The sequence below is a fragment of the Aythya fuligula genome, chromosome 16 (assembly GCF_009819795.1).
Source record: "Aythya fuligula isolate bAytFul2 chromosome 16, bAytFul2.pri, whole genome shotgun sequence".
NCBI lineage: Eukaryota > Metazoa > Chordata > Aves > Anseriformes > Anatidae > Aythya > Aythya fuligula.
The window spans coordinates 9193530-9265618 of NC_045574.1; the positions used below are offsets into that span (position 1 = coordinate 9193530).

Consider the following 72089-nt stretch of genomic DNA (forward strand, 5'->3'; position numbering starts at 1 on the left):
ATATTTCCTGCTAGTCAGTTAGCTTACAATTTCTTTCTGTATGAAACACATGTTGATATTTGATTATTCCCTATAATAGTGTCCATCTGTGGAAAGGGCTGCAGTGCTAATACACATGCATGAAAGCAGTAATCTTATTTTCAATACCAAGGATTGTTTTATCTGCTTCATCTTTAATATTTCACTGCTGAGAACAGGTTGTGCATATGGTTTTGTGGCAGCCTGTTTGCAGTCATTTCATCATGCACACCTCCCTTTTTGCACCTTCCCGTTCCACCTGAGCTGATCCTTTATACAGTGCAGCCACATTAGTTTTTATGTAGTGTTCATCATCTGGCCCAAGCCTAAACCTCCTCATGGGCCGGATATTAAATCATAAACAGCTCAGGACAGGTTCTGGTAATGAAAGTTGAATATTCCATCAACTAGGACAAGAAAAAAACAAGTCTATCTTGCCTAAACTTGGATGTGCCTCACTTGAGCAATGACTGCATGTGTATCAGAGCTATGGTGAAGCTGGAAACTTTGTACCCTAGAAACAGTTACCAAATCTGCCTTGTGAGACACGTCTCAGGTAATACACAATGAAAAGAGTTGGCTTCATGTACAAAATGTGTTTAATTTATCTTGTAACCTGCTCTGCTGTTCTTGGAAGAGCCCAGCTTGTCCCTGCCTGGTTCAGACCTTCCGCTGGACATGGAAGTCCCTGGTGCCAAGAGCTCACACAGGCAGCGGAGGACAAGCAAGCCCCAGAGCCCCTCTTTGTTCCACCTTGCCTAAAGGGACACAAGGCCTCCTGCTTGCCTCCCACTTCACCCAGAGGAAAGCAGCCACAATGCACTTCATTTCCTAGTGCTTCCCACGGGATGGCAGAGAGCTAAGAGGCCTGGTGTGTGACAGAGGCTGCTCTGAGCAGCACAGTGGCCATGAGGACAGCTCTCACAGTCCCAGGCCTCACCAAGAAGGTCACAAGAACAACCTGTGGTGCAGAGCTCCCTCATGCCCCACAGATTCATGCCAGGCCCACACACAGTACTCTCACCACACCACAGATCCCCCCTCCTGTAGGGCAATATTTCAACACCGTGTGCATCTCTGGTTTTAATGCAAGGAAGTACAGTTACATCTATGAGGTACAGATAAATACAAGAACAATAACACATTATGTTACTGGGGTATCTATTTTAAAGGTAGCCACTGCATCAACTTTCAAAAATTGATCTTTCCTGACAGATAATTGCTTTTTGCTCTATAGATAGCTAGCAGCAAGATATAAATTCAGAACAGTGACTGGAATAAAGATCTCATTTCAAATATCTGAGATGTTTGCTGTTGATAATGAGCGGATTACTCTCATTGGTCTTAATTCTTATCTCAGAAAGCAAACTAAGATCTTTCAGAAATACTCAGTATTGCATATTCACTTATTGGTAGGGCAGAGGTCAAGTAACCAACCTCACAGGAACCTTCCTCTTAATGCTCAGGAAGTAATAAGAGGAAGTCAGACCAAAAAATACACAAGTATTTAGATCAATGCACTGACTCTCACAATATGGATTTTTGATCCTGAAAACAAGTAAATAAAAGTGTTCCTCAGGTAATATTAAGTCACCCCAATGGAAGTCCAATTCTGAACTAACTCACCATATTTTTTCCAACATTTATAGGACCTAACACTACACTCTCATGAAGAGAGAAACTGGGAGAATAAATTCAAAATAAACTAGAAGGTTGGAAGTACACTAATAATGTCAGTTTAGGGTGATCTTTATAGCACCTTACTGTCAAAGCATCACCATTCATAAGAAGTTCTTTGAGAAACTACAAGCTGAGTACCCCAACATTGAAGCACACATAATCATTAGTTGCTTAGGAAATTCTTAGCAAAGGTGTACCTAAGAACAAAGATACATCTGTGAACAAAAAACTTAAGGAACACTTTTTGCAAAACCCTAAATACTGTTTCTATCCTAGAATATAGACATTTACAAGTAATTTTGCCAGTAACCAGTAGTAATTTTAGTACAATGTTTGTTTCCAAGTACTTGAAAGCATCTACTCTTGTGTCGTGGACTAGGAATAGTAACTGCCTACTTTACCCCCTCCTTACAGGAATTCCTGCTTGCTTCCCTCCTCCCCCCAAGCTAGAAAAACAAGGCACAGATTTGATGGAAAGAGTAGTTTTTCTAAATTCTTCCACTTTCAGCATATGGTTTAGTTTCGTTTTCCTCCAAGCTAGAACAATATGCTTTACAGGAGACAAGATGATGAATGCTTAATTTTGGGTTCTGTTAAAACAAACAACTTTCTCTAAAAGCACATGCTTTGCTTCAAAGTGACATTTGTTAAAAGTCTCAGTGTCCATATTATATTACATAACTGCAGGTCAGCTATGGTGACTGAGACAGTGATGTGGGATAATGACAGAAGGCAGCTTTGCCTTAACCCTCGCCCCCTGCATCTCCCACATGCTCTGGACACAGCACGGGTTTCAGCTTCCTTTCATATTTTTTCTAAACTGCTTTGCGACACTCAAGGCAGACTACAAACTTAAGGCATGTTGAGACCTTCCTCTGTTGAGAAAAGGCCAAAAAAAAAACCAAAACAAACAAACAAACAAAAAAACCACACACACACCAAGATTAACCTGGCAACCACTTAAAAATATATTAAAGAAGTATTTATTGTATAGCACTAGCACACACAGAGAAATAGTGTTTGTAATGCAGACAAGCCAAAATCCAATATCATTCTCCAAAAATCATGTTTAGTGCAAGCCTTGCTTGGATCTGTTGGTGAGTTACACAGCTCCTACTTACAAAATGCCAGCGCATTTTATGGGCAAAGTCAACTGAAAAAAAAAAAAAAAAAAAAAAAAAAAAAAAAAAAGCTTGTTATTTCTGTGATGAATGTGCCTATGATGTACTTCTGGGCTTCAGTAAATTTACATTTTAGCACAGCCATTCATCTTTAAATAAATATTGATTGAGGTCAAAGCTGTTTATGTTTTCAGGGTTGAAGTTAGGTGGCTAAGTCCACATTTAGACTTCTAACAAAAGGAGCGTATCACCTCCCTGGCTTACAGGTGCACAGTACTCCTGAAGTGTTTTTGATGAGCACATGAGCTAAGACATCACCACAGCATTTCCAAACCAACCACATCACAAACTCCAGAGGAGGCTAAAACCAGAAAGGTTTATCAATGACCGGTGTCTCCTTGGGAGACCACAAATGTACCCCCCCCCTCCCCCCCCTCACACACACGCCCTGAAAGACCGACCACATACTCCAGATCAAAATACAACAGAACAATCCCACACCAGTCTGCCTGCTCTGTTTGGGGGCATGCAGCCCCTACCTGGTACTCTTTGAATCCAACCCTTCTTCCAGCAGCTAACACACTAGCTTTATCTTCCTTCCCTGGCCCTCTTAAAGGGGGTTAAATATTCTCAAGAACTCCTATGAAAACCAGCTGGGCTGACCCACCCCACTGCAGTGATTAACCTTTGCTAGGTCTCTGTGGGACCTGTGGACCCCAACATGACAGCAAGTTGATGGAAGTTTTACTAGCAGGACTGAATGGAGGTCAGAGAATGGGAGAAGGAAGCCAAAAATGACTTTCAAGTACAGTCATGATGTTGACAAAAACATTAGCATGGATTCAGTCACAGTGGAATTAAATTTATGTAGCTCATGTCTCTGGTGGGGTCTTTTGCTAGCACAGTTGTAAGCACTTACAATCACCAAAATGCTTCTGTATGCACCACTAGTGGGTTCTTTGGGTACAGGGAAGTGTTTCTACAATATCTACAACCAGGTTCCAATCCATGATTGAGGATTTGAATATAAATACAGGCATTTTATGTCGATATGTAGGTGCTAATAAAATCGCCTAGCCTTGATTGCAGAATTTGATCAAGGGTGCTTCTAAGTTTGTGCCGCAGACATTTAAGAGGTTACTGTCTCCACTTAATTGCTCTCCTATTCTTATGGCAGCTGACAAATCCTTTCAGTCATCTCTGGTCATACCCAGGCATTTTAATTTACTCTCAGATAAGTATGCAAAGCTGTGAAATACTTCTGAAGAGCCATCACGGATAGACTTCTGCAAGTCTCCTATAGTACTTCCAGTAAGAATCACCAGGCTTTAGGAATTCTCCAGGTATCTATTTACCAAAGTATTTATATGATCTCCTCAGCAACCAAGCACGATGTACATTCATATGTAGTATGGCGTCTGCTCCAGAGTGGTGGCAACAAGCACTTACATTCATATATTTACTAGAAATACTAAACAATTTACTAAATGTTAACTATTTAAATTAATTTACTAAACTATGCAGAGAGAGGAATTTATTGTCTCCTGTACAAAGGCTGAGTGAGAAGGCTGTGAGAAGGCTTTGAGAGTGAGAAGCTGAGTGAGAAGACTTTGAGAAGGAACAGATAGATGCAGGATCAACAGCAGGCAGTGGGACATCTGCAACCTAAACTCCTACTCTTCCTACAGACCTCGCATTGTAGCAGTGCTGCCCTGTTAGCCCATGCTCCCTTTCAGCCCACGCTCCCTCTCAGCCCACACAAGTGGACTCTGAAGCCAGCTGCTGGCAAAATCTCATGCATTCTTCCAAATTCTCTCCTTGTGCCCTGGAAGGGAGGCATTGCAGAGCCCCCTGAACACAGTGCTGGCCTGCTGAGGAATTGGGACAGCAGTGCTTTGGTTTGAGTCAAATGAAAGAAGGGAAGGCTTTCATTTCTACCAGACATATTTTCTCATTTCTGTTCTCTCACTTATCAGGGATTAAATGATCTATCTGTGGAGGAGCAGGTAATTTGATAATTGCATGCTTTTCCAATACTGTGAATTGATGTTAAAAAAAAAAAAAAAAAAGAAAAGAAAAAAAAAAAAAGCTTCAGAGGTAAGCTGAATTTTACAAACAAAGATTTGCACATGCAATTATTTTCCTCCACTCATGACAGCCACTGCCAGCTCTCAAAAGCTGCCAAGAGAAAGCTTCTAGTGATAGTGCCTCAACATGTTGGGATGCTTCAATCTCATTTACTCAAGTAATGTAATTTCAGTTTATACCAAGAATCTATTCCTTCAATAACCTAAAAATTGCAGACAGAAAAAAATTAAATAAATAAAAAAATTTGAAACTTAACCCTTACTTCCCTTGTTTTCCAAACAACCCTAATGAAGAACTCACAAACGTCCTTAACATTTCTGAATTCTTGCAACAAAGATGAGCCTGCAAAATTCTAGTAATATTTTAAATGTCCTAAAGATTGTGTCCAGGGTCTTTATTGTTCTTTGTGCACTGCAATAGTCATAGTAGGACCCTACTCCTACTCTGTGTAAAGGTAGGTGAAGGGGTAGTGTCAAATGCTGCATCACCTGATTACATTGGGATGTGATAAAGAAGGAATTTGGACTTTGTACCTTTCCGGTATAAAAAGCAAATTGTTAATGCTTCCTGTGCAGTAAGCTGTTTTCCTACAGAGTTTAGTAGGTGACAAATTTAATAGGAAATGATTAAGTAAAAACAAAGAATGCCAATAACAGATTTATTCTTTTTCTTCAATGCTTTTGATAATTTGTTTTTGAAAAAATAATGCAGTCTTTAAGGAATTTATACAGTTCTTCAGCCTCTGTCAAGGCTGGTGCAGAATTTCCTGTTTTTGTGTTCTCAGAACTGCTAAACTGCTGAAGTTGCCAGTAAAGACCTGGGTGTGTTATCCAGAAGAGGTGGAGCCTGTAGCAAATCCAGATTCTTCACTGATATTCTCAGATGAGTATAAAAAAAATTAGAACTATTCCATCTGTAACCTCACAAGTAGGGTCAGCTCCCACAACCACAACTCATTCGTTCACTAACCCTTTGTGTTTATGTCCTGCCACACTATTCTTTCTGTGTATGAAACCATTGATTTTGTTGTGTAAGTCATCCCAAAACCAGCTGTAAACATACAAAAGGATGTGGATGTAGTCATAAATCATGTTCTAAATGTGGGGTGCAGAGCTAGCAGCGTGACACACACTCACACCCCCTTGGAAGCAGCTTTGTCCTTCCTATGGTTGGACTCTGGTCTCAGCATGAGCAGACCTTCCCCAGTCATCTCCTAAAGCACAGCCTTGTGCTTACAAGGGGTAGGATACTGCTCACGTTCCCAGCTGGAAACCTGCTCCAGCTTTACAATGGGTTGGGGTGAGATACAGGCCTGGCATGGTCAGAATTTGGCTTTATCTTTCAGAACTGCATTTAGCAAACTGCCTTATTACAAATATGATAACAAGGAGTGCCAGAAATACTCCACAGACTTCTCAGAAAGAGTAGTCAGGCATTGGAACGGGTTGCCCAGGGAGCTGGTGGAGTCACCACCCCTGGGGGTGTTTAGGAAAAGGTTGGATGTGGTGCTTAGGGACATGTTTTAGTGGGTGACATTGGTAGTAGTAGCGTGATGGTTGGACCAGATGATCTTGAAGGCCTTTTCCAACTTTAATGATTCTATAATTCTATGAACATGTAGAAAGTACAGGTGTGAGGGAAACTCTGGGGTATTTCTCTATTTTGCTTTGTGTGACTGATTGGTGCACACAATTCAACAAGAGGTTTCAGTAGACAAGCAACCTCACAGGAACATCAGAACACCATATTATGCAGGAACAAGACCATAATTATGATATTTTCAGGCATATAAGAACAGCTAATACAATCTGGAGACCACAAGAAGTAATGTATCTCGAAACTCAGTGCCCCAGAAAACTGTCCTGCCTGACAGTCTCGTGCTCCGATGAACTCCTCAGGTGGCGAGCAGGCCAAGGGCATCATGATGTGAGAGGAACGGGGTTTTGGGGTGCAGAGAGTGTCTGAGGGGCCCGAGGGGGCTCCCTGGGACTGCCTGCCTGGCTGCTTCTGGCCCACAGGGCCTCCTCAGACCCAACAAGGCCTCCTCAGGGCCTCCTCAGAGCAGCAGCCATGAAGATGCACACAAGACAACCAACATATATGGCAGGCTGAAAAAATGGGCTGTAGGCAATGCTTACACCAAATAAGTAATAGCTGCTGAAGTGCAATTATCTATTTTGTGTGTGCTGGTAATTAGCTGCTGGTTACACGCACAATTAATGGGTGGACTGTTTAATAACGGAAATTACATTGTTCTACACAGGCTGTGTATTGTACGAGTCAGTGCAGGGCAGTTTTGCCAGGAATTATCTATAAAAACTTTGAAGTGTAATGAAGTTAAACATCTGGACAGATTCCAGGGAAGAACAACTGAGCTCAGATATACTTTCAAAGGAGATAATTTGATTTCAGGTTACAGAAACCCATGGCACCCAGACTGGTGAGGAGGTGCTTGTCACTCTGTGCTTGGACTGAGCATGGCCCACCCTGAGCTCATCCCTGAACCGCAACAAGGAGTGGAGGCTAGGTGCAAACACCTGCCTATTGTAAAGAAGTGCTTATTACACAAAAAGCAGCAGTTTAAACCCATTCCTGGGTTATTTGTATATTCCTGAGATGGCATTTGATTCTTAAACTTTTTCAAATACTAGTGCATGAAACACACCTTAAGATCCCGCAAGAAATCTGATCTGCTTCAGTTCCCCTCAAAAGATCCTATGTATAAAAACAGACCTTGTTTGCTGACAACAAAGCCTAAATGCAATGTCTTGGTTTGGCTGCTCTTTTCCTTTGTCTTGGATTGCAGCCTTTTCCAAAGCTTTGATTTCCAAATGACTTGTTAAGCTTTACCGGGCCTGAACATAAAAGCTGTACTTTCATGTTTCTTATACAGTATGTGGAATGCGGAAGCTCAACTTAACTGTGGATGCATCTCCTAAGACCTTTCTTCCTCCTGGGGCTCCATGTGTTGCTGCTTTATAAGAAGGCTGACTCGCTTCTTCAAAGCTAGTGTTGTTCCTGTTATCAGAGAGGAATCAAAAAAAACGGGGAGTTTCTCTGTGGGAGGCAGTGCCAACCCTAACCGTTATTTCATCTGCAATAATAGTTCCATGGCACAGGGGCATCCACGGCCAAACTTACTGTTTTTCTTGTTTTTCTGCCAAGAGGATTTCCTGATTCCTGAAATTAGCCCTATTGCCAAGTGATATGGTCAAATCACATGGTCACCAGTCCTAATTGCCTCAGGAATACAGAAAGGCAGTCAGTACAGATCTGCTTCTAAAGCAAGGGCCAACAAAGAGTTATCTTCTACAGAAGGCCTGAACTATCCACAATATAATAACAATATCTATGCTATCTATAATATACTAATTATAACATCTATAGAATATATAATATAATTAGCTAGAACATTTTTTATTTGAAAATAGATTAAATACAATTCTAATACAGAGGCAATTACACAGGTATGAAGTCATGATATAACACGATAGTTTATTCCTCTTTTCTGATGGCACTCACTATGCTGACATCTGGCACTTTTATACAAGCACGTAACTAAGATGGTTGTCTCTCTGTATGTAGCTTTACATGCACTGATCTAATTAAAACTGTATACTCTTGTAGTAGATGAAACCTAAGACTGTTTTTTTGTGTTGCAATACTGGATATGATGATCCCAGAAGTCACAGGTCCTACGCAGCTGTAGAAGTAGGTTGTTACAAATCAGGTTTGAAATCTGTAAGCGGTCAGTCTTGATTGATATCACTTTGTGTGGCATCAAAGACCCATTGTGCCAGGGAGGAGAACAGAAAGTGCTGATATAACTAAAAGACCTTTTGTTTCTGCTCTCTATACATAGAAACAGTGGCAAGTTTTAGTGTTATGCCTCAACTCCACGTTTGCAAGGCAAGTGCAAAAATGCTATCTTTCTACAGTGAATAGTATTGAGAAAAATGTCTCTTTTACCCATCTATGACTATTTAGAAATGTAGTTCTGCAGATTTTACAGAATTCTCACTCAATTGCCAGTCATAATCTTTCCTCAAATAAAGACAGACAGATATTCACTCCACAGGCAGGGCTTTCATATGTTGATTTATACCTTAATGTCACATCAATCATCAGAAAATAGGGATGCAAATAACAAACTTTGTTTTAAGATTAAAGCAGCAAATGATTTTGTGAAAGGATTAGTATGTTTATTTAATCATAATGAGATCAAAATATACAATATATATCTTTCAGATGCTAGTGTGACTTCAAACATCAGGCTTATAGCTTTTTGTCTGAGTAAATGGCTGCATAAACCGCAGAAATCTTATTTTTCTGTAAAATTTATTAACTACAGTTATTACAGGAACCTTGTGAAGCAGGGAGGTGCCTGGACAGCCTTGATTTTGATTTTATTAGGATTAATTACAAGTATAGATATAAACAAATATCTGATGAAACAACTAACTTTTTTTTTTTTCTTCCCTGTCATCTGAAAAACATTAATAACAGGATTGTAGGTACAGCCTTGGAGTTAGGACTACGGTGGGGACACGGGTGCCCCCTTGTGTTCCTATTAGAACCTTAAATAATTTTTAATTTGTTATCCTACCTCACCAGGACAGAAGTTGTCTCAATCATGTAAAGCTTTTGCATTTTAGCTTTTTAATCTACATTAATAACCAATACGAAGCATAACTTTATAACCTCTGATTCTATCATACTGCAGACTTTTTGCTAATTTTAGCAGTATTTAATACCACAGAAGGTGACTTGGTTGTTTTTACATTTAAGTATAACATTTATCAAAACAGATTTTTTTCCTGGCTGCTTTGAAGCTCTCTAAAACTGAGGATTTGTTGCTCATGCCTTGCTGCACAAACTGCATTCCTTTGTCACATGCATTTTTTCTGCTATTTAATTCACTGCCCATTTCTTCTTACCTTACTACCCTCTATATACTGAAAATCATCCACATGACCTTTCTTTAAATATAATACTCCACATTGCTTCTTGATGATCTTTACAGTTGCTTTCTAACATCTAATGAACAAACCCTGTAAATGATATACCTTAAATGATACACCAATGTTTATTTTAGCCTCAGGCATCTGATGACAGCCATGTAAAGGAAAATAATGAGTCATCCCTATTGCAAGTGAGCGTAGAGAGAGCTGCTGATCCTTCAGCAGCCAATTGTATTCATTACTTGGATTTCCCAGCAGGTAGGATAGACACTGGATCTGTTTGCACTTCGGCATCAGACATCCTTTTGGAACCCTGTGGAATAAGATACAGAAATTTATTAAAAAAAAATGAATATTTCTAAATGTTAAGTGGGGAATTATGTGTTAGAACTTTGCTAGTAGATGTTTTCCACTCATTTCAGTTCCCTGTTCTTCTTAATTTGCTCTTTACTTAGTATGTAAGTACATGAACACCATCTATATCACAACAATCCCAGAATGCTACTGCCTGAAATTTTGCCTAAATGCATTGGTTCATTCAATATAATTTTTATATAATTTCTCCAATTGTCATGAAAAGTGATTGTTCTTAAGAAAGCGGACTAGCTAACATAACAGAGACGTGTTCCTGCTTGCAATATTGTAGTTTTGGCATAATTCTCACCAAAATATCTCTGGTCTAAATGCTTCACTGAAACCATACTAAGAGTCCATCAAGCATGATTAATAGTGTATTATAGCCAGCCTTGGTCTGCTCTAACTTACAGGAACATTAAATACTTTTATGCATGACAGGTATTTGACAATGTTAGAGTGATAAAGCTTTTCTATGCTACAAATATAATTCTGGTTTTGGAAAAAGTTCAAGACACTAATCTGGTTTAGATGAAGGAAATGCATAGATCTAGCTCTACTAACAAAATCTTCGACCAGTAATTAATAGAAACTTGGTTTTAGTTTACAATGCTTGGCCCAATTTTACTGGCATTGAACGTTGCAGCAGAATGGATCCACAAACACTAAGAGGTCACTGTTAACAGCGTGTATGGATGCCAATCCTGTTTGCAACCAGATGCCTAAATCATTACATACTGAACAGAAAAATATAGTGACAATGCTAAAAGCGGCTATGTGCTTTTCCTACAATATGAACTTTGCAGAATCATATATAAATTGTCCTTTCACATAGTACAATTCATTCTGGGAACCTGACTCACCACTTCAGGTCACTATGGGACTATTTTGTGTCAGATTGGGAAAGGGAAAGATCTCAACTTCCTCATCCCTTTCAGGGTGGTAAGATCAGTATTTTTGTATATCGATTAGACTTCACCTCACTGACATGTTTTCAACTTTTCACCTTTGAAAATCTAAGTATAAAAAGAGCAGACAACAATCACAATGGACTGAAAACAGCCCCTGCCTTAAACTAACCGTAATACTGTGCTGGGGTGGGCCAGGAAACAAAACAAAACAAAACACTCCATTGACTGCAGTGGGTTTGCTTCTGCTTACACTAATGTTGAGTTTTGAAGACACTCTGGAACAGAATGATTTTTTTTTTCTTTTTTGCCACTTACACGTAGGAGCAAATATAAGGCATTAAAAAAAGACAAACACACAACAATAAAAAACAGTTCTAACATCTATCAAAAATGCCAAATGAGCTAGTCATTTCAAATTTGTCCAGCAACCCTAAAAACCTGCTCAACGCTTAGATTTCCTCCGTTACAAAAGTAGAGTGGAGTCTCTCAACCGTAGCTGTAAGTGACAACATTAAGCCATTCGTAGGCTGACCTAGGAAATAAGATGATACCATTTGCCAGCCTTCCTATAAATGATGCAGACTGGGTGGAGACTAGGGGAAGGGGAAGCTCATTTCACATAATCCCCATTTTGACTCATTTAGTACATATGCAGAATGTCTCGTTGTTATTTGCCTATACTACAGTCTCCCTGCTGCACCCATTTTCACGGTGGTTGCTGATTAAAGCAGGAAGCTTTAAGAGAGACAAGCTGATGATTCTTGTTAAACTGGAATTTCCAAGCCTGATGTGAAATAAAGAACTTTGTTCCTGCCCTTTTAACGGACAAATTCCAGCTCTGCCCTCAGATTCAGAAGCACGGGTACCACTGGCTTATGTCTTGCTTTTGATTACTCTGCATAATCTCTTTCAACGCAGTGAAAGTTGCCTGCATTTGTGACAGTTAGACTGGAACATATTTTGGGCAGAACACTTTAAAGTATACATGCAGGAAAGTCCTGGTATTGGAGTATTCTTTTTTATTTTTTCCCCAGCTTGTGTTCAGAAATTTATGTCAGTGTACCAGATACACAGATCAGAATAGGTCAGAATAGTTTCCACATGCTAAGCACTTCCAGCTTCTGACAACTTCAGTATGAATTATTCCAGCTCAGAAAACAATACCATTAATCTTCTGTGACCCCACCCCCTCCTTTAAATTTCTAATCTAATCTTTCTAATTTCTACTAAATACCTATGCATTTTATATAGCTTAGAAATTCATCTCTTTTCACATAGAAACAGCCACTGGACCTTACTGTCTGTGCCAAAACCACACAACCAGGCCATAATACTATTTGCTTGCATAAGTGGCTCCGTTTGTATCAAAAGTTTCAGTAATTTTTAGCCCAACTGGGAGCAGATGCTTGTACTGAAGCATTCTCATCAGCTGCATTCCTGCACTATGACATCCTCTTACTCTGTGCCCTTTCCCAGACGAATCAACAGATTGAGGAGAAAGTGTTGTTAAAATAGCTGCTATTGAAACAGCTCATCAGAATTTAGGAGGAGCTCAGTGGGCATGGGTTATGTGAGCAAGTAAGACCTCGCAAGATCTCGTTAAACATCTTCTGCTTCCATTTTATCACTATAAAGCTTTATATATATGTATATATGTACGTATACATATATATGTTTTTTTTTCCCCTGAGTTGTTACCAGATACCCGATCTGTTACCTTGAAAGGAAACTTCTGGCATTGGTTTGTGTCTGATCTAATACTTTTAGATTAATGATTACACCTTCCTGGGTCTTAGTTTGATTACTTAGGAGATGTGTAGATTATTTTTTTCAAAGCATTATAGAACTAGGTTTCTTAGGTGCGGGTAATCTTTGTGATACTGAGAAAGAGGTAGTCATTTCCTGGGATATATTTTCCATAAACATACCTCTTTTTTTTTCCCCCTCCCTCCATCTACAATTGCAACAGAAGACAAGGGGCTACACAGTCAAGCTGTCTGGTATCCTACTTGAGCAAGAAAAATATCTCACAGAATCTCTCTACTTCCTCTACCTTTATACTGCATTCTTTTTTTTCCCCCCAGAACTGTCTTTTAACCCCTGCATAACCTTCTCTCTTGATCAAAAAGCTTCCCCCCCCCCCCCCCCCCCCGAATCACAGATACCTTTTCTGCATCTTTGACTCTTTCATGAACTTGCACTTAAAAGCACTTTTCCTCACTATTTTATAGTTCCTACTATCTCTAGATCCTTTTTGGAATAATTCTAAATTAGTGTCTACTTTTAAACTCTACAAAAAAAATAAATTTGGGCACAGTTCATATGAATGACGTTATGCAAAGTGCAGTTGTCAACAGAAAAAACCTTCCTCATACATTCAATGAGAATCATGATAAAGGAGAGCTGTCAGTGCTTAATTACAATAAATTACCAGACTAGGAAAAGAAAAAAACCTCAGTTGTCTCCAGAAATCATAGAGGTAGTTAACCTTTGGCCCGTTTCTAGATAACCTAAAACAATAACAACAACAAAAAAATGTTACCATCATGTACATGGTGTAAGCCTGGATTCCTGATTTTACTGCTGGGATGGGGGATGTTGCAGGCCTCCACATCTGAATACTACACCGACACACCATGCTTGGGAGCATGGATCAGGTGTTACACACATGCACTGATGTTGTGTGCCGTGGAAATTTTATACAGAAATTTGGAGACAGAGGTGAGGAAAGAAAAGTGTTCATGCATGTGAACGTGCATGTGTTTGGTAATTCAATTAAATAGTATAATATGCAGATACGTGTAAAACTACATCTCTCTTTCTCATGCTGTGCTAAGCAAAAACAATAATAAAAAAATTTCTTTTTGACTTCACTGGGACCCAAGATGAAAGAAGAAAATGGAAGCTGGTGGTTATTACAGATGAGCTCCAAAACTTTCTTGCTCCACTGAAACACACAGGAACATTCCAGTGGTTCATGATGGACCAGGATTTTACCCCAGCACAACAGGGTGAAATGCAGAAAGCAGAAATGGCTGAACTGTTGCTAATCAACATTTCAAAAAGTTATTTTTCTTTTGCTCTTAATTCCCCTGATAATGCATAATTATTTTGGTAATGCAAATAGCCCTCTGTAGGATATATAGTAATTCTGTGAAATGAGTGCAAATTAAATACTTCTTATGATATGGAAAAACATCTGCCTCAGAATGAGTCATATTGGTCTGCATGGCAGCCTGATTTTATAACCCCGTGTCCTAATAGGGCTAATTTTCAAATGCACGTTATCCTTTCACACTGTATTGCTTGACATTTGTTCTTTCAGACCTGGAGGGATGACTGGCTGTCTTTTTCATTCATGACAGCCTTAGAAATAAACTAGGGAAGGAGGAAGAAAAAGAGCTATACATCTCTCAAGAGGAAACAGATTCACTAGGAATCATTGCAGGTAATGTAGTCAAATCAGCTGATTTTTTTTTTTACACCCCTTGAATTTTGTGATGAAGCTCAGGTTACAGATAAGGTTCCCAAAAGTTGCTAAAAAAAAAAAATAACCCCATAACATAATTCATTGCTGCTGTGGCAATGGGAGGAAAGAGAAGCAAAACACTCTCTTCCAATTGATTTATAACAAGTAATGGAAATCTGTCCTCCTGCAGAGAGGCTCGAGAAGCAGCCCCAGAAAAATCCATCTATTTAGTGGTCTGAAGAAGCACTTGTTGCATCAGTAATAAAAAGTCTTACAGAAACTCAGATTTGTAGTGTCCTGAGTTCTTTCATATCTCCAGGTTTCAGTGAAGTGGAGGGTATATATCAAGTTTAGGGTACAATTTTACAAAATAAAACAAAAACATAATAAAAAAAAGTTAAAAGTACCATGTGTTTTTGTTTCTTTAACTAGTCCATAATTAATTACTAATGCTAGGAGCTTATCTTGTGACATCTGTGCTGGCTCCCATCCATCAAGATCTCTATCTTGATTTTTCTCCTGGAAGTTGGGTCTACCGCTCCTTGCAGGGATGTCCCAGGTGCTCTCGAGCAGCATTTGAGCCACCATCACAGGAGGCAGGTTACTCCAGCAAACTGACATCACCCTCACTTTTCCTTTATATACACACCATAATTTGTAGGCAGTTCAGCACCTGCTACTGGAGCAGCTGAATCATCCCCATAACCAAAGCATGAACCTATAAAAAGGGTGTGGGAGCAATTATTGCTGTCCCATAGTAAATTGTACCTGCTGTGAATCAGTGCCCTGAGGTCCAAGTTTTCTCACCTTTGCCAAAATTTTCTTTTTACCTTTAGACCTGCAAGCTGCTTATGAAATTCCAGTCCTGACACTAGAGCACTGTGCAGTGAAGCACAAAACTCGCAGGGTTAACAGCTTGCAGGTCAGGTACTTAATTCAGCTGAGAAATAACTTAAAAGATAGGATTAAATTAACATACAAGGCTCTTAAAAAACCCTCCAAGTGACTGCCTCTTCTCTGTCCTCTTGTAGGAGGAGGGTTCCTTTGAAGTGTCTCCTCCGTTCTGGATGGAGTCGGTCTCGGCTGTTTGCTGCTCCCTGGAGTCTGGCTGCTCTCTGGCTTCCTGTTTGCTGCCTTTCTGCTTGCTCAGCTCCACTGTCGACTTCTTGTCTTTTGAACTCTCTTTGCTCTTTTGGCCCACAGGTTCACTTTCAGCTGTGGCAACTGGCCTCTCTGTGGAGTTTGATGTCTAAAGCAGTTTCAAACAATGGTTATTTTTAGAGGGAAATGTAAACATTTTGGAAGGCGATCCATAAATATATTTAGAAATGAAAGGCCACCTGGCAGGGAGAAATCCTGCTGTCCAACAGGTTTTCGTCTCCAGATTTCATGACTGACTCCTGCAACCTTGACTCAGGGAAGTACTCCCAGGGAGCTGACAGAGTTACTTACATGAGCAAGGACTGCAAGATCAAGCCATCACTGCACAGAATTATTTACACACATCTATGCTCAAGCTGCTTTAGGAGCCAGGGAACATGCATGCAAAGATGCACAGTCGCAGGCATGCACTCCCACTGTTACTCTCCCAGCTTTTGCATTCCAGGCTGTGCAAGCACCCAAAAAGTGCTAGGGAAAGGTCTGGGGGAGGACGGAAGTAAAAGACATATTAAGCAAAAGATTAAAAACATCTCTACAAAACGCAATGCTCCATCAAAAATTAAAAACATAGGGAATAGCACATAGAAAATCCCATGTATAAATGCAAAAGAAGAGATAGTAAATATTCCAAAGACAAACACAACGGCAGTGCACCTATTTATAGTAAAGGCAGAGATTCTGAAACTTAGAGAAGTATGGGATATGTTTGAAGTTCAAAGGAAAAACACGTAGACCTGGCAAACAACTGATAAGACAATTAAACTGTCACTATTTCCATAGTAGCAAACGACTAGATATGTTTTTTCCTTATGCCAAAAATCACATTACCTTATTTATTTTCTAAAATAATATTTAAAATACTACGATAAATGAAAATATACATTTACCATGTTGAAAAGCTGGAAATCTTACATCTGCACTTATGGCACAGCTAAGAGCTTAACGATATGTAATTTTTCCAACTTTGTGGATTTTGCTGTTACTCTTCAAATGTTTAGTGTTCTTCTAAAAGCCTGGACTTATACACTTATGTGAAGGTTAGCTTTCATTCAAAACAAATACATATTTAGACAATTTCAGATAAAAACCTGAAAGCAGAAACTCTAGACAAATAGAATGCAAATACACCTCTGAGATCTATTTAAAAACAAACAGAAACAACGACAACACAACCCTCAAGACACTCTAATTTTCTGGGAAACAAGAATGAGAATGGTTAGCAATACTGCTACTTGCTTTTTTTCACTTGATTCTTCTTTCTTTCCCCACCTAATCTTAGAAAGAAAACCACCAAACACATGAAAGTTATAAAACTTGCAAAGTTGTTTGTATTGCAAACGTTTAATACATTCAGTCTTGACCAGCTATCTTAAGTCCTCAACAAAATATGGGCTAGTATTTAACTATTTCCTTTTCCAGAGAACAGACGTGGGTGTGTGTTTGCTTACATCTGGATTTGCCTGCTTAAAGGACAATCACAAAGCTAGTCTTTACATTAGTTCTGCAGGCAACTCATGAAGACAGCACATGAAACCTGGAGATGCAGCCCTGTACACCACAGGCAGACACCATCTGAATGCCAGTAGTTTATCAGCACAAATTCAGGAAGCCCAGAGTTCAGGAGAACAGTCCGGGGAGCTGCACAGACATTGCACACTGCCTGCACCTTGTCCACCTTGCTTGAGGAAAGAGTCCTGCTTGGACGCACCTCCAAGTACCTGAGTGACGTAGGAGCTCTCCCAGCACAGGGATAAACAGAGCTTCATAAGCCCAAATTTAATTGTGTCTTTCATTTTGATTCATTTCAACTATAAAACAGGAAGCACTCAGATCCTTCTTACTCTTATTTGCCTTAGTTTGCTTTTGAAACATTTCCCTTTGGTGCAATTGCAGATGTGCACATTCGATTCAAAAATAACCACAGCACCCAAAATACAGCGATGAGACTGGATATGTCAGAGTTCAAAGGTGCCATAACTTCTAGCCCTTATTAACACACTGTGAAATCTGTGGGTTTATTCTGTGGGTGTTAAATTAGAGTCAAGTCTTGCTCACCACACATATTTGATTGTGTAGGTGTCTGATAGTTGCAGTATTGCAGCCGAATGCAAACTGGCTATAACAGGACTATTTCTGGGAGCAGGTTTGGCCCTTTGATGTTAGTCAAACAAAACACTTAAAGAAATATTCATAATACATTTTCCAGGCAAAATAAGAAAAAAAAAGATCAGTCTGATAATCTCTTTGAGGTGTTTCATATTAACCTTGAAAGGCAGGAAATTGGCATATTTTATATTGATGGGAGCAGCTCAGGAAATATAAAGTGAAACCTATGAATAATGAAACATGCTAATGTTTCTTATACTAAAGGCTGATCTGCACCTGACAGATTGCTTTTACTCTCTCAGCTATAACAGTGCCACTGAAAGGAAAAAAAATAAAAATCAACAGGATAGTGTTTTTCCCATCATGTTACAGGAAGCCTCAATCCAAGGCTGCTTTTTAAATGCAAAAGACCAACACCATAAATTTTGACAAACTTTGGATAACTGCTGTTATGCATTTCTGCAGAATGGCAGTGATGAAAAATGAAGAATTGCAGAATTCTAGAAGTGGAATGACAAAATTTAAGGGGATTGTTACACAGAAAATCTAAAAATGGAAGTCTACAGCAAATGAAGACTTCCTTGAGCACAAAGCTATGCTAAGCTATACCAGAACAAATAAGCAGCAGAACTAATAAGTTGGTTAAAAAAAATAATGAAGTAACCTGACTGATAATTAAAATAATAAAATACTAAAAATAAAATATCTGGGATGGTAACTTTTAGCCACTTAGCAGATCATTTCAGAAAACTGTTCTATGAAATAAAGAATAAAATGTCACAAGACCAGACCTTCTGTATTCTGGGATGTTTTAAAGAAAGAATTCATAAAGTTTAACTGAGAACACCATGAAAAAAATAAATAAAAGGGAGAAAATCATTTTTCCAAATAATTAAGAAGAGATATAAAAATAAAATTCTGAAGGGTTACTTTTCAGTACAACCTTCACAGACCCTGAGTCTTATCTCTTGTCACTGGATATCTCAACCTGAGGATTTGACTTTCAGAAAAGCTAATAATATTTCCATTTCTAATAAAAGTATGATTTTTCTAGGGCATTTTTTAAGCCATAAGTAATAAAAGGTCATATTGAATTTTTGATACAAATTTTATGAACATAGAATAAAGCAAAAAGAAACAATAAGAAAAAATATTTTCATGGCTTTTGTTAAATGGCAGTAAGAGTTTTCATTTTCACTTTCACTTTTCTTCTATGTGATTTTACACCTAAATGATCCTTTCCTCTGCAGACACATCTACATTAAAGTAAAAATCATTATATTTAGTTTCACTGCCTATACCAGCAGAAAATAAATAACAAGAAAAAGAGAAAATTAAAAAGAAAAAACACCATTATTTTAGCAAAAGGCAAACAGCATGATTTCTAATGTGATTCTTTAAAATCTTGTTTAATGGTATAAACAGATAAAATAGAGAGCAGTAAAGAAATAAGGAAATAGATGAAAGTGAGCATACATTTTTTCCTCAGGGATTTTTTTTTTTTTTTTTACATTTCAAAAGCTAAAGCTGCGTGGAATTAGGTGATAGCAATCCATCACCAAAAGATGAAAAAAATCTAGGCACTTACTTGGTGACTGGGGCTTGGGCCATTTACCTCTTCTGAACGGGTTGTCCCTCCATCACCCTTGCCTGACTAAAATAACAAAGGATTATAGGAATTCTATCTAGGTTCTTGTCTGAAACATTAATCAATATGAAAACACACAAATCAAACAATGCAAGGTTTGATTAAGGATACTCTTTACAGTACTAAAACAAAAGCAGACATTTCAGGACCTCTACCAACATTTTTGAAATACCTACAAATCAAAGTTTTTTTGTTTATTTGTTTGTTTGGTTTTTGGTATATGACACAACTGCCTTTTGCATGGTAATTTTCCCATTAAGGAGTTAGAAATTTCAATGAAGTCTCAGTGGACCAGAGATCATCGGCAGTAAACAAGACAGTGCTATCAACCCTGCCATTGTAATGTTTTACGAAAAAGCTTTTGCTTGCTTTTCAGAGACAAACCTGCCTTATAAGGTCTAGTGTAAGTTCCTTTCTAGTTTACTATCACACTAAGTGCGTATTCCATGAATAATTAAAGCACACTTAACATTACAGATATATTTTTTAGATTTTATCAGCATCCATTCTCACCAATTTTTGCTTTTCAGTTTTTGCCTTCTCTCTACATGCATCTATGTTATATAGCAGCCCTTCTTGGTGCCCACTCTTCCCAGCCAGAAGAATCAAAGCAGACCCTGAGGCTATAGCACAGGCAGAGTAAGCCTTGACTCTGAAATACATTGTCAAGGTACGATCCCTTCTATCTAGACTTAACATGAAAAAAACCTGTTTGACAAACAAGCTCAATGAGTGAATATTACAAGGTTTGTGACGACTAGATTAAGGTTTAGTTACAATTAGTAATATGAAAGACAAGGAATGGCCTGTACACATTTAATTAAAAAGTGTTAGATGCTTCAACGTAGTAGTCTCTTGAGTACTATATAAGCCAAAGAGCTTAGCAGTAAAGAATAAAATAAACACCAAAATTTCAAAGTGCCCAAATTTAAATGTAATTTTTTCATTGCATAAGTTCAATGAAAACAATGTAAGGATGTGACTTTTGTTCTAAAGATAGATCAGGAGGATTTGTGGTTTTCTGCTGCTTGTAGATTTGTTATTTGAAGCACAACATTATCTGCTTGATCCTAAGTATGGTGTTATTGCAAGGAGTTTTTTCAGTCTCTGATTTTCTCATAAAGCCACAGAAAAATCAACATGTAGCAACAGCATGGTATAAAACTGACTCACTATGACAATTAATTACTTGTCACAAATTGTGGGGAAGATACTCTTTCTGGAACGTGCCTCTGCTCAGTCTCTTGCATGTTTCTGCTCGTGACTCTTTTTATCTGTGTAAGAGGTTGTAAAAATGGAGGAGAGGAAGCACAGTGTGGTCTGTCTTAACACTGCAGGATAGAAACTCAGTCCAGAGTGCATGAAGATGTGTTGTGATAACATCTAGCTTGCATTTCTATTTCAACAAGTCTTTAAATGCCTTCAGAAAAATTTACTAACATTAAGAAAATTTATGCTAAAACAACCACCTGTTTTTAACTTTAAAAAAAATTTATTGCCCAATACCAAAAGTAGCAATACACAAATGTCTTCTGTCTTTGTAGAAAGTTATAAAGTAACCTTGGGACTATCACCTTCATGCAGAAGAGAAATACAGTAGACAATCATAATAATGTAAAAATAAATAAATAAATTCAAGTTTCAGCAGCCAGATAGGTAACTGATATAACTATAACTTGCCAAACAGGAGACTGAACAATAAAGTACATCTACAGCAGGAGCATGGGTTTTACAGCAGAGGTCCTGCCACCTTCCTTACCATACCCAGCACCATTTGTTTCAGAGGCCATAACTTGCACTTGTTAAGATCCTATCTTACAAGGTTTCATGGCTTGCTTCATCTACAGCAAAGCAAGAGGAGAGCTCAAAGATGATACACCAGATGAGTCAGTGACCTGCATCATAAGGATGGTACGGTTTGTGCAGACTGATAGCATTTCGAGGCATTTCCTACCCCTCCTGGAGGAGCCTCCTGCCCCAGTACCAATGGTGAGAGATGGAACACAAGATACATGTAGGCATTGGGTTGAGGTTTGTCCAAATTCCGAGTGAAAGAGTTTGAATGAATGATAATATGAGGTTATTTCATTTCATTCATTTTCAGTGTTCATCATTAGCTCACATGCATTACAGAAGCTAGTTGTTTAGCAGCGTTCCTCTTTTGAAGAACGCTGTCTGGCTGTCTTTTGCGCACAGATTAGTCAGGGTAGCTCTTCATACCTACAACTCCAGGACAACACCAGCCATGTTATCACCTCAGTGCCTTCCTTCTGCTTTCCAATTTTTTATTACGATTAAACTCTACTTTGTGCCTTTCTTTCATCTAATTTATAACATCACTGAAGCAGCAACTGCATCTTAGTACATGCCAGCCTAGCTAACTGAGCACAAGCTGCAATAACGGGTTTCAGAGGTAGAAGCAGAACTCCCTGCAGCAAGCCCAGCGCTCACAGCGGTGCGGAGACATTTCACCTGCCTCTAGGAGCAGCGCCCCAAACCTCCCATCCAGCAGAAGCAAGCCGGGAAGCTGAAGGCACGGAGGCACTTCAGGCTGCTGGGTCGCCCCTGAAGGGCCCTGGCCCACCTGGGCAGGGGAGCTGGGGCCAGCTCGGAGCCGGCCGAGCTGCGGCAGCCCCGGGCAGCCCCCGGCCGAGCCGCCAGAGGGAGCTGCAGGATGCCGAATGCTCTGGATGCTGTGTGGGTAGCAGCATCCCTGGCTGCTGCAAGCAGGCATGCCTGCGCTCCTGCACCTCTTAGGGAGCTTTGGAAATAGCTTCAAACATAACCCCCCCCCCCCCTCCCCCAAGACTCGCAGTTCGAGCTGCAATTCACAGCGTCCCGCTTACCAGTTTGAAAAACTTCCTTAGGTTTGCTTTGGGGGTTTTGCTTTCTTCTTTTCTAGGTTTCACTTCTGTTGCTTCTGGGCTTTTCTCGTCTTTGTCAGGAGCCACAGCTTCTGAAGATGCATCTGTTTTTTCATTGCTTATGATCTCTGCTTCTTCCGATGTGTTCTGGGGGTTAGTTTGAGCAAACATTAAAAACGCAGAAAAAAAAGTCAGACAAAAAAATCAAATTCACTCATTAAGAGATTACAATCAAAATGTTTCAGCAGTACAGTAAGGTGGGACAAGAGGAACAAATATAAATATTGTGTGAAAACATTCTCTTAGCTTCTTTACATTTGCACATGTTCTTTAGGAAACCTAGTCATTCCAGTTCAACAAAGTGTATAAACCAGTGGGATTTTAAGCACTCACTACATTGAAGAAATAGCTGTTCTTGAATAGCGGGGTAACAGTTCCTAAACACAATTTTTAAGGAAATTTTAACTACAATTATTTATAGCAGTATGTGCCGTGAGTAGGTGACACTTAGGTAAAACCTTTTAAAAAAAAATGAGAAAAAGCTCATGCCTAGGTGTTCACACCCAGAAGCAGTAATAAGATTAAGTAATTCAAGAAGAAACACACACAACAGTGTAGACATTAATTGTTAAAACTGTTTAACACTCTTCTTTGACAGTGAAATATTGAAACTTAGGATCACAGTCACAGCGTTCTCAGGCCAGCCACATTTGCCTCACTAGCTTCCTTTCCCAGTTGCAAAGACAAAAGACTTCTTGAGGTATACGGTATTCACATAGCTCATTTATTATCGCACCTAATCCCCTGGGTCACAGTCACCCTCTTCAATAATCTTGACCCCCATTTGAGTTCAAGAAAATCTGCTGGGTACTCAGCAATTTTGCTTTTATGGAAAGATTTTGAATCCCACTGAGCTTTAGTGCATTACTATAAAGTTCCTTCTATTATAAGAAGACTTCAACAGGAGGCATGCAGTTTGTAAACTCCTTTGAAATATGGATCTCCCTAAGACTTATTAATCTCCTTCTTGGCTCATTTTGCAGCCTTGTCAAGGTTGTCCTGGGAGTCCTCGATGAGTTTAAGGGGAGGACAAAAGCTGGGCAGTGCAGCATGCATGAACAGGAGGCTTCTTGCTGGAAGAGGTGGAAGCACACCTGGGCAGGAGGCCGGGCAAGACTTCCCTTAGCTGATTCTTCTGCCTTTTATAAATGCCCTGGTAAATAGCATTCTCCTGTGCCCACAAGAACCACTAATTAATTCCCATCCCACTGAAACTGTATGAAATGTCTTCCTTTCTGCCATAAAGAAGCTATTACGTTAATAACCAGGTAATTTGACCTGAAGCCAGCACTTTGTCATTTTGCAGCCTACCCAGAAAAGTGCAGAACATTAAAAGGGTAGCATAAGTTGCACTCAGCCTTCAATATCAAATCAAACAAAAGCGTGTACCTTCGTTATAGGCATTTTAAACACAGACTTCTGTTTAAAAGTATAGTAGCTACGGCTGAAATGCATACTGGTTACTACAGGAAAGAATGCTGAAAATAAATCTCAATAATTTATATTTCACAATTTTTACATATATATGCAGTAGCTCACATTTAATGCATACTCATAAGAATTTTGATGAAACTAATTTTAGCCACATGCACAACATGGGAACAATTTAAAGGATAAGACCAAAGATTCACCACAGCATCAGATGTTATCTCTGTGGTCAAAAAATGGGTGCCTCCTGCAGCAGCAGCTTAAAATACTACTACCCTCAAATACTTTTCTGATCCTCTTCAACTCAGTGATTCCCATGTAGTATCTCTAGTTTAACAGCTCCTGATAGTTTTTTTCCTACCTAAATTTAGCTAAACACCTTGAGTTGCTGAAATCTCCTGATATCCAGCAGCACCCTGTGACTAACTAGCTAAATAAATCTGCAGCTGAAGTATGCATTGTGTGGGAAGTACTTTTGGTGACCAAATAATTCCATTTAATACTCTATTGATTTTACTTTGAGCAAAAACAACTGATCTTTCTTGTTCACGTTTAATGTTACAGTAGTCATTCTGCATTGCTGTCACCTTTGTTTCTGCCAAATTTTTTAAGCCAAAAAAAAACCCTTTATGTATGTAGATCTTCTAACGAAGCCTTTCAAAATAATCATGGACTTTTTCACTCTTAGTGTTATACCTTTAGTTTAATGATATTCTTTTTGTGTTGAGGGGACCAGGGCTTCACACCACTCACCATGGACTTCTAGAGCAACATGACAGATTCTGCTTTGTACTTTACTCCTTCCCTTTTATGGATAAAATGACTTTGGGGGAGTGAGGGAGAGCAATAATGCAGGGATAAATATTCCTCATCTCCTACTACCTGAGGTGACTGCATCACAGCCCCCATCCCCACAGAATTGTATATTTAATTTATATTTATGAACATTTCTGAGATAATCTATAATAATTTTAGCCTGTACTTCTGCCTCATTCACATACATATAATCAATTCACCATCTATTTTACTTGAAGAGAAGATTCATTGCACATGTTAGAACACTGGCTCAATAAAGCAGCAACGTAGCTTCTGGGAGCTCATCATTCAGAGATTACAGTTTGGCATCATATTACTGCTATGCTGTTACAGCTGCAACCCAAATGAGTTTTGTCTCTCAAGCTACTTCTATGCAATGACATTAGTGTCACTACTAACAAATGCATCCTGAGGGGAAATGCCAAACTCTGAAAAGCACTGTCTATTTAAAAAATAAAATAGAGAGCTAAGTGATAGTTATTCAGAGATGGATTTTTTTATTTTATTTTTTTTTTTTTAAGTAATAAGCATCTTCAGTGTCTTTTAATACATTTCTTGTATATTACACAGAAGGCTTAAGGAAGGTTTAAATCCTGCTTTAGAATACTTAATTGGTATTTTTTTTTAAACAGATAAACCATTTACCTCTAGAGTTACTTTCATTTTTTGCTCTATTAGGCAAAGTTGTTGTAGAAGTTACAGGTTATCTCGTAATTAAAAATATCATCTTATGCTAATTTTCTTGTAATTATCCCCAGAAAGCATTCTTGTTTACCCTTCTCACTCTCCAAGATGGAATACTGAATATTTACTTTTATGATTTTGTTATTTCTGAGATCCTTGGAGACTAATGACAAATGACCAAGGCATATTACTTCAGAGACGCAGAGAATGCCTGTGTATAGTCTTTCAGCAGAGGAGAAAACCTCTTCCTGCTAAGAAGGTTTTCTGACACTTTTAAGATTAGAATTTTTATTTTTTGTTCCTGTTTCCCCTAAGAAGCTAGAAGAAAAATTTGCATTTGTGCATTCAAGAGAATCACGAAGGTGATTCTGGCAGGAATTGAAAGTATTAGGAAGAGTCTGACAAAGATAAATAGTCAATAATTTTTGAATGATGTGTTAACCTAAACTGTTCTCTAGAGCAATGGCTAAATTTCCTCTTTGCTTCACCTGGGACAAAACCAAATAGTATCAAAAGTTGTGACTAGTTTTAAGAGGACACCACTTCTTGTATATAATAATAATTTGCAAACAACCAAGTTCCATCAGCTTCATGTATCTTTTACACATAAGTGTCCTCATGAACATGTTATCTACTTGTAGGTATAATTACATTAACTGAGGTTGTTGGATTCATAGGTGTAAATTCTGCCTCCAGTTTCCTTAGATACAAACTGCAATATATTCAACCTGAGTCAGCAGCTATTGTTATAGTAGGTTGTTGTTATTTTTTAAAAGGCACTCTTTGACAAGTTTAGAATACATTTAATGAAAAATTTGTCTGAATTTACAATGAGCACCATTCTCTGCTCTTCCTATTATAGAGCTACCACTGTTTTCCAACATATTTTAATCTATCTTTGCTAGATGTGCTTTATAAGAGTAGTTTAGTAGGGTCTTTCTTTCACTATGTTTGTAAAACATTCTACTAGCTATTAAACATTGCTGTCTCTAATTTTCTTCTAGTAATAAGCTTAACCAGTTACAGTTGAAAGTGTTTGTTCACCCTTTGAGTCCTCTTTCTGGTTCTTACAAACCTTCCTGTTTTTATGGGTAACTATTACTACACCACTTTCTTGACCATAGAAATTGTTGCCTTATGATAACATAACTTATTTTGTGATCTGGATAACTTTGATAAGAGTTTTCATTTTGCTTGCTGCATCTTTCCTCAAAATTGAGGTAAACACTGTACCCTGCTTTAATTTCATGCTGGAGTCCACTGCATAAGAATCAAGGTACAGTTCTTCTGTCTTACGTCAATCATACCATGCATCTGAAACATATTTTTAAGATAAAAGAAAAGCTATGAGAGATGGCCTTTTGCTCAAGAAGTTTCCCCTTAAAAGAGCAGTCATGCTTGAGGTCTGTTCCTGCCTCTTGCAGACTCTCAGGCAGGAAGCAGGGAGGGTTAGCAAGACTTTAACCACCTTCCTGCCCTTCTTTGCCAGCACAAAGACAGCAGAGGCTGCTGCAGTGGAGGCAGCTCAGCCTTAACCATCAGTGCAGCCTCGGACCCCCACTCTGAGCCTCTTCTCACCTGCAGCTGCTGCCTGAAGGTGTCACCCAGCACATAAGCAGCTCTCACAGTTCAGACTAATTAATATTCATCACTGCCAGATGATGGTGAAAATCATACTGTTCTGTAAACAAGCCAGGAACATGGTGCTGGCTCAAGTCCTATTGTTTTTAGTCACTGGTTTGAAGATGTTAAGGCTTCTCCCAGCTATAAGAACACCAGCTATACCAGCAGTCATCATGGTTAAAACCAGACAGGTTTTGAACTGGCCCTCAAAAACCTATTGCTTGTCTTACTCACTCACTGAACCAGAGGGAATTCTCTTTAAAATTTTTCTGCATCCAGCTATCCAGCAAAAAAAAAATAAAAAAAATAAAATGCCAGAATCCCAGAATCTCCTCCTTTCCTGCCTGCCAGGTGGTATATTGCAGGATGGGAGCAGGTAAACTCTGTCAGGAACTTGATAAGTCCTGGGTAGTTTTAACATTTGCCTTGCACACTCCACCCAAATATTTACCTTTTCTTTCCTATGGCAGAGTATGGTCTCAGGCTCAGCAATAAAAGGTGTTGTTCTGCTTTACCTAACAGCTAACTATGTTGCTATTTGTATTATCAGTACATAAATACCTTCCAGTAAAAAGAGTGCTTTTTCTGTGTCTTGTAACAACAGAATTGCAATTTTAAATATAACTGCTTTTAAAGATAATTCAGATCAGTCTTAATACTGAGTCCCCTCCTGCCATCATTTACTTGCATACTTTGATCAGATATAAATGAAGTGTCACGTTTTTCTGCCCTGATCAGATATCTGCAAGGTCTTGAAACCAACTTTCCAACACAGATATGTGAAATTATTATCTGTAATTTTCTCTTAATATCCCTTAGCATTTGCTAAAAAACACTTATATGCCAAACATTTGAGTAACATGAGATTTCTCTTGTGGACTGATCAGGAAGTGGGGCAAATACAGTTAAAGCAGTTTCCATCTGCAGAGTTAAAAAAAAATAAATAATATCCTAATTCAACATATTTATTCAATTCAGCATTAACTGCAACATGTTGACAAGCACTTCATTAGCTATACTTTGAAGTGAAAGCTCATCAAAAGATAGATATCTGAGAGACTGCCTGGAAAGAGAGAAGTGGGTTCTGAATTCTGGAATACTGAGTACCATAGCTGCCATTTGTTAGTTCAAAAAAAAGAATTACACATGACTGAATTATGTACCTATTTGGGACAGTTGTTAGCTTCAATCCTCTGTCCTAACAGAAGAGCAGTATATTAAAAAAATCACTGCAGGATTAAAAAAATACAGTCCTCAAACCAAACTGAAATTTGAGGTTAACCTGTACTCTGAGGACTTCTATACATCTATATATATATATTTTTTTAACCTTCAAGTTGAATGGGTCAGCCAGGTCTTTCAAAGCAAATATAGTATTATTCTCTGTCAAGAAATAGAAGAAATAAAGTAAAAACAGCCTTTTATAAGTAATGATTCAATGAAAACAACAACAAAACAAAACAACAACAAAACAAAACAACAACAAATTAAATTCTCTGTTGCAGAAATTTACTTCAGAAAACTTACAAAAACACTTGGTCTAAGGGTGATTCCAAAAACAAAAAGTTCATACGGAGAATAAATAACCTTTTTCTACAAAGTTCAATGTCAGATTTCATTTTCCAATATAATTTTTTGTATTTGGTACAATGATATAAGTAACCCTTAGTATTTTTGATAGCAACCAAACTCAGCACTGGAATGTACGTGTTTCTCCACAATGCTTTCCATTCACTGAGGTGAACAGTTTTATTTCAGTGATGATGTAGGTAAAATTAAATGGAGAATTATGAATAAAAAAGTGAAAGATGGAATTTTAGTAAAAAGGCCTGAGGTGCTTGAGATTCCAGAATTTCTATGAAAGTTGTTGTAAAGACCTAGACCTAGTTTAACTTAACTGTAATATGAAATATTTGCTATAATATTAAATATGAACTTCAGACTGGATTACTCAGCTTTACATTGAAACTTCATGCAAACATTTGCCAGAAGGACTCGTTCTTATGATGCTCAGCATACATCCTGCTTCCCATTTATTTTCAAATAAGCCAGACTATTCAGATGGAGGAGGAGGTTTCCGTAGCAATAATAACTACATGGAAAAAAATCTCCCTCTCCTCCTCCTTTACAGGTTTCCTGTCATTCTAGATACTTGATCTACCCAATTCCACAGGAAATTAAGTCCCAAATAACAAGCATTTCAAGCTTAAATCATTTTGAAGATTGTTTACTCAGTAAATATCCAAGCAATTTTTTTCTTTTTTAAATATGCAAATAATGAACTCAATCCATTTCTGCCCAGTAGGGAAAAAACAACTAAAGAAGCTGTGCAGGGCTAGCCACTCCTTCAGCCTCTATGTATTTAGAAGCATTTCATTTCTGGGTTTTGAATTTAAACAGAAGCCCAGGAAAGCAATTATTCAACATACAATATTTCAGCAAAGCTTAATACAGCTCTTCTTTTAAATGAAATGAAATGAAGAAAGCATCCTTCAGTTCATAAAGTTCATATTTGAAAACCTGGAATCTGGTAGGTCTATTTTTATTCAAACAAACAAACAAAAAAAGTCATACAAGAGTGTATCAGCCTTTAAGTTTGGAGATTGAGGTCAATTGTTTAGAAAAATGCTCTCATTTTTCAGTTCATAAAGCACTAAAGATCTTGGAAACAGGAAATGTGTTTTCGAAGTTAATCTTTATTTTAGCTAAAGCTGTTTAACCATGAGAGAGAGCATTTTTCTAAACAATTGACCTCAATCTCCAAACTTAAAGACTGATACACTCTTGTATGACTTTTTTTTTTTTTTTGTTTGAATAAAATATTTTGAATAAATTTTTTTTTTTTTTTTTAGGGTTTTCAGAAATAAACCATTTCTCAAAACAAAACAAAACAAAAAACACAAAACAAACAAAAAAACACCTAGTATTTCTTCAATAATATTTTTCAAAAATACTACAGACAGGTTTTAAAGACTATGGTTTTACAAGATTTTTCCAGAGGATCATAATTGCCATTATTAGCCATGTGTATACATGACTGCCCAAAGCTCATACAAGCACTTGCAGCTGGATGTAGTATTTATGCCCCTATGCACTTAGCACGCAGGATGTGCTCAGCTGCACAGATGTGACTGCTTTACCGTTGCTGTGTACTCCACAGTGTCTCCAGACACTATGTGAACAGGGAGCTGTGGGATGGACCAGCTTTGAAATTCAGACATACCTTTTTCCAAAAGAGTTTGCTCAGTGGCATGGGAGTGGATGATGCTTTCTCCTTCGTCACCTCTTTGGGGGCTTCAGTGGCTGCTGCCTGCTGCTGGGCAGCAGGCTCGGGGGCTTTTGTATTCTGCTTAGCTGTCTGCAGCTCTTGAGAGGAAGGGACATTTTTGTCTGATTTCACTGAGCTAACAGGCTGCTGTTCAGTGCTCTAGAAATAAACAAACACACAGGCTGTTGGAAATGTGAATGACAAGATAATCACAGCATGTTTAAGCATCACCTGATTTAAATGGTAAGCACACAACAGGCTGCCACTGCACTGGACATGTAAAGCAATAAGGCAGCTTGAGCTGCTTTGCCCTGTCTTGAAGTAGTGCCTTGAACAGTGGAAACAAATTACACAGCAACCTGCCCTTCATAATAGAGATGATTAATTGATAAAGAAATTAAAACACAGTCTTTGAAACTGAAAAAAAAACAGCGAGATTAATCATTCTTTGACAGCATTATTCATTCAGATAACTTGCATCACCCTACTCACTTTGGTGTTAGTTGTCTGTTGGGTCTCCTTTGCAGCCTGGAGGGAAACAAAACAAAGACAAGTCTGACAATGTCAGCACTCAGTTACACGGTTCAGGAATTGTCTGTCAATTTTTTATTTTTATTTTTTAATTTTTAGTTAATGTTTGTGGGAAGTCTTGGCTCCTGCAACCATGGAAACTGATCCCTGACAGAGGCAAGGCTGCCTGAAGGGACTGCCGGCCCCTGTCCTACCTGCAGCAGTGCTGCAGCTTTTCACTGAATCATTTCATGCTCATTCTATTGTGCTTGCAGTCCTTAGCTTGTTCTCTAAAAAGAACGCTATGTTTACATATGTGTTTCCAGTCTCTTCAGGGAAGACATGATGCAGAGTTTTAAGACATTAGCAGAGATTTTTTCTGAGCTCTGTGTGTCTTTCAGTGCACACGTACAAGCCAGAGCCAAGGGAGCTGCATGCCTGCCACAGACGTGCTAATGTCAGCCTTTGGAGCAGTAGGCTCTGCTCTCCGGGCTGCACAGACAGACGACTGCCTGGGAACGACAGGCACAGAACAGCAGCAGCTGAGAAGCAGGAGTTGCAGCACTGCAAAGAAGAGCTCTGCAGGTGCAGTAGGGTTGTTTAGTCCATCCACTTATACTTTTCTCAATGAGATGTAATTTATTTTTTTCCTGTAGAAATTAATTCATGTGCACAGGTCCCTTTCATCAAAATGCATGAAGCCAGGAGGAATCCAGTTTGTTAAAGTCATTTCCAGCCAGTAATACATACAAGTATCTATTAACCCTGACATCCGTCTTTGCTTATACTGAAGTATCTGTACAGTAAAAAGTAAGTTCTGTATGAAAGGGCAGCAGCAAGCCCCAGACACAGGTAAATGTCAGCCCAGCCCACTGGGTTTTGGCAGCCTTCTACACTCTTTGCAGCCTTCTTAAAAGAACAGCTAAGAAATATTTTGCAGGAGCCAAGAACTTCTTTTTTGTGGTTAGCTCTAAGGAGCAGGATCCAGAACAACTGGTAAAAAGCAATGTAAATGCTACAAGCTGGCTTCAGTGCTAATGCTGAAAGTAAGTGATTAACTCTCTTCTTCCCAGTCAAGTCAGTACAGTTACACTACAAAACTGGCATGCAATGCAAGGCAAACATATGTGGATGGGAATAAAAGCATGGACACAGCCTCAGCTGTGAAATCCCATCAGAACTCTGAAGTCAAATTGCCAAACCCTATTGCATCAGCTTTGTTATTAATTTGTATTAGGATGCATACATTGCTTACAAACAATATTTACAAGTTGTAAGCATTTACGTAAACAGGACACTGAGAAACAATGCTTCTGATAACCTAGGAGTCAATCTCTTCTTTACTAAGGTAAGTGCAGTTTGGAAGGCTTGAGAGTCAGTACTTCCAGAAGAACCTGCAAAGTGCCTAAAATTAATGAGAAAGACTACATATACTTAAATAAAATGATCCTTTCAAACAAACCAATTAATTCCCTATTCATCTAGTTAACACATAAGGCATTTCAAAGACATAAGCAGAACATGTTTTTAAACCAGAGGTGACAATGTCAGGGCTTGCCTGTCCCATCTGTGCTCTGATTTCTGATTTGAATTTTCACTTTCAATCAGCCTTACACGCTAACTTAACACTATTTTAATCCACCGTGTTTATTCCTAGTGTCACAAATTATATCCCAGTTGTTTCTGTATTTTGTATGTGGAAAGAAAGTTGTGTAAATAAAATAGAGAGGTTTTATAAGACAAGTTTTATTACTATAAAATACTAGTGTTGCTTTTCTTAAAGATAACAGCTTTCATCCAGACCCAGATATAAAACAAACAAAAAAACTATCAAAGTCTAAAGGAAAAAGTCACCACTCCCTAGAACTTATCTCAAGATTGAAATGTTTTAAAGAGAGGCTAGCACCTTAAGAAATGGTAACTGGTTATGTTTTTACCTAGAAGCAAGCCCTAATGAATGATGAATAATTAAATTTGTTTTCATTTAATACATTTAAAATACAATCAATGTAGTAGATACTTTAACTTTTTAAGTAGTTGGCAAGAATTGTAGTACTAATGCATTGGGAAGTTTATTCCTTCAGATTATAGTTCTAATTTCCAAAAAAGAGAGGACAGTGGAAAGAACATTCTCGTTTTGGAAGTGTTAAAGAATTCCCTTGGCCTTGTGCTCAAATATAACTGTCAATTATAAAGCCCCCTACTCACCAAAAACTCCTTGTGGGTGTTTTAAATGAGCATTAAATATTAATTATTTTCCTCCCCCGGTGAAAGGGGTTCTGCTTCTGCATTCTTTGGTCTAAACAGCCTCAATTCTCTGCTTCCCTGCCACAGAACATCGTGGCATATTATCCTCTTCAGAAAAAAATAGAAGTGCCCATATGGACCTTGAGACAAAAGCTGGTGAAATGTTTTCAGCAATTTATTAAAAATAAAACTAAAACCACTTGCATGAAGAGTGTGCTCTTCCAACATTTTAAAGTTGTCCTTGAAAACAAAGCTTTTTCCATCCAAACTAAAATTAGATATTAAATTTTATGTTTCAAGTGAAAAGTAACTATTTGTGAATGCAAGTTCTTATTCCTTCCCTGTGTCATATGAGTTATGCCCCCATTCATCAAATCACTAATTTCAACCACATGACTGTGTATATTAAGTCAACATGAAACTTAAAGCCTTAATTATAGTTTGGCTGAGCTCTTAAACCTGCCCTATAGGAGATGTAAAGGAAATGTACATATCCGTACAGTTCATTGTTTGTCAGTACCTTTTATTTTTATTTTAGGAGACCAATGAAACTTAGCAGGTGTTAGTAAGAAGCATAACCTGTGCAGCATGGAGCTCGGCAGGTTAGAGGAATTGTTTCAGAATCCTGAATTCACAGATGGTACAAGTGAAACATTGCTCACTAAGCTTGTTTCTATAATGCGTGGCTCAGAAATGCTCACATTGTTGGTTTTCAGAGCACTGCACAGCACAGCTGGCCAGACTGAGTTCAGTTACCAATTAAATTCCACTCTGTGACAGGAACCATCTGTTACTGCTCAGGGTTCTGCTCTTCCTAGGGTTTCATACAGACCTTATGCCTAAAGAGTTTGCTAAAAGTACTGTGTCCTAGCTTGGGACTCTCTGCCTTCTTTTTCTTGGCTCCTTTAGTCTGGGATTCTGGCACCGTCTTCGGAGCAGGTTGCCCACCATGGCCTTTTTCTGCTTTCGATCCCTTTTGTACAACATCATTTGAAGTTCAGTACTTGTTACAGAACTTGTAGAATTTGTTCATGAAAAAGATTCAAACACTCATACTTTGCTTTCAAAACAAATATCTCCTTTTTGCTCTGGACACCCCCCTTTGCTCTGAACATCCCCCCCCCCCCCCAATTACTCAGTGCAGCAAGTAGTGAATGAAAAATAAAAGCTATGGTAATCCACTTCACTCAAAGTTAAATCAATTTGCCTAAACATAAATATAAAATACAGAAGCTTAAATTTAATGAATAAGTAATCAACTGAATTTGGGGTTATTTGTAAACTGGGCAGATATATCACTTGGAAAATACCTTTTGAACATTTTTTCCCCCAGTTTTGTAGGGGCTTTAAAGTGTTCTGCATGATGAAGTGTTTATGAAGAGCACAGTATGAATATTCATGATATGCTACATAAAAATATTACAAATCTGCATTAATACACATAAAATTAGCTAGAAATAAAAGTATAAGAAATATTAATGATATACTGATACTAAGAGCATTGAATTGAAAAGCACCGTTTCCCTTTTACTCCATTCCAAGTGCCTGCAAAAAAAAAACAACACTGATTTTGGGAGTCAATACGCATTGAAATTAGAGACAGGAACTCTAGGCACCTCATTGAAAAATGCATTACAAAGGGCTAAGTATCAAAGAAAAACATTTGACACTGATGTCTATATGGAAAAAGTAATATCAGGTTATTTTAAAATAGTGATAGCAAACAACCTGCAGCTTACAGCAGATTAAATTACCATGCATCAAGTAGAAGTGGGTCTTTTCAACTACATGACTTTTCTACAAGTCTTTGGAAAGAAATTGAGTAACGTTTTAGAAGAAATGTTCTATTTAACTTTTCACACCATTAGAAAATAATCTTTAAAAAAAAAAAAAAAAAGCCAAGAACCTCCTCAAAACATCACTGTTCAGTGTTGTCTTTTTTCCCCCTTCCCCCAGATCTTCAACACAACCCTCTGCAAGGTTGTGTATTAGTGCAGAAAAAAAAAAGATTAAAGTTTTACTGTTATGAATAATGGCTTTTTTTTCCTCCCTCCTTCTCCATCACTTTCATAATTTTCAATAAAAAAAAAAACAATAAACATATCCAAGGTTGTTTAACCAAGCTTCAACATCCAAACAAGTTAACACAGGAGTATATGCACTATGGTGACAGCCCTGTACATATGCCCACAATATATGACTAATCACAAATACAGGGTAGCATTCTTCCCTCTACAGTGTTTCAGTGTCAGGTTCTAAAGATGATGTATTTGTGATTACTTAGGACAAAGGAGGACATAATATTCTTCTAGTTGTTACTTGCTAGTATCCAGGACTTCATTCTGATTCCCATAACATTTTCCTTAGGCTATTTAGTTTCTGATTTAATTAAGAATCATCTATAGGCCAATCTATATATATATATATAGATTATATGTGTGTATATATATATATATACACACACACTTAAATCATTTTAATTATTTTTAAATGAAAGATAAACTATTCACACTCAGGAGAGCTTTCAAAGAAGTTGACAAGAATTCCAGGAAGTACAGGAACAAGTGACCCAAACTCCAAAGAAACAAATTGGCCTATAGCATCTGTAATATAAAGCATTGCAGCTGACTACGATGAACAGGATAGGAGGAAAGGTCCAAAACAAAGAACATAATGCTTCTGAGCACGTTAAGCTGAGATCTTGGTTTCAAGATTGTAAGAAGCATCTAATGTCACTGAATGAAGCAGAACGCCATGTACTATGGAGAGGTTGCGGCTAGTTGCCTCAGAATTGGCCGTGCTTCCCTGCTGTAGTGCAGCATTCCCACATGTGCAGTGTCATAACTATGAGAAGCAGTTACTGAAGGCTCAAATAGGTGGTCTGGAGCAGATCTGATCCAAATGAATGCCATGTTGGTTAGTATAAACTTGCAAAGGATAGATTAATCCCAGGATGTCTGACTCAGCTCAGTATTATTTATTATGTAGGCTAAACTCTCGTGTTTACACGGACGAAGCGACAATCATTAAGGGTGCGCCCATGCTGCTGGAAGCATACATGTCTCTAACCAGCAGATTAAAGCCAGGGGCACCACTGATGACAGCATATTGTTGCACAGACTGCAGGTTTTCTGAACTTGGTGATACTGCACACCTCTGCATTTCACCAGGAGGGAGGGTGCTGCCGTGCTTTGCTGAGCTGTTTCTCGGAAGTACAAGAACACTTGTCAGTCCTCTTAGCCGTGGGAAAACACAAAACAAGTGGGCGCGTAAGCAGCCAAAATGAAAGCGTGACCAGGACTTACTTAAATACATCGTGGCCCCTGTGCCAACCAACCTAGCCAAAAAGCTGGCACTTGGGAACGGCTCAGCCTGAATGAGGCAGAAAGCCACACTTGAGAACACATCTGTTAAAGACGAATTATTTTTTCAGGGGGGAATTGACCATTATTTCATTATACTTATCAGCTATAAAATTTGCAAATTTTCTATGGCTGTTGACATGTATGTAATATGTAATGTAATTACATATGTATGTAATACACTTTCATGTATTTTTATTGAATATAGTGAAAATTCAATTCTTTGTGTCAGGAAAGCACTAGTGAAGATAAAGAAATTCTTTGTAAAAAGCAACTCCCATTAACCTCTATGCAAAAAGGTTGCATATCCTGCTAGTCATCTGGATTTGTTTACCCTCACAGGTGTGATCGCAAACCAAACCCAAACAGCATATTTGTTTCCAAATTATGATATGCCTGCATCAGTTACCTGCTACAGAAGAACATGATAAATTATGCAAACTGTACTGAACAGCTGGATTTTTCACAATGTGTTGAAAGAGACACAAACCTCACTGAAACAGTGCAATTTGATAACCACCTTTTCTGGACATCTTAAAGATCAGCCCTGATTAACAGCTCCCAGAATTGAGCTAAAAAAATTGAATGTACTTACAAAGTCCCGTAAAAAAATATTCACCATCTTAGTACCGTACTATATAAAGATTGAATAGGACAAAGGATAAAAATGGGATAGAAAACAAATGTTGATGCAGGTAGTGAGTTTTGTTACCTAATAGATGCATGGAAATAACTTTTTTTTTTTTTTGGGGGGGGGGGGGAGGGGATTTATTCTTTGTGTTATTTAAATTTTTATCACAAGCATTGCAGAAGAAAAAAATATTTCAGTTCTAGTTATAGCATCATTTAATCTGGGAGTTCCCAGTCAATGAGACAGTCAGTGACATGCCTGCAGGCTAATGAAACACTGAAGGAGGAGAAGGCAGCTTAATACAGATCATCTGGCAAACTCCTGCTTCTGTTGAAGCAATTACAAGCTTTGGCACTAGCTTAACAATGGGATAGAAGGGAGAAGGAAAATACTTTAAACACCTACATTTTTCCATTTTAAAAGATTATGTTTTCACTTTCATTTAAAAAGAAATATATATATATGAAAAAAAAAAAAAAACACAAAACAAAACACAAAAACAACCTCTGCCCACCCATTCTCCTCAGATCACTAGCTCCAACTGTAGCATGGTTCGAACAAGGGTGCTTCAGCCAGAGGAGTCCCAGAGAGGAAGCACTGGGAGCTCTCTTCTGCTTCCCACTCTTCCTTATTGATTTCAACACAAAGATGATCCTCCCCATCTTCCCACACTCAGAGATGGGGGGCAGGATAGCTGTGCTGCCCCTGCCCAAATAATCCAGAAGCTGCTGTAGGCAGGAGGCCTCATATGTCCTTTCTGCAGTACTGCAGATGTACAAAGAGGTAACATTGATGAGCACATGCATTACAGGATGCAAAGAATGATACACTTTGCTCAGCTCTATGAGAAAATGGAGCTTTTGTGGACTCAGGAGGGTTTCACTGCAAGGACTCTTCAGATCAAGGGCAAGTCAGAGTAACAGCCAAAATCATTACCAGCTCATGAACTTCACAGAAATGCTACAAATCTGATCTTAACTAAACCATTTGATCTGAGGAATCACACTGTTCATACTCATCTTCCTTTCAAATTTATTCAGGCAGAAAATATTTTAAATTGTGACTGCAAATGATATCATCAGTAGGGGAAGAGGCAATACAATGAAGAATAAATACCTGTGTTAAAAAACAGTGACCAGTAACAGAACAAGAAATTTGCCTACCTTGTCTTCAGGTTCACTTTTGGTTTCAGCTTTGCTTGGTGAGACCTTAAATATATTTGAGGAAAAACACCACAGAAAACAGTCATACCCAGCTCAATCTTTCAAAAGATCTGAAAGTTCATCTGTTTGAAACTAGCAGGTTTTTCCCCCCAGCACAGAGGTGAAAGTACTTTTTTTTTTTTTTCCCCTCTCACATATGAGAAAATTTCTACGACAAACATTTCTTAAGAGTAAGTTAAAGGCAGTGGCAAAGATGAAAAATATCTAGAGGAAAAGTGTTATTGAAGATTCTACAACCAAAAATCCATGAAAATGAACTTCAAGGTTTTACAAATCAAAATTTAAACATGCAAAAAATATTTAAGACAGCTAAATACCTACAAGTTTACAAGTACTTGTGCAGCAGAGGAAGTTCTCAGAGTAGGTCATCATTTTATCAAAACTGCACCATACCTACATCTGTCATCTCATGCCATTCTCTAAAACATCTATTTGGCTTCATTATTCCTCAGTGTTCATGACAGAGCACATTACATTTAGCTAAGCACATCCACAAGGGGTTTTTACAAGCACTCATTTTGAGCCATAGCCTTAAGACCTAGAGGAGAGCAATGGCTTACCAGTGTTTTAAAGAAACTCATGACGGAGTGGTTGTCCACTGCAGCAGCTGCCTGGGGGCTGTCTTGGTTTACCTCTGACTTTGCAGGTTGCTCAGCAGCAAGACTGTTGCCACTTGCCAAGTCCTGCCGTAGGTCGCTTCGGTTGCGGTCATCTATCTCCTAGAAGGAAAAAAAAAATGGGGCAGTTTCCTCAGTCCCAGCTTGCTTGATTTCCAGTGGAATGCAAAAGTAACATTTGTGACTTGCATTATGTTGCTCAAAGTCACAACCCTAATTCCAACCATATTTCTCCAGCCTACGTATTCAGAACAATTGAGCATTTATACATCTCTTTCCCCTCTTTTCTAATATATTCAGCATTTGCTGTTGATTGGAGGAACATTGTTCTGAGCTACCAAGTATAACAAACACAAGTAAAGTTGCACACAGCATCCTAAACAACACTGCTTTTCTCTTTTCAAGGCTGAACTTGTGAATAGGAACAAACACTGAGATTTTTAGCCTTTGATGGCTTGCTCAGTGTCTGATTGTACCATACAAAGATTGCTTCCGACACCCTATTATTCTGCAACTCCAGAAATAATTTATCTAGTAAATACCAACATGGTATAGGTTAAAAAGAAAAAAACACCACCACCACAAAGTAATTCTTCTGAGACAGATAGTTGTCTCCTCTCCTCCTGGAATTACATTCACCAGAGCCCCAGAATAGTTTCCCAGTGCTCAAGCACTCACATGTATGCAATATTCTTAAAGACTACTTAATTTCTATTTAGAAACCTAGACAAGGGTCTGTTTTATTTTTATTTATTTTTAAAACAAACAACATTTAGACCAGTTTTGGAGAGCTTGGCACCCTTCTGCACTTTTTTTTCCTGCCATTCTGGACACTTTTGCTTTCAGACTGCACAGGTAAAGCCAACACAAACTTTTTGCAGGACAGAACAGCTTGAGACAAATTCTCATGTCCAATTCAATATTTCCTTTTAAAGAGCACTACACATAATTATTAATATCCAAGTCTTATCAACAACACTTTTCCCTTTTGTTTATCTGTTTGTACTATAACTGACAGATCCAGCCCTGCATTTATTAGAGCAGTGAAGTGTGGTGACCTTGGTAGGAAAATTGAAATTTTACTGAATGGACCATCATAGCAGTTCTGTATTTCTCCAGAACTTATCTTCAGCTAGACTGAAGCACACACATGCTCAGTTAGGAAGCAGTGACTAGAGGAGCAGGTTTTAGGACACTAGATGCCCCAATGACTCTTTTCCCTGTACCAAGGAATTTAAAAGCAGTATTCATATAGGATTTTCAAAGACCCTACATTTCTATAGGTCACTGAAGGAAGGAGAATAAACACACAGACAAGTTAAATCTTCAGAGGGCTAATTTGGGATCAGGAAAAATGAGCGTGGAGTGGCCAGTCTCAATGCAGCATTTAAGGAGTTAAACATACGTTTGACTTGCAAGAAGAGAATTCAGTTTAATTCTCCACCCACCATTTTCCAAATTTACCCATGAAGAAACACAGCACAGTAGTTCAGAAGGTTTCAACAGGCTATTTAGGAGTTGCTCGCAAAGGTTCTAACACGCCACTTTGTCCAACTGCCAGCTACAGGCCTGAGTCGTTCCAAGAACAATATGTCCCATGCAGACACACACGGCCACACCAGCTCCAGAAGCCCTTCCTCCGGGGATGCCATCTAAAGAGCTTTGGTTCTATGAAAAATGCTGGCTCTATTTCAGATATCAAAGGGGCAACAGAAACATGAGGCAAGAGACTGAAGAAGCAAAAAGCAGTATATACATTGCTAAACAAAATTTCATTAACAAAGTACTTGATGCTATCAAAGAAAAATAAACTTATTTATTTTCACACATGTATAAACCCTTCTGAGGTGCATGCTGTTTAGGAGGAAGGGCTCTTTTTTGTTAGACACTACAACAAACAGTTATTATTAGAGCAGATACAACCTGAAACAGTTGCAGAGGTGACAGTCACCACGACTGGCAGCACTAGAAATGTATCTCCTGCTATCGCCACACTGTCCAGATGTGGCAGCTATTGCAAACCATGCAGAGCTTCAGGCACAAAGCCATCGAAAAAATCCCTCCAGGCTTGCAGAACACAAACGGGCCATGTAGTGACCCATGGCACAAGAAGCCCCTACTCCAGAATTCCCAAGCCAAGACTGCTGCTAGACAGACAGATCTGGACTTTGACAGATAATGTGATCCATCTTGTGCTTTCATAGGGATACCACTGCAGGAAGGAATACAGGCTCAGGCCTTCAGTGTGAAAATCAAGCAGAGATAGTGCAAAGTCCTACAATATCACATTTTCTAAGCCACAGCCAAACAACCACAAAAACTTCTCCAGAAGCTCACTGTGTAATATTCTGTGCAAAGTCCCGAAGGCAAATAATAATGAAAGAAAACTCCAGAAATAACAGAAGAAGAAAACTGACATTAGAAGTTAACAGTTCCTGTGTAAATGCTCAATTCATTTCTTTGGGGAGCCAAATTTGGGGGTAATAAACACCTTAAATACTTATACTGTAGCTTTAGTCCAGTCATTAGAAAAACATATCAAAAGAATATATTCCTGCCAGCACTTTTGTTTGTATGAATCATGGCTCAGTGAAACATTTCAGGCATATAATTTATCTTTTCTTTGGCTTACATAGTAAATGCTTCATGAATTCGTGAATTCTGTCCTTGTTTTAATTATGCTGTCTTCTGAATGTAGTTTTGTAGACCACAAAAATAAAGAGTGGTTCACCAAACACAGAATGTTTGTGCAGCTCGAGCTACAACTGTGGAGTCTCTCTCTTACTTACCAGCAATGTTATTTGTTATGTGCTGGCACCCAGTTCAGGGAAACTTTTCTTTAGCTTTTACAGATACTATAAGCCATAATCCACAAAAAAAAGATAAAATGTTGGCAGCAATATCTGGATTTTTAGTATGATTATTTGGTAACTGTTTGAAGTTACTACAGTAACAGCAATTAAATTAGATTTGGTCATTCCTCCATCCTACATGGGAATGAACAACTTTAGAGGAAACAGAAGGCAACTGTGCTGCAAGGCAGAGCCACAGCCTTTGTTTTAGGAACAGAGTTAAGATCTGGCAACATGTCAGAAGTGTTTTGCTGCTACATCTTTCCCAGAAAAGGTCCTTATCAACTCTCCCCCATCCCCAACACATACTCCTTTGTATATTTGAGGAATGAAAGACAAAGCTTATAGACAGAAAGCCTAAGGATAAGGTTAAATTTTAACTCGATGTTGTTATATAGTTTCAGGACCCATGTATACTAACTTAAACCCTGATTTTATGAGCCCTCAAACATTTTCAATGCTCCAGCTTTAAGCATGCATGTCAAAGATGTACAGGCACTTTTGTTAAGTGTGACACCTGTGCTCAAGAAGGCACCAGGCATAAAAAAGCTGCTGTATGTGCTAAGATAATGCAAATACTTGTACATGTCAAACACCCCACAGCTGATTAGTGCTTGGGATTTCCTATTATCCCCATTAGAAGTTCAGCATATGAATAAGATGACAAATAGAACAGAATTCAAAATTAATCAAATTTAGATGTTCTACTTACACAGCATGAACCATAACATTTCACAGTCTGTAGTTCACAATCACAGCAAAATTGGAAATTATGAATTTTACATTTGTATATAAAATATATATTTTATAACCATTTTTTATTCTTGTGAGCCACAGGCAAAATTTATCCTTTGTGTGTATTAGTCATTAATATCTGTGGGGAGTTTATAAAGCTGAAAAACTTTAGTTTATAGCTGCAAATAGATGTGGCAGTAATGCACTGAATAGGTTATTCATTCAGTATTATTGACCCAGTTCTGTTTCTGTAGTGAAACACTTGATATTCTGCTAGGCTGAGACTACCAATTCTTTAAAGGCACATACATAACAGAGACACTGGTGATGGGTGTCTCCTTTGAAATGCAGGGGTCAAAAGTGTAACATTTAAGTCTTACAAACTAATTTTCAAAAATACCACAATAAGTTTATACAACTAATGAAAACTTCAATTTTGAGGAGACAAAATAGAAAAAAAACAACACACAAAGAATAGCAATTGAAGAAGCCTTTGGGGATAACCTGCAGCATTGTCAGTACAAGCAGTGAGCATCCTGTGAGCTCACCTCAAGTGTTCAACACTATTAAAAGCATTAGTGATTACTCAGCAAGTGTTGTTTAAAAGCCTGAACTAAAACAATAAAACTAATTCTCATTAGAATGGCACTTACACACAGATTCTGATAAGGAATCCATGAAACTATTTCTTTCCTCCCATTCCTGGTTTGGACAGGGCTTGAGCTAGATCACCAGGTAGTATGGACTGACACTATTCCAGTGAGACTAGTAAGAGTTATGCTACTTGTTCACAATCCAGGGGATGAACATTTTCAGTAGTTGCTGAAAATAAATCCTCCAGTGCATTTACTGATATTAGACTCTGCTGGAGGTATAAAAATCTTATCCTGCTGTCCTTAAAAAGTGTTTGCCTTGGGTATGCACCCAGGCTGAAGAGAAACTTTACTATAGTCAATGAACTATACCAGTGACAGATCTAACAACTGAGATGTTACACTCATCTATCCTAGTAACATAGGACTACTGTGGGCTTGGATTAGGTCTGACCAGTTGGTTATGATGATAATAGAATAAACAAGGAAGAAGTTGAATAAAATCGCTCCTTTATTACTACCTGCCATTCTGCTTTAGACAAAATGCAAGTGTTAGGGCTACAAAGTGGCTGCTGCTAAAAGCAGCAACAAATTTCCATCCATGATGCTTAACAAACCGCACTGAATTCCTGCCTATTTTCAGATCCTTTCTTTGACTAGCAAGCTCTCTCAGATAGGTTATTCTATATTGCATTCTCCTGTAAAAATCATTTCTAAAGACTGTATTTGTTTGACTAAAAGTCACAAAGAGCACAGAAATTGTTACTGTATATTATTCCTTTTGCTGGTATGTGCAGGATGCAACAATAAGCTATTGTTCAAGAAAAGTGACCATCTTATACTAATTTATTCAAACCATTCAGTATCAAATTCCAAAATCATCAAGTACAAGAAACAATTTTGCTTTCAGGTAATTCTGCCTTCATCTGTAGCTGGCTGATGTTCACTATTAAGACTATTGGAGCACGAACACAGCTACCTTGCCTACGCCTTTCACAGCAATGCAAAGGAACTGAAACCCTCAGCCAGGTGCCAACACTGAGCCATGGAGCAGGCATCAGAGTTATTATTGCTCTGCCATTGGTTCTTCTCCCAGCCACCCCTCCAGGGGTTACCTACAATAATTTTAAGAGCAAAACCAACTCACTCACTGAGCCACCATGACATCAGTTTGTCCTGGGCTATAATCATTATTCCTAGGAGGTGTCATTGTGACATGGAAATTCCTAACCCAGCACTTGCCTTCCCCGGTGGGATGCCATTTGAAGTTCTCTGTGATCTGGCAGCTTCTTGCACTTCACTGCACCCGTCGGGAGCGTCTAAAGCCCTTGTTTCCTTCTGGGTGGGAGTCTGCTCTTGGCTCCTTTCCTTCCCCTTCTCCAGTTTGAAGATCTTGTCAAAAAAGTTTACTTGTTTTGGCTTCGGTGTGGCTGTAGATTCTCCGTCAGGTATCCCAGGTGCTGCTAGGCTGCTGTGGTGAGGCACTGATGCTGACTGGGCCTGGGCCAGGATTTTATGGGTGCCAGGCTGTGGCGCAGCTGCCGTGGGCAAGGCCGTGCTGTCACTTGGCGCTTTGTTCACGTTGGGCGCCTCCGAGCTGACATCAAGCTTCGCCGATCCAACTGATGAGTCTGATGCTGGATCTTCAGTACGCCCTGGTACAGACCATGAAAACGCGAAGACAGAGAGGGGTTTAGCAGATGGCAGGGCCCTGCTGGCAGTGCTCCCAGCAACCTCCCCGCCTGCAGCGCCGGCGCTCTGCTCCTTTGTCTTTGGGGAAGAAGCGGCCGCATTATCCCGCGCAACACTTGCCTTCGCATCAACTGCAAACAAGCATAAAACAGCAATTATCCCACACAGCAAAGTTATACAGGTTGTACAATTAATTGCGGTCACTTCGCTACTTAATAAACTAAGTAGTTCGGAACGTGAAGCCCCAGGGAGGACCACACACAGCATGGCTTGTTTCAGGACCCCGTTGTTTTCCTGCACTAAACACGAGCTGTAGCTCATCAATTGGACCTGCCCATCTGATTTTCCTTCCTCTGTCATTCCTTACTGATGTTGGCGCAAATTATGTTCTACACAGCCCCTGCTCAGCTGTGTCAGGTCGTGGCTGAGGTTTTGGAGCGCTCAACCTGGCAGACGTGCTAAAAGAAAAAAAAAAACAGCCCTGATGCCTTTAGCATTTTAATCGAGTGGACTGGGTGATTTCATTTCATCTGAGAATATGTTACCTTCCAATTAAATACATTATATGTGAAAGCATCAATAAAACTTAAGACAGTTTTACATTAATATTACACTTTCCTTTGTCAAAACTAGACATAAATAAAGACTGGAGACAGAGAGGACTGATTTTGTTTCCTGGCTTGCCAAATTCCCCAAGGCCTGTGCAGTCACAACGTATTTCATTCATTTTTCCAATGCTGTTGCCTTGCTGCCTACTCTCTATAGTAGAGTTTCTACTTTTTTCCTCTATTTTCTGTAGGTTAGTTTAAGCCTGATTCGAATAGTTACAAATCATATCTGAACAAGGCCTTTTATCCTTTTGTTTTTGACTTTTTTCACCCAAAAGCAATATGGATCTATCACATTTCTTTCCCAAATAAACAAAAAAAAAATCTCAAGTAATTCCTGCTTGTGTACTCACAGCCATTACACTTTAGATTTAAAAAGTCTTTCATCTTAGAAGTATATTTTATGATTTTTATTACAATTGCAGTTTGGTAAGACAGCTGAGGTGAAAATCCCTAATCCTGTATGTGCATATGGAAACAGTAGGTTCTTGCTTTATAGAAGACAAAAGGAAGACAAAAATGAGAAAAAAATCTCTTATATCTGCTTTGTGTATGGGAGGCCAAATCAGACTGCTCATGTGGTGTGAAACCCCTGAAAACAAGAAGAATCTTGTACAGAGGTAAATCTTACATTTTGAGCTTCTATTCTCTGCTTTGACTGGAATATGTATCTATTTTCCCTGTTATTAACCAGCACAGATTTCAAGCATAAATTTAGGTCTACTTAATTATAGCTGTGCTAAACTGTCAGTCTCAAACTGACTTGCTAAATATTAATTTAAAAATTGCTGGTTTCAGTGTAAAATAGAAATCATTTTAAATAATTATAATTGTCTTTAGTCAATATTATGCCCTTTGGATTTTACTGTAACAGAAATGAAACCCTAGTTGCCAATAAAACTTGACTAAAATGCTTGTCTTCCACAGTACACACTTTCAGCATTGTTTCATTTTTAAAATTCCTTTTCATGATAAGGAAAACTGAACAGAATAATCACAGCTTCTAAAACTACCAGTTCGCTTTTCACAGCAGAATTACAATAACATTCTGATCCTCCCCACCAAGGATTTTGCATAACAGACAGCAGCAGGCACGGTACAACATGTGTCCTTATCCATTTCATGCTCTCCTCCTGTGGCCGTGCTCAGGGCTCCTAGCCACATCTCTGTGCAGAACAAGAGCAGAGCCCACATCCACAAATACTGCCCGGTTCCCATCAGCAAGCATCCAGGGACTGGAAGTCCCTCCTTCCGGAGGTGGGGGCTTCCAAAAAAAAAAAAAAAAAAAAAAAAAAAAAGAAGAGAAAGAAAAAGAAGAAGATGTACTGCATACTGACATGCCAGCATTTACATCAAGTGAATTTACTGAAATACTCTCCAGCAGCAGGAGCAACAGCTGACAAAGCAAGGCCTGCTGCTGCAAGATTCACAACTGAGGCCAGCACTTCACCAGCCACCAGGAGGGCTGCCTCTCAGCTTCTCTGCTTCCAACATTTTAAGTCTGACATTTGCTTTCTTATTGTTTTTTTGTGCATATGCAAGCATGCAGAGGGGTGAGAGCACATCAGTACATCCTGTTCTGTCCAGGGTAATAAATTTTCATTTCTTTGTGCTCTCTAATAGAGAAAATTTCTTTCCCTGGATTCTTTGTTACTATTCATGTAAGAAAATGACTCATGCTGGCAAGACTCGTTTGCCACTAATATTCTTCTACAATATTCCATGAACACCCATTTCAACATAATGACATGCAAAGAAAAGGTACAAATAATTAGCTATTTTACCACCATCGTATCTGTCACGGCCACTAGGCGTCAGTTTCCTAAGCCTCCTGTAGTACTATGAGAAAAGAACTGAAGCACTGACTTCTAATTATAGTTGGAAACTTGGGAAGGAAGTAAAGAAGCAAGCCCTTCCCCAGCTAAAGTAGAAAAAAAACCATCCACTGGAAAATAATTGTAATAAATGCTGAACTCCTGTTTTATGTAATAGATTAAAAATGAAGTACAGAAAAGCTGTCTTTAGTATAAAAATAGACATATAAGCTCATCATGAAGAAACCAACTAAACAAAAAGTAGCTCATGAACCTATCAAGCTCCTTTTATCTCTAATTATCATAGAAGGAATGAAAGACCTGGAAAATATCACTGGCATGAGCTCTGCAGCATGTCTTTTGTGTCAAAACAGTTCAAACAGTTTCAGGGAAAGTCTGCTCAGACACCAGGCAAGGCAGATCCTACCACCAGAGAGGAGACATTCATGTGGTGGGCTGAACAGAAGGATTTGACTCATGCCATATTCTCAGCAAACTGTGGAGGAGAAAGTTTTTGAAATCACGTTGTTTGGATGAAAATGTTGCAGTTTTGACAATGTTTTCCAACCCCTCAACACTTCCATTTCAGCCTCTTTTCATTCCCACAAAGGGATTCATTTTTAACCAAGTCCTTACTATTGCTTGTAAATGCACAATGATGTCCACAAGATTTGGGAACACCTTCACAGATGCCCTTTTCCAACTGATTTCTCCCAATTAGCTGGCTGAAGCTTAACCCACCTCTCAGCAAGTTCACTGGCACTTGAACTCAAATCCCAACTGCTTGTTCCTTTCAGTTGTTTCTATTTTACAGCACTTTAAACCTCTGTACCCACCCAGGAGGCTTCCACTATCCCATTTCTCTGTCAGACCCTTGATAATAAAAGCACACCATTTGTTGCATTCATTCATAGATAGACAGCCATAAGACAGACTTTTTTTTTTTTTTTTTTAAACACAGAAGTACCATTCTTTTCCAAATTACTCTGCAAGAAGCAGAGTTAGGAACAGAAGCAAAGCCTCCAATATTCTAGGTCACTTCTGCAAGTGGATCAAAGCACTTCACCCTGAATAAGATTAATAACAGCTCTGAAACTAAAATCAACGCACAATTTGCAGCACTGCTGTGAGATTACATTTCTTACCACTACTACACAGGCATTTCACTGTCAAGTGTTTATCAACAGATAACCACACTACAGGTTTATCCTTCCTTTCCCTTTACTTCAGCAGGATATTTAAAAAAAAAAAAAAAAAAAAAAAAAAAGAACACGGTATTTCAGCTGCAAAGTCCAACTTGTGTAAGACCACCCTAGAGTTAAGGATATTTTTCTGTGCTAGATTTGACATATAATTTTTTTTAATCAAAAACTGCGCAGCAACTCATTTTTAGCTGCTGAATGAGGAAGAGCTTTAATTGCCAAGGTCCTCACAGATATCTCCTGCTATGGGCTACTACTGTGTGAAGGACATGCCATAAAATAAGTGCTAGGTTTTCTGCTATTGATGCTTTGGACAACAGAAAAAAATCCATGTAGTGTTTGCATGGGAGACACCACCCCACCCCCCAAAAAAAACAAAGCCAAAAAAACAGTGTTGTGATGAGACTACATGAATTTTCAGAAGCATCAGAGTTCCAAATTAAGACTTTCCCTCCTTTCTTAAAAGGAAAAAATACATTAATATTCTTTTCCAATCTTTCTTGTCCCACATTACTTCTTCAAAAAGGCCATCAGAAAACATTAAGAAGTCAGGATAAAATTTGCTATCCTTTTGCTCACAAAGCAAGATGTCAATAAATAGCAGTAAGGGCACCACTACTACTTCAATGGCTTTACAGAAAGAGAAGGTGGATGATAGCACTGTGCAACGTCCGCAGCCCTGGTAATCAGAAGCAGAAAAGGCAAGCAATGGAAAGAATCCCTGAGCCCACACATCTGTCAGCCTGTTTGAGCAGAAGCAGCAGAGAACCAGTCACCAATCTGCTCACCCAGATGTGAAGCAGATGGTTACGGGGCCCTTCCAAATAACATTACTTCCCCTAGTCATATTAAGTTAGTTCTCTGCGTTACTTTTTTCCCCATTATATTAGCAGATATGGATTTCATAGACTCATTTATCAGCTATACTATTTAACACAGAGCACATGGTCAGATCACTAGCAATCACAAAAATGCAAGCTAATAAGACAAAGGCCACAAACACATCTATTAATGAAATCCTCTTGCTTCACTTGCCTTTTGCAGCTCTGTTGTCTTCTCTAGAAATGCTTACTTTATGGATATAAAATAGATCGCTGTATTTTTTTAATAGAAATATCAACTACATTTTCTATAAGAATAACTTCTATTTCCAAGAAGCATTCACTTCTTTATCACCAACGCCTTGATTAAATTATAGAAACTAGTGCAATTTCAGTGCTGTCTACATAGTTAATGACTTAACTGCTGCTTAAACATTAATAAAATTAAAATATGTGTAATATTATCATAGGCCAGTCAATTTTTTCAACTTGCTACATAAAACAGTTTAATAATTACATTAATTAGGTAATCCATTTAAGTAAAACATACTTCCTTTTATGTATTTAAAAGAAACAAATCACCATACATTTACTTCCTAAGACTTCAGACAGTGTAAATCATCTGGCTTTTATTTACTGCCCAGAACCCTGCTAGCTTGCACGACCAGAAACACAACTACAGGCTATTATTTTTTAGTGGACAACCATTTAAACTGATTTCTTATAGCTAGATGACATTCAGAAATTAGTCACAGAGTCGAGATTCTGAACTGTAATCAGTACCATCTACATATCCCCATACCTATCTTGATTATTTCTCTTTTTTTTTTTTTTTTTTTTTTAAACTAGATGCAAGTCTGATAAGTTTCTCTTAACAACAAGTAATAGAACTTTTTCTCTCCTTACAGAGATTGGAGAGAATAGTTGGCTTTCATTATTTTCTGAGAACAGAAATAAATCCAATACGAGGAAAACACTGACAAAATTAACTTGGCTGGATCTTCAGTGTTGTAAAATGTAGCAACGCTGCTACAAATGAGCACTGCTGAACACTGGTCAAGAAGGCTCCAAAGCCAACAAGAGGTAGTAGGAGAAATTAATGAGGTGCTGAAAGACAAGAAGAGAGAGAGACACATCTGTGGCTGAGAGCAATTGCCCATGAATACGTGGAGACAACTTCTTAAGATTGTTTGCAGCCCAATTTTTCAGCCCAATTTTTAGTGGTCAGGCCATATACTTCACACCAGATTTTCAAAAAAGGATGTGAACATTTAAAGCAGTCTCAGCTGCTGACAGGCACCTCTCCCTGGGGAGCCCAAGGTTCAGCTTTACCATCACTTGAAAGTCTGGTTGGTGTCCTGTTATGTACACCATGAAATAGGTCTGAAATGGGATGTACTAACTCAGCAGTGATGTACCCACACCCCTGCAAAAGTACCTGATATCTCTCTCCTTTTGTTCTTTACAAAGTATAAAAAAGCACTGTGCAAGAACCAAGCCATTCTAGATACCATTCTTCCAGACTAACACCCCCAGTTTACACACAAGGGCATATCAACATGATTTTGTTAATGTACAGATAAAGAGAAAACTCCACCCTTATGCTCCGGTTACCCAGGTACTTGGTGAATAACATCCAACACGTCCTGTAACAGTAGAGAGGTGGTCATGGTTACATTAGTCTTTTATGACACAGTTTGAATAAACTTCTAGTAAATAAGACTAACCTCTGGCAGTATTTTCAGCTGTACTACATTCTTAGCTTTCACTTATCTAGCTCTCTAAACTACCGTGCCATAACTCAATTCTAGAAAATTTAAGGTGACAGATGAATTTTATTTATGAAGATACCACTGCAGATTAGACAGACATGCCCCTCTCTCTCCAAGGCGTACTACCTCTAAAATGAGAGCAAAGTAGACTTCTGTGTATGCTGCTCTGACTGAGAATGGGCTTGGCAAAGGAAAGCATCCTGACCAAGAGTGCAGACATTTGCCCCCTGGAAGTTACTCCTCCACAGAAGCTGGGAAATGTTTTAAAGTTTAACATATTTACTTTCTAGCCTGCATAGATCTACATTCTTAGACACATTCAGTAACTTCTTTGTTTGTTTTTTGATAATCTCCTCTCCAGACTATCAGTTTCCACACTAGCAGATATTTCAGTCTGGCATCTGAGCACAATGACCTCACTTGGTAACGCCCTGCTAGCATTAGGGATGCCATGAAATTATTTAAAGACAACTTGTTCTCCCTCAGAAACGTGCACTTCTGCCTCCTTCCATCCTGCAGAACAGCTTCCCATCGCATCCCCCACAAACACAGAGCCTTGCTAACAAGCCAGCTCATCCTTGCATTGATGTCATTGACACATTATGCCCCAGTTTGTGCTCTGAGACTCCTCAGAGACTTCTTAGAGGCACAATTTCCTCCAGAACCCCAGCAGAAGCAGTTTATCACAGGACACCCTGAAAGGGACCAGTATCAAAATGTGCCTATACTATCATACTTCATGCTAACCAAATTCTGTGGTCTAATAACCCCTTTGGGGGACCAAAAGCAGAACCAAGCTCCTAGAATAATTAAACAGATTCCTGAGGACTTGGAATTAATTTCCTATTTCATTTTTTTGAAATATTTTAACTCTCAAGTTTCTGAGCAGCTGCATATGTTGATTCATAGGTAAGAATCAAAATATAATCTCATGTTTTAATATGAGACTGTATATCACCATTTATTGTTGTTCCAGCATAAACTTCTCTCTCTGTCTGGTGGCAAAAGAGACATAAATGCTGCCCGGTACATACCTCCACCATTCTTTGCAGGAGGATGAGCCTGAACAAATACAGCAGATCCATTTTTGACACTGGTAGGAGATTCAGGTAGAGCCTGAAATACCAGATAAAATAGTTCTTAGAATTAGACATACCAGGACATTTGAAAAGTATTGACTTCTCAATAAGTTGTAGTCAAAGAAGATGAAAAGGGCCAGCTCTTGATTACCTGATAACTTATCACTGGGCATGCACTGTCTTCTTTAACTTCCTCTGGGACACTCACTGTATTACCCATAGCTCCTGTGAGATGGGGAAAAAAAAAAAGAAAATGTACCTTCTTTCCCATTAATAGATTTACTACCTAACTAAAATTAAGAGACAGCCAATGGCAACAGACTTTGATAGCCTGTTAAATTCCTTGTAAGCCCCACCTGCTTGCCCCAAAGCACCTGTCCTTGTCATCAGTCTGCACCCACCAGTCTGCACCCACCAGAAGCATTCAAAGCAGATTACACACAGGGGTCACAGCTGCTCTCTGCAAATGGCACAGATTAATGAATTCTTCTTTCTTGAAGAAAACTAGATACCATTGCTCCAGCATCATTTTGTTAGGACTCAGTAGATAGGAAAGATGTGTGGAGTTAGTAGCAGAATAAAATGACAAAGACCAAATAATATGAATGAATTATAGCAGCTTTGTAGGGTTTTGCCTTTTTTTTTTTTTTTTTTTTTTTTTTTTTTTTTTTTTTAAATGTGAGAAAAAGATGAACAGAAAAGAGGCAGCATGCAAAGAAATCACACACGTTCACGTGTTAGTTCTGAAAATCTGGCCCTGTGTGGTAAGTCATTCTGTATAGCAAATCCTACAGAGAAACTATCCCGTTGAATATGGCTGTGAAAGTATGGGGCAGCTCTAGGCAGATCCACGGGTCGGTTGCAGCTCACAGATACACAGATGTTTTCTCAGCTAGCTGGAGCTGCAGCAAGACAGAAGCAATGCAAACCAGCCACCACTGACTTCATCTGTGGTCTTGGATGCATTTTTCAAGTAAGCTGCATCTTGTGTTGTCACAACAGCAGCATTACTGCTACCCAAACTGGGCAGTTTGGAACAGCTTTCTCATGTTCGCACCTACTGGAGTCAGATCTCTGACTGCAATAAAAGCATAATTCTATCTAGTTAATTAACATTAAGTCATTAGATAATTCAATGTTTATTTAAACTGTTCTTATTTCCCTAAAGTGTGTTTAAGGAGCAGTATATTTGATTCAATTTTAGAATTTTTTCAATTCAATCTTTCCTATGTAGAAGTATACATTCAACTGTGTTGTCTTTTCCCCCTTATGTATATTTATGTGCCCTGTGGACTGTGAATTCCTTGGGACCAAACACACTCCCTGCAACATGGCTGAAGGCTGAGGGTGGAGGAAGGCTCCTGTTGACTTTGGCTCAGGATATACATACATATGGAGCATTAAAGCTGCACAAGCAAACAATAAGGGGAGATGCTTCTGAGCCATGCCTTGAAATAGGAAGGTCTCCAGAGAGAGGAAGGCTGAGGGCTGCAGCCCCACTCCAACCTCAGTGCTCATCCCGCTGGATTTCCTGCATGGGCACCATGGGTGCCAGGTGCTCCTCTGCTCCTTGCTGCTGTGCTGTGTGCCTGTATGGACCAGCGTAGCCGCAGAGGTGTGGAAGAGCAACTTCTTCCTTGGTGCTTTGACTAAACAGTAACAGCCTTTGACTATTAGAGAAAAGGAGGAAAAGAGCAGTTTTGCTAAATCACCTTCATTAGAATTTGAATCTCGGAAGCAGGGGGAACCTCTCATTTCGGCTTCCAGTTACTGCTTAGAGTTCCAGCTGGTTGTGCTTTTTTTGGTAACCTCAATCTACAAACTTTTGCTTGACAGGGGTAGTTCAGATCTGGTTTCTATTTTATGCTGCATCCTAGCTGACATGAAATCGAAGCTGGGCCTCTCTTCCAGGCATGGTTTTTGTTCTCTGAGTGCCCAGTGCTGAGCTGGACACTAAACAGCCCCGCTGATGCTGAAACATGAATGGAGGACATGTGGTGCTGAGAAACGCTGCAGAAATAGTGGCTGTAGCACCGAGCCTTGATTTCAGACTGCTGAGTTGTTTTACAGGGATTTTATCTTCTCAGCTGATATTTCCACTATAAATCAGAACTTCTGATTTATTGTGGAAAACAGCCAACATCTCCCTGTGGATGTACAATGGCCTCTTGTCCTTGCTATGTAGTTCTGTCTCCTAGCAACATTAAGTATTATCCTATCGGAACGGAAGAAAACAAGATTCAAATCCTGCTGCTTAGTCTCAGTGATAAATTTAGTATCCAGTTGAATCTGGAGGATTTACTTTTGTTTTCCATTCACAAGGCCTCCTGGTTTATGCCAGGAGACAACTTAAGCAAAGGGTGGAATATTTGCAGGTTACGTGCTTCCTTTTTCACATGTGCTGTGAAATAAGCATATATCTGAGGGAAGTTGAGAAGCAAATTCCTATTTTTTCTTATTTATTTCTACAATGATTTGTAGCTTGATTCAGAGTTACTCCTGTTTCCTGTCCAGCTCTACTCACGTCAAGTAAGTTATCTTTAACTGATACAGAGCAGAGATCATAGGCTCTGATTTCTGGCATATTTTGTCCTAGAAAAAAATGCCCATTTTCTACACTCAAGTTTATAATTCAGACTGAAATAAAACATGCACAAAGGCTACATGGAATTTTAAAAGATTTTCACTTTACCAGAAGCTGGAAAAGTCTTGGAGGCTATTTTTGATAAAAGAGCAGGACTAACTTCCTACATAACCACCTCAGAATATGTCTCCAGAGCACTGAATGCAGTGCTCCATCAAGAATGTATATTATAAATCTTCAGACTTACCTTCTTGCAGCAGTAGTTGATTATTACATTGCATTGGTTTTTGTATGGTGTAAGTAGTTGCCTTTTTATCATGCTCTGAGGCAAAAAGTGGATACAGAAAAAAAGGTGATAAGTCTGTGGCCATTTCTATGTGTACAGAACTCACTGTCCTAGCCCAGATCCTCCAGTAAAATTAGGAAAATATATATGCATGCATGCTTCTGCCTTATATTAAAGAAAAAATGAAAGGTCACTGCCACCTATAGACAAAACTGAGTATTGGCAGAAATGATAACAAATATAAAATGGTATCAAACTGGCAGAGATTCAAGATGCCAAGCAAGCAATGTCATAGCTATTCATTTCTGCCATAGCATCTAGGAATTGCTGCTGCAGAGACTACTGCTTCTGACTGCATGCATACGTGGCTCCAGATTTGCAAAAAACAAGAGCTCTGCTCGAAAAAATTAAATGGTTACATTTTTCCCAAAGTGCTTATGCCTCTAGTTTATACAAATAAATCATTTTTTCTCTTATTTGAAACATCTTCTCAGGTCTGTTTGAAGCTAGAAATATTAAATGTGGAGCCACAAGGATTTAGGAAAAAATAAAGGGCTCCCAGTGCCAACAAAAATTACATACACAGCATTGGTCTTCAGGAGCATTGAAGATCTGGCCATGTACCTGTTTCTAGTGGGTAGAACTAGATATTGTCAACTGCTGGAAACCTGTGTCCAGCTGTGAATCTATCCTGGTAAATTAACTCGATCCCAGCCAAACCCAGTACAGAGTCCTACACTGTCACTTGGGTGCTGACTTGGTCTGTCTGTTGGGTGTTCTTGGTATGTCTCAGATATTAATCAGGGTTTATCTATGAGTGGTGCAACCACCAGGCAGCCCTGTCCTGCATGGGATAAGCACAAAGCTGGTCTCTGTAGTAAGCTGTGAGAACAGAGCAAACCCTCACCAAACCTGGGAGGTGTTGCTGGCATGATGTCTATGTTATTCACACAGGACAAGGCAATTCTCAAGGACTGAGAGGGGAAAAGAGAGGATCCTGATGCAAGAACATGTATATATATTTTTTTTTCCAAAATGAAAAGAAACCCTTAGAAATGACGAGGAACTGGAGTAAGCACATTCTTATCCTTGGGCTTCCTTTCTAGATATAGATTTTCTGATTAGGTTTCAAGGATTTTATCCTCGTGGGGGGCTCAACCAGACCCACTGGAATGCAGCCTGACTGGTTTAAAAAGGAACATTTGCTACCAGCCTCCCAGTCAGACACAGCTCAGAAACAGTTCCTGTCCCAAATTATGCTTCACTGCTTCAATTGTAATGCAGAAAGGAATCCAAAAGAGAAATAGTGTTTTTATCATTATTTTTGTGTTACATGAACTGTAGTGTGCCCCGATCATGGGCTCAAGACTTGGCAAAATTTGTCTCTTTCTCTCGCTCTCGGAAGCATTATTTTGGTCTTTGTAATGTGGTAAAACTTTTGAAAACTAAGAGAGAAAATTACAACAAAATCCATGATCTACTGTGTACTCTGCCTAAAGCCAGATAAGCTTGACCTTTTTAATGTATTGACCAACCTACAATATTACAATTGCCTGTGTTGCAGCGTTTATTAATATAAAAAGTACACACAGATTCAATTAATTTCATGCCAGAACTTGCCATATGTTATACTTAAATGTCAGAAAAGAAAAAGATCAACTTTGCCTAGTTCACTTTGTATATGATTTCATTATAGATACGTCCGCTCTGCAAGCATTGGAGAAAAACTTAAACAAACTTGTGTATGTTCCAGAGGCAGCAGAAGAACCTAGAGGCATCAGTTCACGCAAAAAGCAGTCCCAGGGCAAGGACTGGATCCTCAGCTCCCCAGTACATCCCTCTCCTGAATCCTGCCTCTTGGAGAACAGGTGAACTTGGGGATGTGTCAGCCAGTGGCCAGCTAGAGGAACAGATCCTGCTCTGATCCATGAGGAGCCAAGTAAGGACTAATAATAGGACAGGGTTTTAGAAAGTCTCCTTACCTTCCTTCCGTGCAGATCTCAGTTGCTCTGTTGCAGGCAAAGATTACTTGGACACGTATTGGGTAGAAAGACACCAGTGGGCAAAGGCATCTGAGGATTGTCAGTGGCTAAGGCAAAGAAATGGACAGACAATAGACAACAAAGAAGTGACAGGAGAAGGAAGGACTGAGATGACTCACCCAAAGCAAACAAGAAACACCCAAGAACAATCTGAGCAGCAACCAGGCAGCTGGCCGTACATTCAGGACATGCAAAATTACAGTCCTTGAGGCTTTACGGGCAGTTTTTAACACAATTATTTCAGCCACTCTGCATTGTACTTAAATGGGAAAAGCAAAATTGTTCAAACATTCACACCCCAGGCTTTCAGGGTGGGAACAGTCCTGACCTGGCTGGTAGAAATGCTATCAGAATGCCGATCTTTTTTGTCTTCTGTCCTTTTGCCGGAAATGCCAATGCAAAGAAAGGAAGAACTTATAGCAGGTACCTTAAAGCCCAAACAAAACGAGCCAAGCACTTGTAGAATCACCCAGGACCATTTAATGTGAGAGCACATGCAGGGTTCAAGCATGGGACAGAAGTGAAGAAGGAAGAAGAGAAGCGAAGCCAAGAAAAGCCCAGAGAAGAGCAGCAGCAGCATGAGTTACCTCAGGGTGGGTGGCCAGGCACCAGTCCCCCGGAAGCTGGATCTGCTCAGGGCCCGGTGCTACTGGTGGCTCTGCCTCTACTCCGGCACTGCTCACACACTGGGTGCAAACACAGAGGGTGGAGTTGTCCACCTTCCCGGCCCTTCACAAAATATGTTCTGCTCTTGAGCTTTCTGGCCACCCAAACCTGTTCAAATGTGTATTTATTTTTATGGCTCTGGGGGCAGCCCAGTGCAATCACTGTGTTGGAAGTTGTGGCGTTGTGCTGAGCACCTGAAAACTCTTCCTAAACATGGGTGTTTCCCACAGCGGCAGAAAAAACAAAGTGCATTTATTGACACGGCTGTTTGCTCTACTCAAAGTGGATCTTAATATCCCTCCATAATGTGCAAATGGACCAAGCTTTTGTATCTGAAACCTGTTTTCAGGACTTACTGCTCCCTCACGTGAGTCATGAAGCCCATGCTTGGACTGGGGTGTCTGCAGCAGGAACAGGATTTTGTTCTTTGATTTCTTGCTACCTCACAAAAAATAAAACTTGGTTTCATGAACTGGGGTTCCCAGAGACTCTCGTAACACAACCAACAAAAAGATCCTTTATTTGATAGCTTGAGAAAGCAACAGCAAAGAGTCTGCAGCAGGGCTCGAGGGAGCTTGCTCCTCCCCAGCGCACCGGGTGGCATTGGCCATGCTGCTAATGCTGGCAGGATGTGAAAATACTAAAAGCATAATGGCAAATTCTCCTTAATTATTAATGAAATATCCCGAGGCCAGGGGTTCCCAGAGGTTCTCTTTAGGTTTCCTTTCATCGCAGCCTGCTGTACGTAGATCACTTGACTGTCAGCTTCAAGTGTTCAAATATATTAATCAGCTAGTTTCAGGTTGCGCATTGTCTGCACCGTGTGCCTCAGGATTCAACTACATTAGAGCACCAGTGCAATCCCCTCAATCTTTTCCCCTGTTGGCTTGCTCATATCATCTAGATGGCACTTTTATTTCTCTGTGGTGCTTTGTTTTTGAATATAATTCCGTTATTAAGCATGACAAAGAAACAGAAGCAGATCTGTAACAAGGGTGATGTGCTGGCTGTGAATGGTGTCAGCTGTTTCAGAAGATGATGAAGAAACAATATGCATGAAACCAGAGGTCCTGGTTACCATCAGCTCAGCAGAGCATGGGAAGTTGGATGAATATTCTGATTCTTTTACATCTTCAAGCATTATAGGTCAAGCATCTTTGTCATTTTTTTTTTCCTTATTTTATCACTTAGATATTGCAAATCTTTGTCTACAAGCTCAGAAGATGCCCAAGTTCAGTCTTACAATCCTGTCCATCCTGTCTCTGGGTGATAAACATGGTGGTAGCCAGAAAAATTATCTGCAGGCTATGGCACAAAACACGAACCTGATTGCAAAATAAGTCATCTGTTCAGTGTCTCTGGACTAGCTTCCACTAATTTTTAAAAATTATTATTATTATTTTAAATTTTGGTCTTTCTTGTTGTGTTTAATTATTATTGTTATGAAATAATTTTGAGATGCAAGGTATAAATATTTAATTCCAGGAATACTTCATTCCCTAAAAAATGTCATTAAGATTCATTAATTCTTGGAGTATATTTTGCTTTCCCATGTGTTTCCCATGTTCCCATCAATGGCAGACAAGAGGTGCCCATGGCAAAGCACTGCCTGCTTTGCTGTCCTGGTGGGCAGTTGTTTTCTGCATTATGCTTGGGAATGTCTCAGGAGGATGCTGGCAGAGGGAGGAAGACTTGGACACAGAATTTCCTTTCCAAAGCAGAAGAAACTGCTTTTTCATGAATTTTCAGTGATTTTTTTTATTATTATTATTTTTTAAATCCAAAATCTATAATGAAACTGTCACAAGATAAATCTTTCTCCCCTGCAGGGAATGCTCAGCTTGTGCATCTGACAGCTGCATAAAACTTCCTGTTAATTAATGGCACAGAGCTCCTGACAGTTATATATGATTAGCCAGTTTCTTTTATTACAGTCCAGCATGGGAGCCAACAGCATTCAAATATTGACAATTGAAGAGAAGATTAACATTGGTTTGTATTTCCACCCGGTTTTGCATTTGAGGTCTAGAAGGGGGTGATGTCAATTTAAGGTGACATCCATCTGGCTGCTGTGGCTTATGTCACAGAGCAGGAGGGATGAGCAGCAGTACAACCTCAGCAACACCAGAGAGAGCTGCAAGAGGGAACCTCCAGATCAGCCGAGGGAAGAAACAATTCGGCACAACTCCAGTTGGATTTCTACAGCTTCAGACAAAACACAAATGACGCTTTGACTCAGACTTTCCCATTTCAGTCCCAATAGGATGGATGAAGTGAGTCACAGGCTTTCTTCTTTCCCATGAGGGAAGACCAGCTCAACACTTACATTGCTCAATTTGTCCTGTTTCCAAGGCACAGGAGCTGCCCAGAGGGTGGCGAGGAGGAGCGAAGGTTTGGATGGATGGCCTGAGGGATTTCACACAGCTCCCAGGGTCTGCAGGGCCTGCCCCGTCCTGGTGGCTGAGTAACAGCTGTAAACACCGATGGGTTGTGAAATAGAGGATACTTCACTTACAGTGAAAAATTCCAAGTTCATTGAGTTCAATTTAATTTCTGTCCAAGAGGACAGTGGAAAGGGTAAATTGGGTATATTTTTGTCTTCTTTAGCCAAAGAAATAGGCTAAGGGAGGAGGATTCAGCTGGAGTTACAGGCCTGCATTAGGTGATATGGGGCCTCCAGGGAAGCATCAGAGGAAGTGGGTACTGAAATCAAGCAGGTGATATGGAACTGTTTCTCTGTAAATCCATCAGAAACTACATAACCACCTCCCTTTCTGTGGTTTCAGCTTAATCTAAATATCCAAACTACATTTAACATCATCTGACTGTTTCAGTGGGAATTTTCCCCAAATAAATTGTTTGCCATAATTTGATACCCTGTGTCAGGGAAGGCCATCCTGGCTTTTGTACTGGCATAGTCCTCTCAGGAGGGTGGGAGAGAGCCTATCCTTGCTAACACTTCAGTGAGCAAATGGCACAGCAAGAGTTTGAGTCTTCAGATGGACCCTTGCATTTCTAAGAAATTTTGAGTGAGATCTGCGAGGTTCAACTCTGTCAGATCAGTGAAGTTACTTCAGTAATGGCAGAGCAGAAGCTCGCAGGCAGTGCAATGTGTGAGTGAGCTTTTCGCAGACCTGGGCATTCCCAAACTGTGATGTTGGCACTCCTGCACACCTGATCCCTGGGAGGAAATCCATAATTCTTGGGTCAGACATGGGCTGGAGAGACAATGTGCAGTTAATGTCAGACATCACACCAGCGATGTGAATATCCCCTCCTTGAGAGCAGGTGCTCTAATGAGCTAGGCCCAGAAGAGTACATCCGAACTCCTGTCCCTCCAAAACTTGCATGCCTGACTCAGAGTTACAGCAAAAGCTGTTTCTGCTTAAATTATGCCTAAGTTTTAAACTTTATTGAATCTGGCTCCTTCACAGTTAGCGCTTCCTATTCCTGAAGAATTATGTTTTCAGCAAGTAGGTTTCCCCCACTGTCTCTGACAGAGCCCATATTAATCGCTGAATCTGTCTTGTATTTAAGCCAACGCAGTCTGAACGGGTAATGAAAAGGAGTGAGTGATTGCTTCAGTGTGGGGGGTCCCGGGGAAGCAGGAGGAGCAGCAGTTAGAGAGTTAGAGCCGTGTACTGCCAATATCTCAGGGGGATGGCAAGTGCGGCTGTGGCCGCAGTTGCTGTGGCCTCACGCTGAGCCAACGCCACTGGGCTGGGCGGAATCCCACTGGTTCCATGAGATCCCAAAGCAGAATTTGGCTCAGATGCTTCAGCTGAAACGCAAAGCTGAATGAGAAACATTTGCTCAGGCTGCTTACCAGAAAGAGCCTGAACGTGGTTTTCCAAGCTATGTATCATGGCCTCTGGTTGCTCCAGACTTTGATTGTGGTTCAGAGTGCTGATGTAAGAAGAGAACTGGTGATCTGTTATTGCCTCTGCTTCCCCATCACAAAATCAGGTTCCTGCTGCCACTTTTTTTTTTTTTTTTTTTTTTTGAGGAAGAATTACAAAATATACACCAGCTATTTCTTCATGTGGGAGCTTCTAGAACAGATAAAAAGTGACTGTGTCAGGATTGAAACAGAGAATTATTGTATACATAGTTCCTTAGTGGGTGGGACAGGCATTTGAACCACAATTACTCTCCTGTATGAGCATTTTATGTTTCCATCAAATATGCACTGATGATAACAATACTATGTTAAATATTTCACTTCATTAATACAGCTTCTGCAAAGGCTGGGTCACTGCTTTTGCCAGCTGTCACAGCTTTGGAGCCTGATGATGGTGTTTTCCCCCAGCAGTCTATTACCCTTCTTCCTCCCAAGCCTAAAATATAAAATGTGAGGAGCTTGGATTACTAAAAATTAAAAAAAAAAAAAAAAAAGAAAAAAAAAGAAAAAAAAAAGATGAATAATTAAAAAAGAAAAAAAAAGAAAAAAGAAAAAAAAAGAGGTTCGTTGCAGACTGTGCATTTCATTTCTTATTTTACAGAGAAACTAGCAATGCCACAAACAGCATGAACCTGCAGCAGCTCTAATAGTAAACATGCAGTTATCTTAAAGAGTGTGCTTGATGCATGGGGATCTTGCCTATGATGCTTTGCTGTCCTGAGGAGAGCCAAAAGTGGGGTTAAGATTGCCCCAGCATGGGGCATGGGATGGGATGGGATGGGATGGGATGGGATGGGATGGGATGGAGACCTGCCTTGGCTTTTAGGGCTTTTTTAAGTCCCTAAGTCAGGTTTTAGCTTGTCAAATTCCTGGTGCCAGCAGCCATGCAGGTGACGTGAATTATTTTTTCAATAATTCAACTTGAAAAAAAAGTTGTTGATATGAGAAAAAAAAAAAAGAGGTGTTATCAGATTTTCAGAATTCATACTGCTATTCAAGAGCTCTACAGTATTACTGTAACTCTATAAATCCAGTAATATTTTACATTTTCTGTAGGGGATAATATTACCAGATAATAACTTCACAACTTAATTTAATATTTAAAACTGTAAATTCTCAATAGCAAAGTGAGAGTTATGTATAAGAAAGATAGCAGCTAAGCAAATTTCTCTCATCTGTAGCTCTGACATTGCAGTTTAGCTCTAACTTCCCACTGCAATTCCTCCTCCAAGAGATCACTGCTGCAGTGAAAGCTCTCTGTTATTAATTTTGTAGTAAGTAGCAGTATTCCCTGGGGCAGAAATGAAACTGCATTCATTTTAATTTGTTCTATCTCGATTCAAATTTAGGAAGGAAAATAAATAAATAAATTAATTAAATCTTTCTAGGCTTGATGCAGCTTGGAATAACTATTTCTGGATTCAAAATCATGCATCGGTTTTTGTGCTTTAAGTGAAGATTCACCTAATTTAAATGGAGCTCTCCAGAAGTGACAGGCTAGTATTTGACACACTGTGCCTTTCAGTGACCATGACATGGCTTGATCTATGGGAAGCAGGACAGACCTCGAGGTTGGATTTGTACTTTCTGCATAATTTTCAAATCTCTACTTCATTTCCCTCACTCGTAAAATGTAATGACAACTTTCTCTCCCAACCACACACAGCATCATTTTGTAAAGGCTTGGGGAGTACTGAGATATTGCTGCAAATGGACTCCCAGATGTCCAAAGAGAAGACAAAGCTCAAGTCCTTGCTCTTAGGGTTCAAGAAGAAGACATCCAGACTCAAAGAAATGCAAAGACTTGTTTTCTTTCTCTATTTCAAACATGTATCCCCAAACACTGCTGAAGGCTTTCTCTCCAATAGCTCATTAAGCTGTTTCCCCTGGATGTATTTTTTTTTTAAGGTGAAAAATCCAACTCTTTTTTTCTCTGTCCTTTAGGACTGGTTGTGATGATATTCTCCAACCTGTTGCCCCACTGCAGTCCTCCTAACACCCAAAATTCAGCTGAGAGCCAAGCTTTGGATGGCAGAGGCGAAGTTCTGGCAGGCTGTGGCACCCCTCCCATGAGAGGGATTTCTCCAGGGCAAACAGTGGGGAGCCCTTCCTGCGCTCCTCGGTGAGCATCAGAGGACTGGCCTGAATTCAGGGGTTTTGTTAATCTGTCAATATGTGCTACATTACATTAGCAATTGGATTAGAGGTGCTGAAATAATTGTGACAGAGGGATTTTTTATGCAGCACAGGTGACTGTGTGGGATTCAGAAAACACACATTGTGCAGTCAGGTTCCTTGGAAGCAGCTCATTATACAGATGCCTGACCAAAATGACTTTCGCTTGAATTTCATGGATTTATAATGTCATAAACTTCAATAAAACTTGAGGTTTGTTCCCATTTTGTATCTCTAGCTGATATTGTCTAGATTCTTAATGCTGTGGTATAGTATCACAAACTCTTGTGTGGCCCTAAAAATCAACATTGAGGATATACAATAAAACAATCCAGGTGATAGCTGAATGAGTAATGCACCCAAAAGTAAGCAAATTGCAGATCAGATAAATAAACAAAGTGCAGGAGCAAACGTGGGTTGGGTGAAAACACCTATTGGTCTTGGTACAGAGCAATTGCACTTTGCCTTTGGGACAAGTGCCAAAGGGAATGCCCTCAAGGTGGAAAAGCACATCTGCTGGCCAGCTTTTGTAAAGGCTTGGGTAGATGAAGCAGAGGAAGCCTTGCCTGGTCTGCTCCTCCATGTGGGGGGTGAGAAGTGCTCTGCCAGCCCTCCTGCAGCTGCTCCAGGCAGGAGAGCTGCTGCTGCCACCTTGCCAGATAGTCCAAGGCATGAACAGGTGTTTAAACGTTGTTAAACAAACCGCACGGATCTAGGCATGGCTGACTGGAAGGTGTGTGAGCTAGCCCTCCCCTGGAAATAAACACTGGCTGATAACTGGAAATGACCTGAACTTCTTGGCCAGCCAACCACGTGCTCCAGGAGGCGATGGACCAGTCTATAGGAGCACAGGGCCGCTGTGCTCCCACCTTCCAGTGAGCCCCTGCGTGTATCAGGCTGCACCGTGCTCACGAGGATGATTAAGGATGCCTAATTGTATAACTGTGCTTACAACAACACTGCAACACTGAGAAATCGGTTGCCAAATAATTTCAGCACAGCAGGAACTCTACAAAGGCAGGTGTTGTGAGATGGCGTGGTCAAAGCACAGCGATCCCAAGTCTACAAGCAACTGCTCTAACTTGTTGCCCACACAGTTGCACACCTTTTCCTGAGACTGGTCCTGCAGGGGCTGTGGCAGAGTGGGAGGTGTGTGTGCCAGCCTCCTGCCCTGTCGCTGCCTCCTGTGCCCTGCCTGCGGCAGTTTTCCTGTATCCTGCTCAGAGCAGAGATATGTGGACTGGAAGCCTTTCGGCACATGTACATCTTGGGGAGATCCAAAAACCCTTTCAAGAGGTCCCTGGAGTTTTCTGCACTTTACAGTGAAAAAACAAAACAAAACAAAACAAAAACAAAAACAAACAAAAACAATACAAAAACAAAACAAAACAAACAAAAAAAAGCACATAAAAACACACACACACAAAAACAGCTTTAAAATATCACATTGAGAGAGTTACATATACATTAAAAACATGAAATACAGAGTGCAAATATTTTACTTATCTACAAATTCTTTTTCCCTTGATCAAAACCAGGAGTAGCTGAGGGGCAAGAGATGTGCAAGAGATCGTCTTGTTGACACCTTTCTCTTATTGCTTCTAACGAAGGCTCAACAAAGTCTTCTCACTCCATGATTTATTTTAATTTAACCCTCCTCTGATAACCACCCACCTCTTCATCCAGTACTTAAAGAAGACTTTTTATTTTTATTTTTATTTTTTTTTCTGTGTAGTTTGAGTCCATTTTGGGTGTTATTCTTGAGCCTTTCTCTCCTTTGCCAATTTGGAAATGACGTATGTAATCTAGATATATAAATGTCATTTTAATTCCAAAGACATCACAAGAAAGTTCCCTTGTTTTTTATGAATGTAGCTTCATATATTTTTGAAAGCTTTTTATGTAGTTACAATGCAAATCAAATGATTAATTTGTTGCCCATTGCTACTGGTGTCTTTTCGTATTTACTGTATCCTACTTTTATTCTTCCCCATAGGTCTTTATATTGAAGCATGGTTTTCACAATGGTTGGGTTTGTTTTTTATAGTGTGCACAATTCTTTATCCTCTAAATGACTTCTTCATAGGCTACTGTCAGTGCTGCCAGTAAATAATGGTGACAGCTCTCCACATCACTTTTTCCTCCTAATTCAATAAAATTAAAGTTTACCTTGAAGGCGCTGAATCACTATCAGGTGAGTCAGGGCTGGTGAGAAATCTCACAGATGGAGCAAAGCTATCACTGGAGCCAGACTTTCTACAGCTCTATTGTGACAAACAGGAAAAAAGCTGTTTGCACGCCAAGGCTCTGCAGTTCCTGAATTGTGGGCATTTACATGCCCAAGCCCTTTAGAAGAGAGCCAAGATTTCACCTCAGATTTCTGTTGAGAAATAGGCTAGAAGAAATTCGTTCTTTGCTACCACCTCTTCCACTACAGAGCTGTAAGCTTCCTCCTTAGAAACACCTGTATATAACCAGCTGCCAGTAGAAATATTTACCTGGGGAAGTGATAACCTTTTGAACCTCCTTTCACAATTAGAAGAGGCCTATTGCCTGTTTTACACCTTTTATTCCTCTCTGCCTTATCCTTCTCTTCAGTCTTACAGCCATATGGCATGGGGTAGGTGGGGTAGGAACCCCTGGGGGCTGGTGTTTATATGGCACATAGTGCAGGGGAATGCAAGTTCAGAGCTGTGATTTGCAGGGAAGACTTTACAAACTGTAATTTCTCCTAATATATATATATATATATATATATATATATATATATATATATATATTCCCCAGAGATCAGGCTGCTACTGGGATAATTCATTCATGGATAGAAATTAATATACCCCATAGATTTTGTTTATAAGCTATCAACGTATTAAATTACCAACATGTCTTTTGTAGTGGTGATTTTTTTTCTTTTTCTTTTTAATTTTTTGATTTGGCAGGTAATGGCAACTTTGCATGAAACAAAGCAATAAATAAATAAATGAAATAAAATAAATAAATAATTAAAGAAAAGAAATTAAACGAAACAAAATAAACCACAACTTCCAAACTGTAGCCGTTCTGAAATGTAAAACCGGGGTGAATTCCCCCAGCCTAATCCTTCCCCCCGGCACGGGGCGGTTCCTGCGGTCCCTCCCCCGGCAGGTGGCAGCCTCCGAGCGCCGTGAGCGGAGCCTTCAGCCCGAGGCAGGCAGCAGCCAGGAGGTCCCTGGGATCTCAGCTGCAGCATCCAGCAGAGATGTCTTGGTCTGGGATCTACATTGGATCTCAGCTTCACTGCTGCGTAACTGCCTCAAAGGGCAGAGGCACAGCTGGGGGTGATGCTCTGGGTTGCAAATGCTGATGTCGAGTTTCTCTGCCTGCATCCCTGGGCATCTCAGCAGGTACTGTGACTGAGTTTTAGTCAAAGTAAGGTTAATAGCAAAGTGTCTGCTCCGGCCTCCAGCATGAAAGAGAAGTATTAATCCAAAGTCATGTAAGTAATGAACATTCCAGTTCATTGAGTGATAAATTACTCAGGGATGACTCAAAATGAAAATACTTCTCAAAAAAAGTGAAAAAGAGCTAGTTCATCTGGAAGATTTTATTTGACCAGAAACTATTCATTACAGCCCATGCTGAACTCATTAAGAAGGAAAAAAAAAAAAAAAAAAGAGGGAGAAGAAAAAAGAAAACTTTTGAATTTATTGGAATATTTTTCACTACTTTCTGCCCTCCTGCAGTTGTTCACAGGACATAAGTAGCTTCTTCATCCACATCAAAGAACAATCTTCCTCCAGCTCTATATTCCAATGAAAGAATTACCTGCTGAAAACAAATTGCCCATCCTCATTGAGCATAAGGTATATTTTTGGCTAGACACACACTTAATAGATATATGCCATGTAACCTCTGTGTTAATCTATTTGCAGAATGACTGAGCCCACATGTGGCAGCACAAGACCTAAACATCTGAGGGAGAGACAGACAAAATGTCATTCTCTATTACCATTGCTGTGATGACAGCCACATAACTGTCACAGTCACTCATATTTACAGAATGAATGCCCTAAATCAATGGGAGCCTGTTGTCTGGCAAAGCCTTTCATAAGTGCTGCTACTGCAAATTCTGCAAATGGAATTGAGAAAATATGTGCCTTGCTCCTTACAGCTGCCTGATGTAGGCAGCTGGACTGATCTCCATCTCTGGATTACAAACAAGGATTCCCAGGGGCCCGAACTCTCATTGGAGCTGCTGCTGGCATTTCTGGCTCCTCAGGGAGCTGGTGAGAGCTGCAGGAAGGAGCTGTTCAGAGGAACACATTCAGCAGCGTAAGAGATGTGTGAAGGGCACTGTTAAGGAAGCAATATCTGGGGAAGGCATGGAAAAGTGGCAGTCAGCATTTCTCATTGATGTTGCCTGCTGTAACAGTGACTCATTGGGGTGTGTTTCGAACACTGCTGCTGGTTTGCATTTCACTTTCCCCACTGATCTGATTAGAAAGGTCAGCTACACATGTCACAGGGTAACCCATCACAGCTAATGTTTCTTATGGACTTGGGTTTTTTTTGGATTTAATCATTAGAGCAATACTTCAGATATACATAGCTGAGTCGTCATCTGCCTCTTTTATACCCCTGATAAGCTGTATAAGTTTGGTAAATTCTGTTCCTCCTGCCACACCTGTCCTTTCAAGTCTTTGCACCTTGCACTTTTAGACCAGGCATCCCTCATTTTTATTTTTATTTTTATTTTTATTTTTATTTTTATTTTTATTTTTATTTTTATTTTTATTTTTATTTTTATTTTTATTTTCATTTTTTTAAATGCCAGTGTGTTGGTGAAGAGCAAAAGTTACAAAAGTTACATAGGCCGGACCACAGCACACACAAAGCTAACACTTCAGAAATTTTTGAAGGAGATTGGCTGCACATAAAAACAAACAAACAAACAAAACAAAACAACATAAAAAAGAAAAATGCCAAAACAGAATAACAATAGTCACTGCTGGTGTTCTTTTACAATAGTGTTAAATAAAACATTTTAGGATTTAAGATATTCTCTTAACAGTGACTAAGAGACCTCAATAAGGAAGAGAGTACTTGGTACCTAGCTAAAACCATCTTTCTCTTGTTTGCTTTGAAGATCATTCCTGGAGTCAGCGAGATCAGTGACCAAGCAAAGGTCTCATCTGGAAGAGTAGTTCCACTAGGTCCATGGTCTGATCAATAATTTAGGTAGGAACTAGGTAACCATAGTAAAGAAGAAGATTCCTAACAACAAGCCATTTTCTGGAATCATAATTCTACCAAATGAGAGTACTGCATCCATCAAAAAGTTCAATTTTTCCAAAAAGCTTCAATCTTGTCCATTATTTAGTATTTTCTTCCAATCCAGGTTCAAGTTCCTGGGGGACATTAAAGTGATTACAATCTGAGCATGTGGACTTCTGGCCTTCTCGACTCATCCTGCAGGTATGACTTTGGAAGTTTGTCTTTCCAAACCTGTTTAGTCTGGTTCAAATCTGTCCACTCTGTTTATCTTTGCATAATAGTTTTTGATTCAGTTTATGAATTTTTGATTAGAAAGAACTCAAGACCTCAAGTCAAGTCCTGTTAAAACCACCAGATTTTTTCCATGCGAGTAAGATTTGCATAATTTCCCCAACAGAAACCACCTTTCAGCCATATGCTGTCCTTGATGCCAAGCTGAAGGCCGTTGGAAATGTCAGACCTAAGATTATTGAAAACACAGATTTGGACTGCCTGGGAATTTGGCAAAGGTTGCTCTGCAGTATGATCTCAATTCATTTGGCAACTGGTATAGCACAGTCTGAAACTGAGTTTGCCTTATATGTCCTCAAACCTGACTGTCAGCAAGAGGTTGACGATGTACTTTAAACAACTGTTTTGGACATCTGTGTCCTGCAACTTCCATTGCCAGGAAGTCTCACAAGGTAATCAACCTCATTTTTAGGTTTCTGAATATTTCTGTGCCTGGAAATGGGGTATTCTCATACAGCTTTGTGCTTTACAGTACCTGTGCCCAGTTTTATAGTACCTGCTTTTTAGTACCTACGCACAGGTACTTAAAACTTGCAGGCACTTCCTTCTGCAAAGGAATTTTCTATCTGCTTTCTTTTGCTTTCAACAAGCGATGAGCTTGTCTGATTAATTGCACATGTATGTGCATGTTTGTGTAACTCCAACTGGAAGTGACATCTCTACTATTTAACTGACAATCCCTGAAAAATACTTGTCTTTTAAAGTACTCTTTTTTTTTTTTTTGTGTGTGTGTGTGTGCATGTGTTCATGCTGTTACAGTAGATGCTGTTTCCCTTGTGTTATTAAAATAGACAAACTTTGATGTCTGAATTGAGAGCGTGATTGTAAAAGAGCTGTTCATGCCACTGACAAATTCATGGCTAGCTTTGTTTTTTAGTGTCTGAAGTAAATCCATAAGTCATAGCTTTGAGCAGGTGTCATCAAGACAGGGCCATACACATATATCCTTAAACAATCAGGTAGTCCCTTGTTAGGTAACATATTATCTTTTTAATTGCCTTTTAAATAAATAAATGCAACTAAAACCAAGAAGCAGCTAAGCATTTTCTTTCACAGTTGGTTAGTTAAGAATAAGGTATACATCTATTTAACTGACTGCTATCAGTTTTCTCTCTTTAGCATAGACTGGACAGGACATAAACGTGCTAGGGGTTATGACCACCTCCTTGGACAGCCAAACTATTTCCTATTTTAACTTTTTATTATTATTATTATTTTATTTTGAACAAAAACATTCAGTTTAGACAACAGAAACTTTCTGAAGATGACTCTACCTCCTCCTCCTGCCCAGCCATGGACATGCATACACCATGACATGGCTCAGGTTGTCTCCCAAGCCCCACGACTGGACATGTTTGGCCAAACTAGTCTCATCCTAGAGTTAGCTTTTTCAGACAAAGTTTTTGTACTATTAAAGTTGTTCCCAGGAGGGTCAGAGAGTCCATGCTGACATTTTCAGGTGGGGTTAATGATTTAATGTGACTCATATGTCAGTGCTAACTCACTCAGGTCTCACAACAAATCCAACTGATGACTCAGGAAGCCAATTTATCATTGTATTTAGATGATGGGTGCTTACAGTGTCCAAGATTTCTAAAAGAAAGAGAGGTGATATATATTTGGCCTATTTTTTTTTTTTTTTGTCCCTACTATCTCTTTGCAACTTTGCAAAGTGATTAGATAGCCCTTATCAGAAATAAGCCACATCTTCCAGAAAATACCAGGCTGTGGCCTCCCTGCTGCTGATAGTGGGTTGGGTTTAAAGAGGACATAGTGGTTAATGTTTTTGCAGTTAGCATGTGACTTCAGCCAGAGGGGACACACAAGTAAGAAGAGAAAGGGGAGCTGTGTATCATAGGGCACTGCCGGGGTTGCCGAGTGCAAAAGGCAGAATCATTTCTGGCCTCATCTAGGCATGCTTGAACCCAATAGAAAGGAGCACACCAATTTTAACGTTTTGCAAACCACCATTAATGTGCATTAAGATTGATAACGAACTTTACAGAAATATTGTTGTGTTGCGTGGGTGATGGTGTGCACTTCTCTGACACTGAGATTCATGCTCAAATCACGTTAAAAATGGCCCCAGCTTAGACGTAGGTCCAGGTCAGGATGAAACCCATGCACAACTCTTTTCACCCTGCTAATGATTTTCCTGAGGCATGGTACAGAAAGGAACCACAGGATGTTCCAGGCAAATTTATTTGTCAATTCTGCCCTGCAGTTTAGATGCAGCCTACAAAAATTACTAGTTCCACAGAAGAGACTTTTATTCAGACGAATGCTTTCAAGCAAATTTCCTTCTTCATTCTGTAAATGAGTTAAAATAACTTTTTTCTGGACATAGCCAAAAAAACATTGAATGCTGCAGCTAGACACTGAAAACTTAGCTTTTTCTTTTGAACAGCAAACACAAAATAAGAGCTTTGTTAAGTACCACTGAACTAAATTCATTTTACAAATGGCACTGGAACTGCAGTGGGTATGATTATCACACGTCACCATTCCTGTTGGTTTGCCAAAGACAGAGCTTGTATAAATAGAAGCTGGGGTTTTGGTCAAAAGTAAAAAAATGAGCTTGAAATCCTGAGTCATAAGAGGTACAAGATAGGAAAGGTATGGGCACAGAGCTGAGACCTGGAGGTGGTTTGTAAAACAGGAAACTTATTTAGCAAGTATTAGTAATAGCTTAAATATAGTGTCATATAAATGCCAGTCTTTGTAATGCTGGTGAGACATAAGGACTAATTTATTATTATTATTATTATTTTTAAATCAGTCTGGGAATTCTAAGACTATCTTTATTGTATTTGTGGACTCTGCAATTTCATATGAAAACACTTCCAAAGAATGATCTTGATATCTATCCAGCT

General features: G+C 39.3%; 1 protein-coding gene across 3 annotated transcripts; it reads right to left on the bottom strand.

Moving 5' to 3' along the window:
- Positions 1-9087: 9087 nt before the first annotated feature.
- Positions 9088-54886, bottom strand: BCAS1 (breast carcinoma amplified sequence 1). 3 transcript variants are annotated; one of them, XM_032198488.1, is made up of 13 exons: positions 54850-54886; positions 52170-52243; positions 51974-52055; positions 44273-44853; positions 38794-38952; positions 38174-38218; positions 33850-33990; positions 30753-30788; positions 30216-30419; positions 22364-22528; positions 19458-19523; positions 15582-15851; positions 9088-10181 (listed from the first exon to the last, which is right to left on the bottom strand). In XM_032198488.1, exons 1-13 carry the CDS (start codon positions 54881-54883, stop codon positions 10107-10109), a joined length of 1932 nt encoding a protein of 643 aa, XP_032054379.1. In that variant the 5' UTR covers positions 54884-54886; the 3' UTR covers positions 9088-10106. The 3 variants fall into 3 exon arrangements, with proteins under 3 accessions (XP_032054379.1, XP_032054380.1, XP_032054382.1); XM_032198489.1 differs by lacking the exon at positions 19458-19523; XM_032198491.1 differs by lacking the exons at positions 15582-15851; positions 19458-19523.
- Positions 54887-72089: the final 17203 nt, after the last annotated feature.

Excerpts from the sequence above, each read along its gene's own strand:
- BCAS1 (XM_032198488.1), bottom strand. The coding sequence starts at position 54,883 with ATGCAATGTAATAATCAACTACTGCTGCAAGAAG. Across the intron at positions 52,056-52,169 it reads GCCCAGTGATAAGTTATCAG|GCTCTACCTGAATCTCCTAC; the intron begins GTAATCAAGAGC and ends CTGGTATTTCAG. Across the intron at positions 38,219-38,793 it reads TGAGTTTCTTTAAAACACTG|GTCTCACCAAGCAAAGCTGA; the intron begins GTAAGCCATTGC and ends AATATATTTAAG.